The 72,089-nt window shown below is 33.0% G+C and overlaps 5 protein-coding genes across 5 annotated transcripts; 4 read left to right on the top strand and 1 right to left on the bottom strand.

The window, feature by feature from the left end:
• The first annotated feature begins 21,990 nt into the window (after positions 1 to 21,990).
• On the top strand, positions 21,991 to 23,051 carry LOC119678432. Its single transcript, XM_038090248.1, has 4 exons — positions 21,991 to 22,410; positions 22,474 to 22,628; positions 22,739 to 22,891; positions 22,958 to 23,051. Exons 1-3 carry the CDS (start codon positions 22,047 to 22,049, stop codon positions 22,874 to 22,876), a joined length of 657 nt encoding a protein of 218 aa, XP_037946176.1. The 5' UTR covers positions 21,991 to 22,046; the 3' UTR covers positions 22,877 to 22,891; positions 22,958 to 23,051.
• Positions 23,052 to 27,495: 4,444 nt separating this feature from the next.
• Positions 27,496 to 29,525, top strand: LOC119678431 (acyl-coenzyme A thioesterase 9, mitochondrial-like). Its single transcript, XM_038090247.1, has 4 exons — positions 27,496 to 27,848; positions 27,942 to 28,006; positions 28,066 to 28,308; positions 28,365 to 29,525. The coding sequence occupies exons 1-4, from the start codon at positions 27,778 to 27,780 to the stop codon at positions 29,303 to 29,305; spliced, it is 1,320 nt and encodes a 439-aa protein (XP_037946175.1). The 5' UTR covers positions 27,496 to 27,777; the 3' UTR covers positions 29,306 to 29,525.
• Positions 29,526 to 30,206: 681 nt separating this feature from the next.
• LOC119678430 (60S ribosomal protein L6) lies at positions 30,207 to 31,354 on the bottom strand. The gene is made up of 2 exons (XM_038090246.1): positions 31,188 to 31,354; positions 30,207 to 30,964 (listed from the first exon to the last, which is right to left on the bottom strand). Exons 1-2 carry the CDS (start codon positions 31,296 to 31,298, stop codon positions 30,287 to 30,289), a joined length of 789 nt encoding a protein of 262 aa, XP_037946174.1. The 5' UTR covers positions 31,299 to 31,354; the 3' UTR covers positions 30,207 to 30,286.
• A 24,226-nt stretch (positions 31,355 to 55,580) lies between these two features.
• Positions 55,581 to 57,299, top strand: LOC119675448. Its single transcript, XM_038086648.1, has one exon. The coding sequence runs from the start codon at positions 55,581 to 55,583 to the stop codon at positions 57,297 to 57,299; it is 1,719 nt and encodes a 572-aa protein (XP_037942576.1).
• Positions 57,300 to 57,605: 306 nt separating this feature from the next.
• LOC119675447 lies at positions 57,606 to 60,609 on the top strand. The gene is made up of 4 exons (XM_038086647.1): positions 57,606 to 57,749; positions 57,814 to 58,575; positions 58,662 to 60,051; positions 60,113 to 60,609. Exons 1-4 carry the CDS (start codon positions 57,606 to 57,608, stop codon positions 60,607 to 60,609), a joined length of 2,793 nt encoding a protein of 930 aa, XP_037942575.1.
• The last annotated feature ends 11,480 nt before the right edge of the window (positions 60,610 to 72,089 follow it).

Below are 72,089 nucleotides of genomic sequence, written 5' to 3'. Positions count from 1 at the left end.
TCTTGTCATGGGCGGAACAATATAATAAAATTCCTGAGTCGCAAATTGGGTTTAGAAAAAATAGATCATGTACTGATAATATTTTTACTCTTCAAACAGCAATTCAAATACATCTACGTCTAAAAAGCAACTCTGCTTACGGACTTTTTATTAATTTCAAAAGGGCATTTGATTCTATTGACCAGATGCTGCTCTGGCAAAAACTTCATTCGCAAGGTATAAGTTCGCGCTTAATTAAAATTCTCCAGTCTATTTACGACAAGGCTTTCTTCGTGATCAAACTTCAACAAAAAGACTCCGATCCTATCTCTGTTACTGAAGGCGTTCTCCAAGGGGAAATTCTCAGCCCTCTCCTTTTCATATTGTTTATTGCTGATCTTGAGAAAGAATTAAGGAATGCAAATATTGAAGGGATAAATATTAATGGTCTACATGATATTTTGATGCTGCTTTTTGCAGATGACGCCGTTGTTCTAGCCAGGTCCCCTATTATTTTACGAAAAAATCTATTAGCACTTGAAAGCTACTGCGAAAAAAACAAACTTGTTGTAAATACGGCAAAAACCCAAATTGTCCACTTTAGAAGAGAGGATAGGCCAATAGCAGAAAATTTCTTTTACAAATGTCAAAAAATTTCTGTCGTGAAGTCCTACACATACTTAGGAGTAAATTTCTCAAGCTCCACATTAGGCAAATGTGCAGCAGAAACTGCCATTAGAAAAGGGAAAATGGCGCTCGGTTCGGCAGTACAAACTATAAGTAAATTTAAATCAGATTCTTGGGAAGGTCGGGTTAAACTATTCGACTGCTCTGTATCTGTAACACTTTTATATGCATCAGAAGTGTGGGGTCTACGTTACTGTGATTCACTAGAAATTACAAGTTACAAACAATGCAGCTCTTAGACTTGAACTAGGCCTTGTAAAAATTTCATATAGAGTTTTCAAACGCGCAATCGATTTCATTATACGAATTCTTCAAATGGATCAACCAAGATACCCCAAACAATGTCTCCTTCGTCTCATTACCTATACGTAAATAATTCTTCTACAAGTGAATTACATTGGGTTACACAATTTAATGAGTTTCTTAAAGTTGTAAATATGACAAACTTGTGGGAAACACCGACTGCAGCAACTTGGATTGATAACCGAACTACGGCCCTTGAACGCTATCATAGATATCTAAAATACAAAGACATTCTAAAATCCACCAACTCACAATCCATGAATTGCAATATATCAAAAGCCCTGGATGGCAAACCTGCCTGTTACCTCTTTCGTAAGCAATTTTTTATGGCAAAGTTTATCGCCCAATTGCGGTTGTCATCAACTCAATGCACTCGTTTTTGTATTAACGGGCAAATTCACAGACTCGAAATCAACAACCTTTGTACACTTTGTAATTTACAAAATGAAGAAACGTTGAATCACTTTATGTTTGAGTGCCCTATTTACTCCTCAATACGAGATCACCGTGACATACCGTGAGATAGAGGCATCCTTGGGCATTTCTCCCACCAGTATACATTCGATATTGCATGAACACCTGGCCGTAAAAAAAGTTTGTTCTCTTCGGATCCCGCACAATTAGACAATCGCTCAAAAAAAAGGCTCGTGTCGATTGGTGCAAAGAAATGTTGAAAAAATACTTTCGCGGTGCTTCAAAAGACGTTCCTAAGATCGTCACAGGTGACGAATCATGGGTCTATGCGTATGAGCCCGAAACAAGACAACAATCGACCATGTGGGTTTTCGAAGATGAGCCAAATCCAACGAAAGTTGTTCGTAGAAGAAGCATTTCGAAGCAAATGGTTGCGAGCTCTCAAACATCGGCTCAAACCAGCACCTTTTTGACCGGCCAAAACGTCGAATACGTACAGCCCTGATTTGGCACCCAATGACTTGTTTTTATTCCCGCACATCAAGAAAAAAAGGCGTGGTCAACGATTTTCGTCGCCAGAAGATGCTGTTGAAGCGTTCAAAAACTATGTTTTGGAGGTGTCTCAATCGGAGTGGAAAAAGTGCTTCGACAATTGGTTTGAGTGCATGCAAAAGTGTATAAATCAGGCTGGAGAATACTTTGAAAAACAATAAAACAATTTTGATGATAAATATTCACATTTTCATTACTAGGCCAGAAATATATATAGCAGCTCTCGTATTTCAATGTGGGTTTCATCTTTAATGTTGTTTATAATTAATATGTTTCAGTAATAGTAAATTCAAAATATAGCCATTGTACCTAAAGCTTGAGGAAAACCAAGAACCTCAAATCCTCTGATGCACTCATTCAACTTGTCGCCTGTTAATGCGAATGCATCGTGTACAAGGATGAAAGAATTTTTCACACCCCCTGACAAAATAATTTCAGGCAAATACACACGGTTGACTTACCAACGCCAAACAGACTAACTACGCTTCTGTATTCATCTGACAACCCAAGGCAATACAGCCCAATGGCAATTCTCTTTTCTGAAGAAATGGAAATCCGAAAGGTTGTATCTTTCTGTAGTCCTTTCAACAATTCATATAGCTTCTGAAAACATTCCAAACTCATGCGAAAATTTTCTTTGAAAAAATGAGTACCATTTTTCTGGCAATTCACTTCCCAGAATTTCTTCGTTCTTTTCTGAAAAAAGAAATGTTAATTTTAAACTTTATTTAATAATCATTATTGGCAGTCCAGTCCAACACTTCCTCCGGTTTTTAGCAATTATTGTGGAAAGCATTGCTATTTGATTTTTTTTTAATTCAAGTATATTCTTTCGGTACATTGCATGACATATACGGTATTCAAATATTACTTTCTTTCTATTATTAATAATTTCACACACATTATATATAATATTTAATAAATTTTTGGCGTTTTCCATTTTAAAATATTTATTTTATACAATACTGAAATTTTTCTTTGTGGTTAATTTGTAAACAAAAGAGAGTTCTTACTGTTAATTTTTTCTTGCCGAGAGTGACGCGTCTTTGTGACAAAAAGAAACTATTTAAAAGTTAGACGGATTTAAATAACAAAGAAAAGACAAGGACAAAAATTAATTTAATTTATTGAAATTTGGCTAAGCATACAACGCTGTTTCGACTATTGCCACGTACTCATCATCAGTGGTGTTAGGAAATATTCGAATTTTTTATTTAGTTTATAGTTCGTATATAATTTGTTTGGATTGCAATTGCATAAACTGCGTAAACTTTCAATGCTCAAGTTCCAGGTTTTTTTGTCACTTTTTATTTCATTAGTGACACTAACCAAAGTACTTGCCGTGCTTTTTTTAAATTAGAACGAGCTTAGAAACTATAGCTTTTTTTTTTATTTAGCTTTATTTGGAAACACAAAGTTCTTTTATAGCTTTTTTTGACATTTAAAAGTTCTATCAGCTATATAAATGAGCTTATTATAATGTGAACACTTTGTAATGAAAGGATCGCCATGTTATGAAAGGATCGAGGTATACTTGAAAAGGATTTTGAGTATTGTCTTAGCTCTTCAGACGCTTATTCTATTCTGTCAGCAGTTATGCCGTCTAGAATAGTGTTCTCATTGGCTTGTATTACGTTTTCACTACATACTTAGTAAGCAGAGGCGAGGCGTCGAATGGTTCAGAGTGTTCACTGAACACCTTAACAAAGCTTCCTTTTTAGATTTTTTTTTTATTAGGTAAATAATCTCGCTATTTTGCTATTTAACATCTTTTATAATAGCCCAGTAGAAAACGGATCGATCCGTCATCGAAGACGTCTTCAAGACATGGATACATACATGAAGACCGATCGATCCAAATGTATGACGGTCTTCGAAGACACTTTCATACAAATTAGCCAAATGTCTTCAATGAATTTTTGCGTACATGTCTCGAAGACCGTCTCGAAGACCATGTCTTGCATAACGGACGCATTCGACAGAAAGTTGTGCGCTCTTAATGCAGTGCTCATATAATTTTTTCACCCTTTTTTTATTTCTACTCTTTTATTGCGCTCTTTAAATTTTAAATGAATTTCAATTTTCTCTTTAAATAAGTAGAAAGAAATTGTTGTATTTTGTACTTTTATTTATTTTATATAATAATTTCTTAAATTACATTCAAAATTAAAAGTTTTAAAAATAAATTATAAATTTTATTATAAATTTTATTAAGATATTAATAATAAACTAGTAAAAACTAGTAAACATAATTAAAATTAATTTAAATAATTAACTTAATATAACTTAGCATATCTAAAATTAACTAACACTAATATAAAATAATTTATAGCATTTCGCTATCATCAATTGTTGAAGTTTTATATGTTTTCAAAAGCGTTGAAAAGGATTTTGGTACAATTAAACATTCTGATCTTAAGAGTTCTAAAATATCATTACCACAACGCCTGTTAATCCTGTGTTTTTTTAATATGACAGCTAATTTTTCACAAGTGTTTTTAGTTTTTTTATTTTCGACATCCTTTGTTTTGTTTCTTAAACAACTTTCACTGGAATTATTGTCTTCAATATTAATATCAATATATTTTCCAGGAACTAAGTCAATATTTCATTTGTTTTGATTTAATTTCTTTTTTTTAATATTTCATAGTTTAATGATTTTGTTTCTTTATTCATTTTGATTTTTTTAATATTTATTTCACAAATGTTTATTTACTACACTTCAAAATTATTGCGTCACTTCATTTATAAAACAGCGTCATCTGAGGCAAATTTCAAATACGTTGCTATGAACACTAAAAATGAGAGAGAAAGCAAAGAAAGAGTATTTATATTCATGTTTTGAGCAATTGTTTTGCAAATTTGCTTGAACATGCGGACGCGGTATCAAAGACCGTCTTGAAGACAATGTCTTCGAAGACCACTTTTTCTACTGGGAGCTTTTCCAAACATATTAACATAAACACAAAACGTAGAATACAAACAAAATCACACATGTGTTAGTTACACCCAACATTACTTACAATTAATAAAAGAGAAAACACATTCCTCTTAAAATATACTAAGGTTCAAAATTAAAATAACATTCACATTGGGACTATGTTCAATATTGAATACACAACACAAAACATACAAACAAATATATGTACGTAAAATAATCTTAACTCTTAAATTAATGCGTGCAAGCAGTTCAATAAAAAAAGTGCACTCCCAATGTTATGCAAAGTAAATACAAAAGAGAAAAGAAATGACTGAGCGAAAATCGCTTTACATTTGACGAGAGGATCATTCCACTAAACTGAACCAAAAGTTTATACAAAGCGTGCAAATACAATCAAAGTCACGGTTGTTATTTTATATGGGGAAATGGTTCAGTATAAAAACTGAACCGGGCATTGTAAATACAAAGTAAAAGAGTAAATGAATGCATGAGAGTTTCTTACTCTTATATAGAGGTTGGAAATAAATCAAAACAAAGTCATTATTGCAATTTTATACTAGAAAATGGTAAAAGTAAAGAAAGAGATTAAAGAAATTTGAAGTGAAAAATAATATTTAGATAAATATGTGATTAAAGATTTGATTCAAATATCTTTTTTTAAACGATATTCTGAAAAAAAGATTTTAATTCATAAAATGAATAGACCAACTCCAAATATGAAGAATTTCATACCTGATGTAAAAATGTCGAAAACTGTGGTAAGTCGCTGTTTTTCTACAGCTACAGCTTTATGGTAAATAAAAACCAGTGGATCACAGGCTGCGAATATTTAAATAAATTGTTTTGTTAGTCTTGTAGGCTATTTGCTTGTGGAAAGACAAATTCAGGAGTAGGGGGAATTCTGTTTTGATTAAATTGTGAACACCTTGCCAAAAAACTGACGCCTCGCTACTGTTAGTAAGCCATATATTAACATTGAGCTTTTGGTCGTTTACATTATCACAAGTTACTTTAGGAATGGGAAAGAGCTTTTATGTGTCAAAAAGTTCTAGTTTTAGAGCTTTTGTTTGTTTACATTTTAATTGTAAACAGATGACATTAAATTTTGTATTGTTAGAAAAAAATAAGTCAGCATGCAAATCGCAGAAAATGTAAATAATTTATTATATAATGTATGACAGTTGGTGCATATACAAAAGCAAAGAAATTCAAATTATTCAAAATCAACAAATAAGAAAGCTTTCTTCAATGATTACTAGAAACTAAAGGAAGTGCTGGAATTTGGTAAGTATGGACAGTAAATATTATTAAAGACTAAAATTTAAATGAGTTGCTATTTTAGAAAAGAACGAAGAAGTTTTGGGAAGAAGATTGGCAAAAAAATGGTCTTGAGTTCTTTAAAGAAAATTTTCGCATGAGCATTGAATCTTTCAATGAGCTATGCCATCTTTTGAAAAATCTGCAAAAGCAAAACACCAGCTTTAGGTGTGGAATTTGTTTGAAAAAACGAATTGCAATTGTACTTTACTGCCTTGGCTCGTCAGCTAAATTCAGAAGCATTGCAAATATGTTTGGCGTTGGAAAGGCTACAGTTTGTAAGTGTCCAAAAATGCTATTGAGTACTACAACTACAAAGGGTGGTATTCGACCATTCTGTTTGCTCTGGTCGATTTTATATTAATTTTATGTATAAAATAAACAAAATTAAATAAACATGTAAACATGCATATGTTACATGGTTACAGACACCGTTTCCTTTACATCAGTTGCGATTATCCTGGACGAATTAATGACTCCTATATTTATGAAAACTCTTCACTGAAGCGTCAGTTGGATAATTGTAGTGCGCTAGAAGAGAACAGTGATCAGTGGTATGAAAGTACCAGTTCTAATGCTTGGAGATTCGGCGTTTAGGTTTTCTACAAAAGTAACGAAACCATACCCTTACAATGAAAATGCTAACATTGCTGAAAAAAGTTTCAACTACCAATTAGCTTAATGTCGAAGTGTGGTTGAAAATGCTTTTGGGCACCTTAAAACAAGGTTTCGCAGAGTAGGTAAGGGTATAGATAACAAGATAGAAAAATGATCTTTCTAAATGAATAAAATGATGCATTGGAAAAAGACTGGATGCACGCTCTAAGAAAACAACAGCAGATTTTTGAACGACAACAACCAGAAGAAGTCTGAACACTAAATAACCACGCCCCAAATGGCGAAGAAATAAGACGATGCTGGGTTCATATTTTTAGTAAGTTTTATTTGATCAATAGTAATATCAATAATAATATCAATAACTTATAAATAAAAAATAAAATACACTTTAAGTTCACTATAATTATATTAACAATAAAAAATATATAAAAAAATTAAAAATATATCTAAATATATATAAAACTAACAATAGGAATTAATGAATATATACAAAATTAACAATAGATATAAATATATATGAAACTAACAATAGGAATTAATGAATATATGGGTCATTCTTTTACAAACCATACGGATTTTGGCAAAAAATGACCTCATGATCTCCGATTTGGCTGACATTTTTTTATGAGCTCCTTTTATAAAATAAGAAGACTCGTATCTCAGAAAAAAATTTTGTGATTTTTTTCCTAGGAGATTGGACCCATGAGGTTTTGAGAATTGGCATTGTAGACACATTTTCAAATGGCTATATCTCAAGTTCTATAAAAGGTAGAAACTTGCAATTTACAGCGTTTCAAGGATATTTGATTGAACTTTTATGAAATTTTTTCTCAAAACCATAAATTTTCATTTTTTATATTTTATTTAGATTCACCTCTAAATTTTACTACCAAATAAAAATTTCTAGGAACCCGTTATTTTTTAAAATTTTTTAATATTTTTTTTCTCCCGCAAAACACATCAAGCATACATCATACTACAAATATTCTTATATAATATTTTTGATTTCGATTAGTAATAAAATTCTACATAAATCGCAAAAATTTCTGAACGATATTGTCATTAGAAGTACTTCTAAAAATTTATTTGCCTTCATATCCCACCAAACACATACACACAATTTTTCATTAAAAAAAGAAACATATCACAGAACTTTTTTTTTTCATTTGAATGGGCCTATTTACACTATCATGAACGTGAGATGAACTTGACGACACAATCATGAACTGTCATGAGCGTGAAATTTGTTTTGTTTTGTGTAAACGTATAAAATGCTTGTGTGTAGTAGTGCAGTGCACAGAAATTGAGAGTATTCACCCAGTAGCAGAAATAAGGAGTAAAAAGGCCTTTTTAAAGGCCTTTTTCTGCAGTAAGTAGTACTTACACTCTTGTATTTTTTACTATTTCTTTTTTGTTCTGGATGAGCCAATATCGGAGGCCTTACACACTCGCTGTGTAGAAAAGGCCTTTAAAAAGCACTGCAACACAAATTCTGAGGAAGGCCTTACACACTCGCTCTGTAGAAGAGGCCTTTATAAAGGACTTAAAAAATGCATATATTTGTAATTAATTATATTTATTAAAATTCCAATATCTTTTATATTATAATAAAATTTATTTAAATTAAAATTATTAACATGATTATAAATGAAATAATATTAACATTTTTTAAACTAATAATATTATGAAACTATCTATAACTATACCTAAAATTTATTTAAACTTAAATTAACATTATTATAAATTAAATAATATTTACATTTTTTAAACTAATAACACTATAAAACTATCTATAACTATATATATTTATTATATATAGATACTAGATAACCCGACAAACGTTGTTTTGCCTTATAAATTATTTCTAGTTTCTAGATAAATTCTAGTGTAGACAAAAAGTAACTTACTTATTATAAATGTGTAAGTATGTGGTATATGCATGAAATAGGCATGGAGCGCTATGAACGAAAAGGAAAATAAAAATAACAAACGCCAAACAATATTATTTTTAAGTTGTTATAGTTTATTTATTAAATTATTAATTTAAAATCAATAGATTTGTATGATACCAAGTTCCCTGGCAACAACTGTTGTATCTTTAAATTTAAATTGTCTTGGATTGACTGTAAATATTAATAATGATAATGGGCCAGTAACATTAACCAACAACAGTCGAAGATAAAAGCACTCAGTGTGTCTTGGATTAACTGTAAATAAGCGTTCGATTTAAATAAATTGAGACATGCATCAACTGGTGAAACTTGCTTGCGGGGCATCCATTTTTTTGTTTGAGCCCATGTGAAATAGCGTGGTACTTGTGAATAGAGTAATGTTCTTGCAAAGGCACCAAAATCATCCGTACTATTACACAATTAAAAAAATGCAGTGAGTGTAGATTTAGGTGGATTTGTACCACGATCAATCACTGTCTCGTTCGTGAAAAATACACGCTGACCGTTTTCAAGATGGACGGCTAACTGAACAGCTGCTGGATCCCATTCATGAATTAGAAAACCGAAGATACGCCAAGCAGCTTCATTGGAGCTGATGTACCGACCAATTTGGTAGAGCGTAATTTCACCGTTTTTGTTCATTGGAGTAGCTAATACTAATGTAAATTAGTATTTTCTACTCTAAACACAGCCATATCACTGCCTTTATGGACATACTTATATATTGCTCTTCACAGAACTGCAAAACTCAACATTTATATGAGCATTGTATGTCTTGCTTAGCAGAGGCGAATACGGCACCACCCGCCATTGTCCCCCATTATCGGAATTTCTTCGACGATATATTGGATATCCGTCGGTATTTGTTATAGTATCATTAGTGAAATTTTTATAAAAATTTTTAGTACATTTTCCATCTGCCATGCAAGGCGAAGACGAAGAAACGAAGTGGATGTAAATGCTCGATGTACTTGGCGTAGTTACATAAAATATTAAGAAAAAAATTTTTCTTTTTCAAAAATATAAACAAAATTTATGTCAAAAAAATAAAAAATTTTTTGTTAAAGCAATGAGGATATTTTTGCTGGGTAGGGACTCCCTAATCACTTTAGCGGTATGAAAAATAGATAGTAGCCGATTCTCAGACCTACTGAATACGCATATAAAATTTGGTAAAAATCGGTAAAGCCGTTTCGGAGGAGTACGCTAACTAACATTGTGACATGGAAATTTTATGTATAAGACCGCAAACAGACATCGTTTGGCCTTGTGACTTATTGATGGTCTTTGCAAATGCGAATCTAATAGGAAATTGAACGCGTTTGAATTAAATTGGCTTGTCTGTGAGAATCATTGGAATTCGTGGCAATAAAACTTTTTCGTTTCGGAACTTGCCATTCAAAATGGTGGCTTCGATAATGTTTTTTATCAATTTTTTAATTACCAATCGCGTACTATTGCATAGCCGTGGTGGGTTCAAATTCCGAAGTAAAATAATCGGTGATACAACTTTCAGTCGTAAAATGTGTGGTGGAATGCCTAGCAAATCCAGTGAGTTTAAAAACTCTGCTGGATAGTTTACAACTTCGTTGGTATCACAAACTGTATCGATCGATTTGTATGATATTAAGTCGCCTGGCAATGTCTGTTTTATCTTGAAGTTTAATTCATCAACGTCCACGTTTTTTTTGCTGCTAATGGCTCTTTCTGCCAGCCACCCATGATTTATATATTGTATGTGTACATCTGGAAATACGCGGTCAATGAGAGCATTTTAGGAATCAACGATAGTGCAGAAATTAGGGGGCAGTTTTATGAATTCAGTATTTTCATAGACAACAACTTTTCATATCATAGCAAGTTTTCATTTTCAAAAATATAAAAAAATTTATGTCAAAAAAATAAAAAAATTTTTGTTAAAGCAATAAATATATTTTTGCTGGATAGGGACTCCCTAATCACTTTAGCAGTATGAAAAATAGATAGTAGCCGATTCTCAGACCTACTAAATACGCATATAAAATTTGGTAAAAATCGGTAAAGCCGTTTCGGAGGAGTACGGTAACTAACATTTTGACAACGTTAATTTTATATATAAGATTTATTATATATATATATCTATATTTATTTAAACTTAAATTAACATTATTAAACTAAAAATATTGTAAAACTATTTATAACTATATCTAGTTAATGTCTTTTGTTGATTTTTTTTGATGCATGCCTCTCTATAATATCTGTTATATTTCATAACTTGCTGTTTTTTGTAACCTTGAAACCCTTTTTTATGTCATTCCTATAATTTTCTTCACTTAGGACTTCAGTATCTGCAACTTCTGTAATATAATGCAATATTAGACAATGTATATGTTAATTTTAAAATTAAACAAAAATACTAACTGAAAAAAATATGCACTAATGACAACTTTAAATATAATTCCATACAGGTATAAAAGTATACTTACAATTGTTTTGTTACAATTTTTACGTACAATTTTCCACGGTTTGGCACTATTATTTAATATTTATGGTTCAGTTGTCTTTTCATTTATTTTAATTAGTTTATTTAATAGTTTATATATTTTAATTACTTTTAATAAGCACTATTTATAAATTCCCAGTAGCAGAATACTCAAGGCCTTGTCAAAAAAAGGATTTTTAAAAGCACTCCATCAGAAGGTGTAATGAAATTCACATGCCTTTTGTTAAAGTACTTTAAAAAGGCCTTTACTAAGAAGGTGTCACTAAAAGAGTTGATGCGCATTGCGTACACGCAAGCGGTGTTCAAATCATATTTGTATGTTTTGTTTTTAAGTATATCTGTTTTTTTTTTCGTTTTAGCCTACCTTTGCTTTATTTCGTTGTAGTCTAGACTAATGTCTCTTCTTTGTTAAGTTAAATTATTGCAAGTTATGAAATTCTAACAACATTAGTCCATTCGTGAATTCGAAAGTAAGCTGATCGCGAGTGAAATAACCCAGTAGCAGAAATAAGGAGTAAAAAGGCCTTTTTAAAGGCCTTTTTCTGCAGTAAGTAGTACTTACACTCTTGTATTTTTTACTATTTCTTTTTTGTTCTGGATGAGCCAATATCGGAGGCCTTACACACTCGCTGTGTAGAAAAGGCCTTTAAAAAGCACTGCAACACAAATTCTGAGGAAGGCCTTACACACTCGCTCTGTAGAAGAGGCCTTTATAAAGGACTTAAAAAATGCATATATTTGTAATTAATTATATTTATTAAAATTCCAATATCTTTTATATTATAATAAAATTTATTTAAATTAAAATTATTAACATGATTATAAATGAAATAATATTAACATTTTTTAAACTAATAATATTATGAAACTATCTATAACTATACCTAAAATTTATTTAAACTTAAATTAACATTATTATAAATTAAATAATATTTACATTTTTTAAACTAATAACACTATAAAACTATCTATAACTATATATATTTATTATATATAGATACTAGATAACCCGACAAACATTGTTTTGCCTTATAAATTATTTCTAGTTTCTAGATAAATTCTAGTGTAGACAAAAAGTAACTTACTTATTATAAATGTGTAAGTATGTGGTATATGCATGAAATAGGCATGGAGCGCTATGAACGAAAAGGAAAATAAAAATAACAAACGCCAAACAATATTATTTTTAAGTTGTTATAGTTTATTTATTAAATTATTAATTTAAAATCAATAGATTTGTATGATACCAAGTTCCCTGGCAACAACTGTTGTATCTTTAAATTTAAATTGTCTTGGATTGACTGTAAATATTAATAATGATAATGGGCCAGTAACATTAACCAACAACAGTCGAAGATAAAAGCACTCAGTGTGTCTTGGATTAACTGTAAATAAGCGTTCGATTTAAATAAATTGAGACATGCATCAACTGGTGAAACTTGCTTGCGGGGCATCCATTTTTTTGTTTGAGGCCATGTGAAATAGCGTGGTACTTGTGAATAGAGTAATGTTCTTGCAAAGGCACCAAAATCATCCGTACTATTACACAATTCAAAAAATGCAGTGAGTGTAGATTTAGGTGGATTTGTACCACGATCAATCACTGTCTCGTTCGTGAAAAATACACGCTGACCGTTTTCAAGATGGACGGCTAACTGAACAGCTGCTGGATCCCGTTCATGAATTAGAAAACCGAAGATACGCCAAGCAGCTTCATTGGAGCTGATGTACCGACCAATTTGGTAGAGCGTAATTTCACCGTTTTTGTTCATTGGAGGAGCATTTACATTAGTATTTTCTACTCTAAACACAGCCATATCACTGCCTTTATGGACATACTTATATATTTGATGCTCTTCACAGAACTGCAAAACTCAACATTAATATGAGCATTGTATGTCTTGCTTAGCAGAGGCGAATACGTTACCACCCGCCATTGTCCCCCATTATCGGGATTTCTTCGACGATATATTGGATATCCGTCGGTATTTGTTATAGTATCATTAGTGAAATCTTTAGAAAAATTTTTAGTACATTTTCCATCTGCCATGCAAGGCGAAGACGAAGAAACGAAGTGGATGTAAATGCTCGATGTACTTGTTGGCGTAGTTACATAAAATATTAAGAAAAAATTTTTCATTTTCAAAAATATAAAAAAATTTATGTCAAAAAAATAAAAAAATTTTTGTTAAAGCAATAAATATATTTTTGCTGGATAGGGACTCCCTAATCACTTTAGCAGTATGAAAAATAGATAGTAGCCGATTCTCAGACCTACTAAATACGCATATAAAATTTGGTAAAAATCGGTAAAGCCGTTTCGGAGGAGTACGGTAACTAACATTTTGACAACGTTAATTTTATATATAAGATTTATTATATATATATATCTATATTTATTTAAACTTAAATTAACATTATTAAACTAAAAATATTGTAAAACTATTTATAACTATATCTAGTTAATGTCTTTTGTTGATTTTTTTTGATGCATGCCTCTCTATAATATCTGTTATATTTCATAACTTGCTGTTTTTTGTAACCTTGAAACCCTTTTTTATGTCATTCCTATAATTTTCTTCACTTAGGACTTCAGTATCTGCAACTTCTGTAATATAATGCAATATTAGACAATGTATATGTTAATTTTAAAATTAAACAAAAATACTAACTGAAAAAAATATGCACTAATGACAACTTTAAATATAATTCCATACAGGTATAAAAGTATACTTACAATTGTTTTGTTACAATTTTTACGTACAATTTTCCACGGTTTGGCACTATTATTTAATATTTATGGTTCAGTTGTCTTTTCATTTATTTTAATTAGTTTATTTAATAGTTTATATATTTTAATTACTTTTAATAAGCACTATTTATAAATTATTTCACTCGCGATCAGCTTACTTTCGAATTCACGAATGGACTAATGTTGTTAGAATTTCATAACTTGCAATAATTTAACTTAACAAAGAAGAGACATTAGTCTAGACTACAACGAAATAAAGCAAAGGTAGGCTAAAACGAAAAAAAAAACAGATATACTTAAAAACAAAACATACAAATATGATTTGAACACCGCTTGCGTGTACGCAATGCGCATCAACTCTTTTAGTGACACCTTCTTAGTAAAGGCCTTTTTAAAGTACTTTAACAAAAGGCATGTGAATTTCATTACACCTTCTGATGGAGTGCTTTTAAAAATCCTTTTTTTGACAAGGCCTTGAGTATTCTGCTACTGGGCAGTATTAAAAGGTAAACATAAACATAACATTGCATATGTATGCGTGTCAAGCTGAAGAAACTCAGCAAAGATTCGTTTCTATATTCTGCTATGTCTTTGAAAGTGTGACAGGCATAATAACAAAATATTTGGGCTTGAAGATTTTGGTGGTGAAGATCGTACTTGAAAAATTGCAAATACTGTCTTGACTTTCATGGTACAAAGAATCGCAGGAGTAAGATGGTCTCAGCCTCTTGCATACTTCCTTGTAAGTGGAAGTTGCAAGGGTGAAGTTCTAAAATCATATGTTATTGAAGTGATTCAACAACTTCAAGGTAGAAACAATATTTTTTTAAAGTCAATAAAAAAAAGATATTTTTTTTATGATGCACCCCATTTGATAAAAAGTACTAGGAATTGTTTAGAAAATAGCAATAATAATGTAATATTTAATAATTGTAAAGTAAGATGGAAAGATGTTGTTAATTTTTTTAATATTGATTCAAATCAACTATTCGATGTGCGCCTCACTTGACAAATGCACATATTAGGCCCAATTCTTTTAAAAAAATGCGTTTCAAATTTGCTTCTCAAATATTTAGCAACATAGTTGCATCAGGAATAAGAGTATTGTGTAAATCAGGTTAAATTGATTCAAGTAATAAGAGTACTGTCAACACTGCTGAATTTATTCTGTTTTTTAATAATCTCTTTGATGTATTCAATTCAGCAGCACCGGTAGCTTAGGACTTAAAAAAGACTTGTGCGGATCAATTGAACAATTGGTTCAATTCCTGCAAAAAGCCGAAATTCTTCTCAAATCCATAAGATTTGGAGACAACGAAGGCAACAATATTGTTAAGAACTTCTCTTTTAATAAAGGGTGGCTTTACAATATTAACAGCCTTCAGCATATATGGCAATATTCAGCCTCTAAGAATTTTCACGTTTTAATGACCAGAAAGCGTTGTCAAGATGTGATAGAACAAATACGACGTGGTGGAGGCAATTGTGCAGTCATCACTCCACATTTATTCACTTGCCTTTTTCAGAAGAGATGGGGATTAAGTTATTTGAATTGCATAGTAAATGGCAATACTGAGCAATTAATTGAATTTGAATGTCCTTCTACCGTAGGCCCTTCCATTAATTCACCTACTCCAATTTCCCCTGATCAGACTTTAGAAACTGTATGCAGTGATACACTAGTGATCGACACGTTCTTGCGGGAATCTCATATATTTAGTGAACCCATTAGTGAACCCACTAAATGTAGAAATGAGAAAATACAAGGGATGTAAAAAATTTATTATGGTTTTTTTTAATACTCCACGCAATAATGATGAAAGAAGATAAATTTTCATTTAAGTTCTATGCATATTTCTAATATAACAGTTTTGCGAAAGTATTTACTATTTATTTTAAAATATTAGTAAGTGTGCATTTTATGTTCACATTGAGATTAAAATATTTAAAACATAAACATAAGGCGCTACATGATCATGATCATATCATGAACCCTAATAAATTTATGTTTTTAAGGTCATTTAAAAATTCTGAAGAAAATATTCATATATTCTATATATAAATAACACAAAAAAAAAAAATATGTTTTTAATTTTTATATTATGTAAATATTTATAATATTCATCAAGCAGATGAACTAAAAATGTATAGCACATATCTCATATAAATTTTGTATTAATTCTGGTAAATAATCAAGTCTATTTCATTTCATAAGAATAATAAATTATGTGAACAACTTGTACTTCTTTTAATTGAACTTAGATAATATTTTTAAATACCTTAACATTTATTTATAAATATATTTTATAATCATAATGTAAAATTAAAATTTTTCAATAATTATTAATTATTTTTTTTATTAAATTTTATATACAAATGTTTCTACTTAAAAACCTTACATACATCTAATATCGAAAGTGCAAACACTCACCCACATCAATGGATTTTTTGCTACTGATCATACAGTAATATATGTTAATTAATAATACCCCAGTAGTCCGTTTGGTAAGCACATGAAAAAGGTATGCATGACATCATGTTTACAAAAGAATGTGAGAAGTCATCATACTAAAAGAATGTACTGGTAATGTATCATGTCATGCGGCTAGCGAAAAAAAAAACCCTTACTCTTCGTGAAATTAACCGAACGACAGATATTTTTTGTCATATTTGTTGTTGTTGTATTCCTTCCTGTACAATTATTCGAGCATGCTCAGTATTCGTGTGCATTTAAGTGCGGTGCGTTTAATTTTTCGGTGCGGATCGATTTTGTGAATTTTTGGTGTATTGCTAAATTTATTAAATTTAATAAATTAATAAACGAATATTATTTAACAAAAGAAATTTATAATATATTGTGAATTTGTGTTTAACAATATTAATTATTGTTTTTCCTTCGGAATTCCAGTGTAAGTTGAAATTTAAATTGAAAACATTTTTTTTGATTGCGCTTTATATACCTGGCGTGTTTTTTAAAAACTATATTTATTATTTCTGTTTCAGTCTACAGTTCTGTTGCTGTTTCCAGTTTATTTACTGGAATATTTATTTTAAATGCTTTAAGGGTCAAAAAACCCTTTCATTGCATCATCTTATAACTAACTTAAAAACTAACAAAAAAGAGATAAAAAAGAGATATTATTTACTTAATATATAACAATTTACAAATTATTAGATGATAAAGCAAAGGCAAGAGATTGAATTAAAAAAAAATATTAAATTAAAAATTAAATTATATTAAAGAATACAAAAAAAAAATTTTTTAAATTTAAGATTAAAAATTTAAAAATTTAGAATAGAAAAATAAACATTACAAGCAGAAAGTTAAAAAATGACAATTAAAGAAAATTATCAATTAAAAAATAGAAATAATTGACAGAACGGGTGGTGTCAATATAATTCATTAATTAGCAGTTTTTTAAAAGCTCCTACTCTTGTTGTGTTTCTGGTTTCACATGAGAGCGAATTCCATACTCTGACAGAGTGGATAAAGAAAAAACTTGTTGTGGAAATAAAGTTAAACCTTGGAATAATAAATAGAAGAGATCTATTAGATCGTGTTCGTTTCAGACAATTGAAAAGGTATTCAGGTGATTTAGCATTAACCAATTTAAACAAAAACAGACAGACACGAATCTTAATAAACTGTTCAATGTCACAACCTAAGATTGCATTCCTGTAATTACCCAGGTGATCAAATCTTCTGAGACCGTAAACATATCGTGTCATGGAATTGGTTAGACTTCTTAACTTAGTAAGAGACACCGCGTCTAATTTGGAATAAACTAACGAGGAAAACATAATAATAGGAATTATTAACTGTTTTACCAACAAGCAGCGAGTAGCAACAGGGGTAAATCTCGCTGATAGATTAAGACATCTGAGGCAAGTGTATACTTTCCTAACAACTTGATTGATGTGGTCACAAGCATGTAAGTTAGTATTTAGATGGAAACCTAAACACTTTACAGAAGTATTGTATTCAATAAAGGATTGCCCAATAGACGCTTGAGGCAAACTATTTACATCCAGTTTTAACCTACTTATTGGCAAAATAGTTGTTTTTTTGGCATTAAGTAGCATGTTATTTTCAACGGCCCAAGTGTTAATATTATTTAAATCAACATTTATCTTTTGAATTAGATTACCAATAGTGGTGAAATCACAAGAAATGTACATTTGGATGTCATCAGCATACCCATGCAATTTAGTATACTTACAAATTGAAAAGACATCATTTATATAAATTGAAAACAAAAGGGGACCCAGGATTGACCCTTGAGGAACTCCAGTGTGAAGATTTTTAAAAGTCGAGAACTCATTCGATACCACAACAGACTGCGACCTTCCACTTAAATAGCTAAAGATAAATTTTGCCGCCGACTTAGAAAATAAGAAGGAGTTGACAAGTTTCTTGCAAAGCAAAGAATGATCAACGCGGTCAAAAGCCTTGGAGAAATCAAGTAGACATAGATATGTAATCAAGTTTTGATCATAGCTGATTCGAACATCCTCAAGTACTTTCAACATAGCAGTCGTGCAGCTATGACCTTTTCTAAACCCAGATTGCAAAGGGGAAAGAAGCTGAAAACGATCTAGGTGACAACGAATAGCGTTAGCCATGATATTTTCACACACCTTCGAGAGCGAGGAAAGAATGCTAATTGGGCGAAAGTCAGAGCATAGGGATGCATTTGACTTTTTTTCAATTGGAATAATTTTTGCAAGCTTCCATGTATTAGGAAATGTTGAAGAAGCAAAATAGTGATTTATTATATGTGTCAGAGGAGAAATAATTGACTGAAGAGTGAGTTTTAAGAACTTCAAAGGAATTTTATCAATACCAATTGCATTTGATTTAATTTTCATTACACTATTGAAAAGTACTTCTTCACTAACACACTCGAAACTAAATATACTCTCAGAGCCGGCATGTTCAAGACAAGGGAAAGCAGGATTGACGCTCAATCTACTACCAACAGACGAAACAAAATAATCATTTAGGTTATTGGGATCTAAGGAGCACACAGCTGTGGAGTTTTTTATAATTCCTAAAGATTTAATATTATCCCAGAGAGATTTTGTTTGCTGACGACCTCCAAGTTTGGATTTAAAGAACATTAATTTGGCTTTATAAATAGCCGCAGAAGCTAAATTCCTAGCCACTTTAAATCGCATCCAATTGAGTGCCGTGGGATATTTCTTCCAAACAGCATATTTTTTATTTCTATAGTTAATTTTTCGTTTAATATAAGGCTTAAACCAAGGACAAGACGAATTTTTTGCACATACTGTACGATACGGCACAAAACGATGTAAAAAATCTGACAATATGTTATTAAAGACTCCCAATTTTTCATCTACTGATGCACTAAACCAACAACTACTCCAGTCAACAGAATTCAGTTCACTGAACAATCTCCGAGTATCAATAGACTTGAAGTCCCAAAAAGAGAATTGTGTAGGAGTAAATGTTTTAGTCGCATTATAATCAAAAGTCACAAATAATAAGTCATGGTCAGACACAAACGAAATCTGCTCGAAAAACAAAACTTTACTCAAGTCAGAGACAGCAACTAAATCAAGAAGACTAGGTCGTACATTGTTGCTAAACCTAGTAGGCATGGAGTTATTTACAACACTTAAACCCGTCATAGTCATAAGGTCATTTAATTTAGCTGCTTTAGCAGAATTTAATAGGAAATCAATATTGAAATCGCCGAATACTGCAAGAAAATCAAACTTAACGGCAATAGGTAGAAGAGAATCAAAGAGAGGATCGCAGAAAAATATTTTGTTAGGCACAAGTAACTAAAATTTTGTAGTTGCCAGCAAGTACACGCACGCTAATGTGTTCAATTTCAGTTTCCATTGAGACAGACACTAATTGACCTTTTAAATGTGACTTACAGAAAATAGCCACTCCGCCACCTAATCTATGTTTCCTGTCATGTCTAAATAAATCAAAACCGTTCAAGGAAAAAAAAACGCTGCTTATGTTATGATCAAACCAAGTCTCGGAAACACAAATGACATCAACTTTGGAGCCTTCAAAAACACTTCTAACATAATCTAATTTAAGGCCAGAGAGGCTTCTTGCATTAAAATGAACCATATTAACACCACACCGTTGACTCGAAAAAATATTGATAAGTGTTTTGTGATCCTGCATATTTAGTAGTTAATATTTTCAGCTTCCTGTCTAGTTCTGCGTTGTAAGATCTTACATATCACATTCCTAGAGTCGTGATCAGTGGAAAGATCATGGAGATTCAGCAACTTTTTAGCTTTAACACAATTAATGCATTTGACAATATCGCTTTTGCACTCCTTATGTGAATGCCCCACTTCACTGCATTTAGCACAAACATGGTCATTTTCTTTGCATACACTCGCCTTATGGTTAAAGCCCCAGCACTTATAGCACCTCATTACGTTTAAACTTTCATATATTATGTATCTATCCCATTTGATGTTGATTCGACGTTCTTTCATAAATTGCTTAAAAGCTTTGCCATCTATTTCAACAATCGCATTAAATGTTTTTTTATTTTTATAAGACTCATAAACTTTTAACACTTTAATATGTTGAACTATAATATTATTCTGATTTTTTATGGCAAGTACTAGGTCCTCATTTTCTAGCTTTTCACTAATACCCGAGATGAATAATTTGGGGTATCGAAGCGCAGGTGTTTCGATTATATATTGGTCACTTAATTTTTTTTAATGTCATTTGCAAGAATTTCACGTTCCTTTGAAGTAACACATTTAATAGTAACCCTGCCATCATTTTTAGCTCGAAAACCATTAACCTTCATGTTAAGTTCAGACGGATTAATTTTCATTTTTAAGTCTTTTTTAGTGTCATCACCTAACTGTTTCCTTATAGGTTTCACTGTAATAGGTACAGTAGATGTATTACTCGATTTAAGTTTTTCTGCATAAGATTCTTTCTTATCTTCACTTTTATTAAATTTTTTTAATAATTCAGAACACAATAATTTATTATCTTTTTTTAAATTATTCGACAAATTTAACATTTTTTCTTCAAGTGCCGTAAATTTATTTACGTATGCTTCTTGAACTTTCTTCAGAGCATTGATTCTATCAGAGTATTTAGCCTCGATAGATTTTAATAAACACTTAAGTTCATTTTCATTAACTTTCAATGCGTCTTTAAATTCATTTTTATATTCTTTAAGATAATTATTATTTTTTCCCACATTTTCATTTATTTCCCTAAGTGCAAAATCAACATTGTGAACATATTGCACACAGTCTTCGCACTTGAAATGAATCATAGGATTATTTAAGCAATTAATATTAAATTGCTCTACACCAGAACATTTGGTAGCTGTGTGATATGCCTTGCCGCACACACCTGAACATATTAACCCAGTTTCACCGCGGATACCTCCACGACACTTGTGACACTCTTTCATATTAACAGTATTAGACTATTACACAATTAACAGTATTACACAATTACACAATATGAAATTTTTAAAAAAATGTGTGACAGATTAATTGTTTTACAACACTATACGCACTTAAGAATTTAATGCTGTCTCTATCAGCTGTTTACATGTGTGAAAAAAACAACACACAGAATTAACCGCGTTTTTATATTGAACTTTAGAAATTAATCTGTTGTCCCTGTCAGCTGTTTGAGTATTTTTATAAAGTTTTGCAAAGAGAAAATCAACGAAAATTGAAATAACGCGCACTATTTTCAATTTAATGTTTTATGTAGTTACTTTTTAGTTTGTTTTATTATTAAATAATAATTGTGTTTTTGTGTCAATAGCAAAACAATTCCCAAAAAAATACGTGTTATCTACTTGTTTTAAACTGCAATTTAAAATTCACCAAGACCGGCTTAAAAATACGTCCGTTCACTAGGACTAATAGTTGTTGTATAATAATTGTTATTATTTAATTATTTGTTTATATTTTAATTTAAGTTGTTAGTTATTATTTTTCATTCCGTTTTCGTGTTTTTTTTCAACAGTAGTTTATATATTTGGTGGTTTCCTAATTATTTAAATGGAAGGTTTTTCAAAAAGAAATGTTAGACGGTTATGTGCAAAAAAGAAAAGAGAACTGTTAGCATTACGCAATGTATCAGAAAACATTGATCCCAGTGTTAGTAATAGTAGTAGCTTAACGCAAGATGCAATTCAGGAGAATTTAGAATATTGCGATGATACAGGGAATACTAATAATACAATATCTGACATCAATGTAGGATTTGAACCCAAACATACAAAAATGGCTGAATATAATATTGAAAGTGAATTTAATATAAATAAATTAACATTGGAAGAACGATTAACCAGAATTAAAGAATCTGTGGGAAAAATTTCTCAAAATCAGGACGCGATACTCAAGGAGTTGAAATTAGTAAAAGGTAACATTACTAACATTACTAAATAAAATAAAATTATTTATGAGAATCCCTTTTTTTTTACAGAAAGTAACATTGACGTTATAGTAAAATTCCACACACTCATGAACATGATGGAAAAGAGAAGCGATACAGCAGTTTCTGATAACTGCTTTCCCATCAAGACGTTTGAAGAATTGGGGAATATGGACGCACTTTGTGCAACTAAAAGTGCTCAATATGTAAGTTTAATTTCATACAATCAAAAACTAAATATACAAAATTTTTGATTAAATTTTAATTGAATTACTTCGTTCGATTTATAAATTTTTTTCTTTTTGAAACCATTTAGGCTAAATTAATAAAATCCATTATTCAACCGGAGGGAATAAAAAAAAACTTACATCGAATCATCGATCGAACGTTAGTTCTGGAGTTAAATTATGATGGAATGGCACCAAAAAAGCATTTAAGGAATTTAAATTCTTAAATGCTTCAATATTCGGTATAAAAAAATTGATGTATATATATAAATAAATAAATAAAACTAAAAACTTATTTTTCTTTACAGAAGCCTTGCAAAAAGATGGCTATACAGAAAAGGAGTATATTTCGGATATACGAATAGCCATAAAGAATGTTAAAGGAAAGCACAGAATGGAAGAAAGCAGCAAATAATTTTTATTTATTTATATAATATTTATAATAATAAAAAAACAAATAAAAAAAACAAAAAAAAAATTAAAATCTATAATTATAATATCAATAAATATTGCTTTTGTAATTTTTATTTATTTATATTAAAAAAAAATTTATATTTATATAAAAAAAAAATTAAAACAAAAAAAATTATAATTTATAATATTGTAATTTTTATTTATTTATATTAAAGAAAAAATTAAAACAAAAAAAATTAATAATACTTATATTTAAAAAAAAATTTAAACCAAAAAAATTTATAATCTATTGTTTTTGTAATGTTTATTTATTTTTCTAATAAATTAAAACAAAAAAATATATTGTTTTTTAATTTTTTTTTATAAAAATTTATTTTAGAATAAATATATATAAAATGCAAGAGCATGCATTTAACATCCTTACAACCTACTGACTTCGTAAGCTACAAAAGAAGGTGACCACCTTCTTTGGAAGCAGGTCGTAAGGCTGAAAATGATCACCTCATATTTTGCGTGCACAAGCATCGCCCATGACGATTTAGTTTACTTTGTCATGCTTACAACATGCTTCCATCGTAAAGTGCATTTGGATTCGTAAACGAAGTTTTACGAATGTCAATTCCGTATTTCGTGCCGCATACCTTTTGCACTTTACCAAGTCATGCATGATTTCGGCGGCCAACTACTAATTAAAGTCATGGGAATTCGGAAAGGAACTCGTCATGATGACCGGCGAAAAGTAAGCATGATGTAAGGGAAGATAGCAGCATGACGGTCCCTACTGGGACGTATTATTCACCACATACATTTAGAGCGAATGCGCGTACACCCTCGCTTATGAACAGATTTATTGCTACTGATCAATTAGAAATGCATGTGAGGCAATAATGCGTTCTTTCCCTCATCCCTCATCAACAGATTTTTCAGCACTGAATTTAAAAATTAAAGGTTCAGTTAGATGGTGGGTAACGTAAGAAATTAATTCGAAGCGAAATGCGCAACCAACTAAATCTGCGTATTTGATAAGAACGAAACAAACAAAAACGGTGTACTTTGTTAATTTCGTTTCGATCAAACACAAAAGTTTGGTTGGTTGTGCATTTCGCTTTGAATTAATTTCTTACGTTACTTACCGTATAACTGAGCCTTAAGCTTTCGTAGAGAAACACAATTTATTATGCATCACTTAAGTGCTGCCGTATAAAAAAGTGAATTGGTAGTATTTTCAGTTTTTGTTATTAATTTCACATCAAAACGGTATTTAATGCTATTATATCAAAATTGTTTTTGACATAATGTTTTACACGCTCAAAAAATATTTAAGAAAATATAACTCATTAAATAAGAAATATTCAAAACTGTTTTTTTTATTTATTTAAAAAATTTGCTTCTACAAAGGTTTGTTGCCGAACATAATAAATTAAAATACTGTAAAACTTATATGAAAAAAACGACAAAAATTAATTTACTGAATATATATTACATGATTAAGCAAACTAAACTGATTTAAATTGATTGATTTCAATTATTATATATTAATTTATATATTTATTTATCATATATTATTTGTTACAATATATATTTTATTTACGTAATGTTGAATTATTAACCAAATATTAATTATTAATGTTGAATTATTGTAGGCACAAGTTTTTTATATTACTAAAATATAAACATATGATTAGCAAGCTCCAAAAAATTATTATACTGCAACCCCAAAAGAGAGCAATTTGATGTTATCGTGGTAAGATCACATGTATTCAATACGTGTGCCAAAATGTTATAAAAAATAAGTTTTCAAAAGCAATTTCTTTACGTTACTCTCAAAGTGGGAGGAGTTTCCATTCTTGTAAAGGTATCAAAGAAGATTATATTCTGAAAAAAGATATTCTCTGAAAAGATATTCTCTAAAAGGTATTCTTTGCTATTGGCCTTTATATTAATTTCTAATAGCCATTTTCGCCGTTACTGCCAGCGTCGTCAACATCTTTGAAGTCTAAAAAAAACACAGTAAGAAAAGTAAAATCGATTATAACTGACTATATTTTTTTATTATTATTTTTATATTTAGTAAATTATTAATTATTATAATTTATATAAATAATTTAATATAATATAATTCATATAAATTTTATAATTATTTATATTATTTAATTTAATATAATTTATATAAATTTTGTAATTATTATATATGTCGTTACAATAGACAATTTATTTTTACTTTTTTATTTATAATATAAAGTTACAATTTGCTTAATTTTTTAAATCTTCACTTATCTATACTTTGACAACAACCTTTTTAAAATCTTTTTACTTTTTCTGCTCAATCAAAATTTTTCCGTCTCCGCTTGCATTTTCATACTTGTCAACTCAATGTGGAACATAGGTTGACATTGGATTACAATTACAGAGTTGTATTTCTCAACTCCTTGTTAAAATTTAATTACGATCCAAATTTCCTTCATTCAGAATATAAATTCTGGTATATTATGTTTATTATACCAAGACAAAAACACTTCTTTGGTTTCACCTTCGTATCATAAATATGTTTGGGTGGACACCACATATATTTATTATATTATATATTATTTATTTTATATATTATTTTATTATATAAAAATATATATGTATAATTATATATTATTTGTTGTTTTTATTTTTAATTTATAAGTTATTACTGTTATTATTAGCTATTAGTTAAAATAAAACTTACGGAAAACTTGCTCTGAAGCCTCCTATTGTTTTCTCAGAACCGACATAAGGGCTATTTTTTTTTAATCCTCTTTCCAAATTTTTTTCATTCTATTTTAAAATAGCAACTCAGTTGTATTTTACTCTCTATCGAATAATATTTACTGCCCGTATTTATCAAAGTTCAGCACTACATTTGGTTTATAGTAATCATTGCAAATTTGTTGTTTTTGAATAATGTGTAATTTTTTATAATTGCATGTTCTTTTGTATATGCAACAACTGCTGCATTCATATTGTGAACAATATCACAAATATTATATATTAAATTATTTTTTTTTCTCCTTTTCTATGCTGAATTACTTTCTTTTAACAATACAAAATATATGTCAGCTATTTACAATTAAAATGTAAACAAAGAAAAGCTCTACAACTAGAAATTTTTGACACATAAAATTTCTTTCCGATACCTTAAGTAATTTGTGCTATTGCAAACGACTAATGCAAAACTCTATGTTGTTAAGTAACTTACTAAGAAAGCAGTGGGAACGTAGTATTATTACTTTGGAGATTAATTTTGACGTCTCTCTTGTTATTTTTTGTTTTATGTGTTTGATGAATTTGTGTAAAGAATGGATTTAATTAAAACTGTGTACAAAAAAATTTAATAAATAGTTTCATAACAATAATTTAATAAATTTTAGTTATAATTATGTGCAAAACTATTATTAAACAAATTTAATAATAATTTCACTCATTTCGGCATTTTCAAATTTGTAAAGTTTCTTTTGAATAGATTTAGATTTATTTTACAATTCTTCTAATTAAATTAATCTGCATTTTTAATCTCCACCGTTTATATTATATATTGGAGTTGTGTTTTGTTTTGTGTGTTTGATAAATTTCTGTAAATGAAGCACTTAATTACAATTTTGTACAATAAAATTGTAATATAAATTTAATAAATAGTTTTATAACAATAATTTAACTAATTTCAGATATAATTATGTACATTTACGTGTAATCACACTATGTAAACGCCGTATATGACTGCAAAAAAATCTATGAAATTAAGACATTTGCAAAGTTGTACAGAAAAATAATCATCATTTCTAAGGAGATTAAAAATTAATCTCTACCAAAAGAGATTAACTTTTGTATTGGAAATCTGAGATTAAACGACAAGATTAGTACTTTAATCTCGATTACTGCTTTAATCTACTTTTAATCTCACAATGAAAACGCAGCAAAAATTAAACATTTGGTTTGGAAAAAGAGACTTCCCTTAACAGCAAAATGCGATAACAAGAAGAAAAAAAATTAAACATTTGATATGAAGAAAGGGACTTCCTTTGACAGCAAAATATGTTTATACTTAAAACAAAAATTAGACATATCGAATGCACCTTCCCATATTCCTATTGGAAAGTGACAATATTTTTATTCGAGTTATAGAAATTTGACTGTAATTAATTTTTTTGCCACTGCTGTGTTAATGCCGATATTACTGCTTCGCTTTTTTTGCTTAGAAGAGTTAAATTCAGTAAACAATTATTTATGTCTAAATACTTATCATAATGGAACATACGTCTTGTGGCTTTTCATGACATTTGTATTAAAATGAAACTGTTAACTTGCATTTGGTAGCGATTAACAGCTGTTTTTGATTTCAACATGAAAGCATTAGAACAAAAAAGCTTTCCACCACGAAATACAAATCATAAAACTTTTCTGAAAGACTTTTGGACCATGTAGCTAAAATCTTACAAACAGATTTCCGGTTGATCTTACGTAAGACTTTTGACGATCTTTGCCAAAATTGCTGTAATAAGAGTTGCAAAGCGCACACATTGGGAACCTCTGTCAAATATATATGAAGTGATTTACGCATTAGAAGTTCGTCATACAGTGTCATTGGTACAGCTGCTTTTAGATTATGGCTACATAAGCAAAGAATTTATGTTAAAGAGTATTGAAAACAAAGTTTATTTCTAGAGAAATTGGTTTAAATTCCGTTGAAAATATGATGCGAAATTTTTCCAGATCGTATTTTGCTATTTCAAATTCATTGGTCTTTCAAAGGCCTTTAGCATCGTAAGTTCTGATTAACCAATATCGCTAGCTTTTGAATTTGTTTGCGTAAATGCTGACTAGAGTTCGTTTTTTATTTTTTTTTTTAAATCCAAGGGTATTGTTTCGAAGCGTTGGTCTACAGAAAAATGACGCCTCATTTGGTGGTACTATGGCGGAAGGTAATGTATGAAATACAGCAGATTTGTTAAAAATTAATTTAAATTTTTAATATAAAAAGTAAAAGAAAAAATTATGACCAGTCTTGGTTTGGAGGAAGGTTATGAACCCATTCCTAAAACTAGAGAACATTTAATGAAATATCTTCCAAAAGCAGAGAATTTGCCTCCTCGTTCTATGCAGGACTCTTTCACATCTGCAATAATTCCTTTAAGTACAGATAAACAGCTACAGGATAAATATGTTGCTTTTCTTGGCCATGTTAGGCTAGGAAGGTTAATGGAGGATATGGATCTATTTGCAGGTAGAGTCTATATTAAACTTAGATTTCTGTTTCTATAAAGTAAACCTTGGTTTTAGTATGGGTATGTCATCAGCACTTAAAAATTCCTGATTTACCAAAAAGCGTACATTTGCCCTATACATTTGTCACGGTTTTAGCTGACAAAATAACTTTTTCTGATATACGAACTAACATAACGGAAGATATTCGTCTCTCTGGGCATATATCTTGGGTTGGACGTAGTTCAATGGAAGTTGTTGTGTGGTTAGAGCAAAAGGATCATGGCATCTATAAGAAAATCACACGCGCGTTATTTCTCTTCGCTGCTCGAAACGCAACAAACACTAGTTCGGCACCCGTTAACGCTATCTCACCTGCTTCTGATGAAGAGCGAAACATTCTTCTAGGGGGTGAGAAACGTAAACAAAATCGTCAAAAGATACAGGCAGAATCGATTTTCAAGGTTGAACCAAACGATTTTGAACAAACTATTATGTACGATTTATATAAACGTACCACCCCACTGAATACAATGGAACTTAATGTGCGAGTGCTGCCGGGGAATTGTCGTTGGATGTCAAAATCATTCATCGTAAGCACTATTCCATGTTTTCCTGAAAATCGGAATGCTCACTATAAAGTATTTGGTGGATTTATTATGCGGAATGCGCTGGAAATAAGTTGGGCTGCTGCAAGGCTTTATAACAAAAGTCCAGCTAAACTTAAACATATATGTGACATCAGTTTTGAAAAGCCTGTGAGTGTTTCATCATTTATAAAAATGTCTGCTTACGTAGTTTACACCCAAGCCAATTACATACAAGTAATGACTGTTGCAGATGTTTTGGATGCTGCGTCTGGTGAACAAGTGACTTCAAATGTATTTTATTACACTTTTACAACACCTTCTACAGTTCCTGAGGTATTACCGCAATCATATCAAGAAACGATGTGGTACATACAAGGACGTAGAAAATTTAGATACTCATTGGGATTGGACGCTCAAAATAACTTATAATAATGACTCGAAAATCGAAGTACTTGAAAGTAATTCATTAAGCGAACGATATTATTTGAATCTGCAACTTAAAAAATATTTAATGTATCTTAATGTTTTTTTATTTATCAGTGTATTTTTATTTAAGGTGTTTAAATTGTATCATTTTGTTTAATAATGCTTCTTATATATACAAGTTATTAGGTAAAATGTATGTTAATAAAACTAATAAAAATGTAAATTATCCAAAAAATATTTTTCCTATCAATATATATTTGATAGTAGGCAAAAGAATTATAAATTTTCGAATGAGAAGGGGATCATATTGAACACATTTTTTACTTATTACAAATTATTTTAAATTAACGAAAATTTAAAAAAAAATCCATTTACACTATTTAAGTACATTTATATAGCTATGCATTTGTTGTTCGTGAATAAATAAGAAAGGGTGTAATTCAAAACAAATAACACAAATTAAATGTACGTTGGCTTTGTGTGTTAACATACGAGTATAGGTTTGATAGCGATGCTAATAATCTAACAATTACATATGCTAATTAAACTAATAAATATTTTTAAAGGCTATGGATGATGAATATTCGAACAGTGTGCAGCTAGATCAAAACTTAACTTTATTAAAATTAATTTTTAAAGATACGGAATTAATTGGTCTTCAATTACATTTACTTTGAGCATATTTTTAATTCTATACATAAATATTTTAACTTTTAATTAGTTTAATTTTTTAAAATAATATTTATTCGAATGCATCAATTAAATCTGGTGAAAAACACTAAACTCAAAACCGAAAAACTTAATATGAATTTCAACATATACCAGGCGACAATATGTTAAGAGACGCAACCATAAAATCAACTTACACAACAACACCCCTATCTTGACAATTTCAAAGAATATGTTACTTTTCTTGTAAGTTTATTTTCGATATGAAATATTTATTTCATGTATTAAAAAATATTTTTCAATGCACACAAAGGCTTAAAACTTCATACGATGTGGATATTGTGATGAATGCAGAGCAAACATATTTTGTAAATATTTTTTGAAGTATTTGCCTTCTGGATGAGTTTTTAGTGCTTTTAATACAACATTATCTACATCTTTTTGATCCTTTTTCCGCTGTTCATTAGGTTGAAATCGTTCTTTTGTGGTAGCAAATATGTCAGCTTCTCCTGTCTTCTTCTCTTTCTTAATTTTTAAACGACGGAAGTAACTGTCGTTTATATGTTCTGGCAGTTTGTAGTCGCCTAAGTTTACACGGGCTTTGCATCCAATTACATACCGTTGAGAAACACGTCGCAGTGGACATGAGTTCAATGAAAATGGTCCCGTTACAAGTAAAAGTCCGGAGCTTAATACTTTTAACAAAACAACTCGTTTACCTTGATGACGACCAGCCAACATGATAAGTACTCGACCAGGTACTAAATTAGACCGAGTGTTTCGCTTGTGATTAGCGAATACCCTTTTAGCTGAACGCTTGCCAACGAATTTTTTGGTTGGGTAGTTACTTTTAGGTTTTTTCAAGTAAACAGTACGTTCGCCTCCGTTTTTAGGACCACCAACCGTTTTCACTTTCTTAATTGGCTGCTTTTCTCTCTTGACAACTGGGCTCTTCTTATCTTTAAGGCGATATAGAGTTTGGCGTTTGTACATCTGAAACACAATAATATTAGTAACATTATTAGTTTTCGTAATTTTATGTTTTGCTCGAATTATAAATAAAACGAATAAATATATTATATAAAAATATATTTTATTTGGCATTCGATATATGTTAAAATTTCAGTATATAATTCCACAATATTAACGCATATACAGCACCATTCGAATTAAATAAGCAGATTAAATTTTTTTTTCAATTTTCTTTAGCATGTACCTGGCTTTTTGAATAACGCAGAATTCCGCCTTTCAAATACGAATTTAATGGATGCTTTGCTTTTTTTTTGTCGTTTTTAGCCAACTTTTTAACTTTTTCGACGGGTGCCATTTTAGAAACACGTGTATACTACACAAAAACTATTGTAAAAAGGAAGGTTACTGACGAAAGTGCTGCCAAATTTGCAAAAATAATACTCAAATGTCACATTGACAAAGCGCCATTTTGAAATAGACGTGTTCCATTAAACAATTCCAATGTATCAAAAGGGCACAGTTCCTTAAAAAAACAGGGTTGTTCCTAAATATATTTTCAAAGTGTAAGTACATCTAGATAATTCTTTTAAAAAATTAATATAATTATATATTTCATTATATAATCAATGTGCATTTTAAAACAATATAAGTGTTTGGTACATGGCACAACTTCGAACACAATTTTTCAACATCTATAAATTATTAAATATTTATATCACATATATCAGTTAGTATTACTTGATTTCTATTAATACTTAAACAAATTAGGTTAGATATGGTTTACAAATGACTATTATACTATGTTTACATTTCGAACTTTAGTGAACGAACTTTGCAAAAGTTGATCCAGCGTTTACATTATCGTTTCGGGTTTTTATTTTGACAGTTGCTGTTGTTGTTATCTTTTGTTTACATTTGGTTTGTTTACATTTTGATACTTGTGAATATTGTGCTTGTTTACTATATATATTTATGAAAATTATGGATCAAAATATAATTACATTGCTCTGCAGTGAATCTGCACAACAAAATAAAATTCTCAATAATGATTATATTAAATTTGAATAAGGCGCCGTAAAATAATTGGCAAAATATTGCAATTAATAGCGGCAAATAAATATAGAACATTTTACAATTTCTTAGTCTAAGAAAAATTGCATATAATGAACAAAATGAAACAAACCCAGCAAATAACAATTAACAATTTTGTTAAAAACTTGTATAAAAGTTTAAAATATTAAAAATAAAATGACTTTCATTAAAAATCAATTTCATTCACATTTTTTTTATTTTGGTAATCCGAACTCGAGATTAAACACTGTAGTAATAAAAGAAAATTATTTTAATAACAAAAGTTTCTATAAATATAATTGTTGTTATATTTCCTTTTTTATATGCAACTTTCTTTATATAGGTATAGAAAGTTTCTTTCTAATGAACACCGCTTGCATTCAACTTATTGTTGTCAATACAAATGTAAACAAACAAAAGTATAAACAAAACGAAATGTCATTTCACCATTTTCATACTAAAAACTTATCGATAACGCATTAAATTCAGCACTGTATTCAAACTTTGAGTTTTGTTGTGCCTATTTTTATGTGGCAAAATCGACTTTGGTTGCGGGTTTGCGCTCAAAGTCGATTTCAGCCAGCAAAGTTCGTATTGTAAACATAGTATTATATTAAGCTTATGAATATTTATTCTGTACACAAGAATTTCACTACTTTTTAATATTTATTCGTTGATTAATTTTTTAAATTTGGTTTAGGAGTATGTTATGTTTGCAATCGCAGCTTTTAATTATTCAGCTTTTTTTGTGGCTCGCAGGTGTGGAAAAAGACGCTAGCTGGCCTATTTTCACTAAGCGAGATGTTGGCATTACTTTTCTGTCTTTGTCAAATATTAGGGGTACTCAGGCAACTGATTAGTTGCTTAGTTGATTCAAAAACTTCATATGAAAAAAAATTAGCATTTTGATGTTAATCAGTTGCTTAAACGACCCATAATGCGTAATCTGATTAGTTTGTTGTGTGCAAATACCTTGGCGGCACTCATATCAACAGCAAAAGCGAAACGTATGTTAACAGTGAAATACTCAAATATTCGTAAATTTTAATATCATTTAAATTTATCATATAATTCATCATATACCTATAATTGCAAACGCATCACATATCAAGAAGTAGAATATTCAATTTTATACTTTTTAATTATATTTTATCCCTTTAAAAATTATAGTTTTACTGAATTTTATTTATTAATTATGTTATTAATTTTGAATTTTTTTTTTTAGACGCCCTATGCTCATAGCGCCGGCATTTGGTACTGGCAGCACTATTAATCAAATTTTCACTTATCTAAGAATCTCCGAAATAGTAGATTCTCTGCTTACTTTCATTTTTGTATGCAAAGTTTTGTTGTAATCATTTACTAAGCAGTTAATCAATTGCCTGAATACCCCTATTATGTTTTAGTAAACAGCAAATCTTGCATAATTGCATATAATGAAAGCAAATTGTATTTTGTAATGTTTATTTTTTAGCTGGCTATAGGTCACTTTTTTCCATTAAAAATTAAAAAATTATAATTTTGACAACATTAATTTTGTTTACTTAACATACAATATATACACAATAAACATACATTGTAAATATATTTATATATACATATATATACATATATATATACAAATAAATATATAAATAAAATTTAAGAAATTTTTTAATACATGTATGTATATTCTAGAATTATATAGTTAAGTCAGATACAAATCAAACGCACTCCGCTGCAGTACATTTATATCTATCTCTTCATTTCTTTCTCAAAAATCTTAAAGTCTAAAATTATAGTAATTGTCTTAAAATCTGAGAAGAGGATCTTACAGTATAATTAAAATCAGGTGTGGTTCACACGCATATTATGATATAATTATGTATAATTATGATTATGATATATTTTGTATAATTATGATTATGATATATTAAGTATATTATAATATATGACACACTCACCCCTATATTCAACAGTCCCTGTTGAACGTTTATTTCAATTAATTTAATTAAGATACAAAATCATATTTATATTTTAATGTTGTTAATTATTATTATTGTTTTGAAATTTAAACTTTCGTTTTACTAGTGTTTTATATATTTTTTTAAATTTGTTGTTATTTGACAATATGTAATATGTGAGTCAAAATGTTCTTCTACGCTTGAAGAGAAAATGATTATATCGTCTAAATAAACAAGACAATTTTTTCCAATAAATTCTTTTAAAACACAATTCATTAATCTTTGAAATGTGGAAGGAGCGTTTCGCAGGCCAAATGGCATACGCAAGAACTCTTAGTGCCCATTCGCAGTTGAGAATGCAGTTTTTGATATATCATCTGGATGCATTTCAATCTGGTGAAATCCTTTTACCAGATCCAATGTTGAGAAGAACTTACAATCTTCTAATTTGTCAAATATGTCGTCCATATTTGGAATTGGAAATCTGTCTTCAATTGTTTTATCATTACGTTTGTGATAGTCAATTACTATACGCCATTTTTTCTAATTGCACTGATCTTTTTAGGCACTATCCAAATAGGACTATTATATGGACTATGCGATTTTTGGATTATTTTCTAATCCAACATTTCTTTTATTTGCTTATCAATTTCATTTTTATATATTTGGGTATCTGTATGCTTTTGGGTAAATTGGTACATAATTTTTTGTTATTATTTATAATTTTTAACAATAATTGACTTAAGTATTATGAGTATTATAAGTATTTTGAATTTTTCCTATTTAAATGATCAGTTTTAATTTTGTCAAATATGTATTCTTATGTATTAGTAAATAATTTTATACTGTTAATCTCGTTTGTTTCATCTTCTTCATTTAAATATATCTTTATTGCTGAATTTTTCGTTATTAAACTTTTTTTGAATAATTAATAGTACAATTTAGTTCTACCAAACTTGTTCTTTATGTCGCATTCAAGGAATGAGCAACAATAGTTTTTTGCATTAAATTCGTCAAAATTGGGAAATCTACATAACTTATGAGTAACAAGTTCTTTCCTTAAAGCTTTAATATTCGCTTGGATATTCTCCTTATTTTCCTTGGGCTAGAAATGTTTTCTTTAATTAAGCTAAACTCTGCACCTATATCGATTAAAAAATAAAGGTTTCTAACTCTTGTTCTGATCTTTATGTAGGGTAGGTTCTGGACCTGTCGCTGGGAAAATTTATATTAGAATTGCCAATTTCCATTGGGATTGGGTCGAAGTTGCGCGACTAATTTGATCTTCTAGTTTGTCTTTTATCATTTGTATTTTGCCTAGTTTCTTCATTATTATTACTACTATAATTAGTATTATTATAATTTTTAGGAGGGTTATATAATGTCTTACTATTGTTATTGTTATTGGATCTATATGTGTAGTTTCTATTAAAATAATTTGGATTTTAACCTCTGTTTTAATTAAAATTATCGCTGAAATTTGCGTTGCTAGAATTAGGTAAACTTCCTTTGGGGTAATTTGAAAACAGTGGCCCATGATATGTATAAGATTGATAAAAATATTTAAGCATGTTCTATTTATCTCTCCGTTTGTATACACAAGCTCGTCATGCGTTAATTTTCTGTTACAAATTTTGTTTCTGACTTCATTTAATTTAAAATAGTAATTTTCAATGGTCGATTCTAGCTTGATCGTTTTTAGTTCGCCCATTAGTTCCGTAATCGACTGCGTTTCACCAAAATTTGTTTTTAATATTTGTTTAAGTTCGTGCCAATTTTATGGCGTGTCGAATCTATGAATTATATTTCACGCGTCCCCCACACATTTATTTTTTATAAAATCAAATAAAATTTTTTTACTGTTTTCGCTAAAGATCTCTATGGCTGGCAAAATATTCTCAACTTGAGTAAAAAAATCGGGCAGCTGATTTCTATCACTCTCATCGAATCTTTCAATATATTTTATACATTTAAGCACGAGGTTAAACATGTTGATATTACTTTCATCCATATTGCTGCCAATGTTGCTGTTGTTATTATTATACGGGTAAATTGTTTTTTCTTTTCCAGGCTATTACAATAAGAAGAAGCGTAGAGTCGTGATATTTTATTAAATACTTTATTTACTCCAAGAAAACAATATGTATTAAACAAAATACATTTATAATTCAAATAAATAATAATTATAATAATTATAATTGCAATTAAAAAAAAAAATATTTTTATAATTTGAAGAAAATATCGAAGAATTTATTATTTCCGCGCGTGATTATTTCATAGAGGTGAACTTAAATCTCCTGAATACACGAATTGTACACGAGTTGTACACACAGTTGTAAAAGATAACGAAGTTTCTGGGGTTGGCTTTGGTTTATGTGTTGACAAGACTCCTGGCAGAACCGCGTAGCGATCTCGGTTTCTCTTCTCCTTTCGTAAACGACGGATGCCCTGTGCTAAGAATTATAATAATTTGTCTGAATGAGCCTGGTTAGAAAAATATATGATAATAATTTAATAATTTGACCGAATGGGCCAGGCTATACTACTTTCGCTGAATGAGCCAGATTTTTGGTTTGATGAAGCAGTAGCCCGAGTAAGCCTACTGTACTTGTCACTTTCAAAGTGAAAATCCAAGTCGTCGATCATATCAAATGCGCGTTCTTTTATACTGATTATACCGGAGCTTTTTTGTGTAGCGCACCAATATATTTGCCGTTGATATGTCTGCCGTATATTTTGTACTATTTGTGTTAATTTTTGTGCTTTTTGTTTACTTTTGTGTTATTCGCATTCTTTTGTTTTCGCCGCGTTTTACGTTTTCTTTACTTCGGGTTCAAATTTTTTTTTTTTTAAAAAATATGTTTTCAAAAGAAAATATATTTATAAATTAAATAAATAATAAAACAAAATGTGCCAAACGCTGTTGCATAAAATCAGTGCCGGTGTGTTTGTAATTGTAGTTTGTTTCCTCCGTCGGTGGATTGTTTATGTTTGGTTATAGAAAATATGATTTAGTAACGCAGTGATCTTTGTTTTTGTGTAAAATAAAATAAAATAAATTAAAAAAAATCAAAAGAAGTATTACTTTTGATATGTTTTTGTTTATTGTAAATAAAACGTAACCGGTGAGTGCTATAGTTGTTGGTTGATTCTATATATTTGTTTTTTTATTATTATCCGTGTTTATTAAATAATTGTGTAAAAGATCTATGTTTATTAAATAAATTTGTTAATTATTGTTTAGTAAATGATAAATGTATGTTTCAAACTATAATATGTAAATAAAATTCATTTTATTCAAAAAAAAAACGTTTTCAAGTTTTGTTTAAGTTTTTTTTCTCTTCATTTTTTTTTTCTAGTTTAGGTATCAATGTCCACGGCTCGTTGGACCACGACTCGTTGTAGTGTCCGTACAATTTGTGGCCAAATATATATTAATTAATTTCATATTTACATAAATTTATATATAAATTTAAATTTCATTATATAATATATCCAAATTACAAATATTTTTACTCCAATAAGCTATTTAAATGGAAAACATTATCAACATGTTATTATACTGAATTTCATTTCAAAACATATATTTTCAATTTCAAGCTAAAATAGATTTTATTTGCTTATAACATATTATATGACACCCTTCGGAACTATTTTCCGCACATGAAAAATATATAAGTAGCTAAGAAAAGTATTTTAATAATTACTCAATTACAATCAAAAAAACTTTTTGCATAGTTATACGTTAATGTAAATAAATCCATTTAATTTAATAATATTTATGTAAATAAATTCATTTAATTTAATAATATTTAAATTATATGTAATGTATTCTTATATTCATTTATGAGTATTTATATATGCAGATATATAAATATTAAATAAAAATTTGTACAGTGAGAAGTTGAAGAAAAGTTATGCAGCAGCCCTGAAAGAGCATGAAAGAGCGTAAAAGTGGCATAAGTGTTGTGTAATCACACTTATTTAATACGTGTGACAAAAATGTTATAAAAAATAAATTTTCTTAAGCCATTTCTCTTAGTTTTGGTCGAGGTGGGCGGAGTTTTCATTCTATAAAAGATATCCTCTGCTACATATCGTACAAAACCGCAAAATAAGAGAATGAATTACAAGACGGACACAGCGAATGTAGTCCACCTCTATAGAAAGGTGATCAGCAAAAGTTAGAGCAATATAATAAATAACATGACAAATTAATGAAATGTGATATTATTAGTTTTTATTTTTATTAGGTAAAAAGTATATTAAATTCTTGGTTAATATTTAAGTAATATTTAGTTAATACTTTAATATATGTATATTGTCATATATTATAATATACTTAATATATTATAATCATAATCATACATAATATATTATACTGTCGCGGTTTTTTGTGATAAATTTGAATTATTTTATAGAGAGAACCTAAAGACTTGCGTGAAGCATTCCATCTCTGTCTGAAATTGGAGAACCTAATTTTAGACCACACCATGCTTTTAACAAGAACGGTTATATACGAAATTACTCGCAGCCACAAATACAACAAAGAAATATCTAATATATTCACCCATTCTATCCACAATTGGCGCATATGCCACAATATCAACAACCATTTACATTTCAAGTACATCACGCACAATATTATTTTAACCAGGGTATAAGACCATAGCGAATGGCATCAGGAAAATTCATACAGTAATCACCTACCAAGACCCATAGTACCAAAACCGATTTCAAAATCAGAACCTATGGATATAGACCTTAGTTTGAGAACACATATGGTAATCTACCACAATAGACCAAATTTCAGATATGCACAAAAATGTCAAGAAAGTACAAACCTTACTAAGCCTCCAATAAAAATACAGAAAAATTTTCACATAAACACAAATCGACAGGACATAGAATATTTTCTCTCGAATTATCATGAACTTGTTCAGTCCGACTATAATGAAAATAACACATTCGATAATGAACAACAGGATTGCATGATTAATTATAAAACAATGAAAGAGAGGAGAAATTCTAAAAATATTAGAAGATACCGGTTCTAACAAAAATTATAGTCAGGCAAACTGGGCTAAGAGGATAATACGAAATGACAAAAATTTTTTTGCGAATTCGGTAGGAGCAAAATAGAAATCACGCACCACACATATGTAAATCTTTTCAATTTTACAGATATTAAATTAAAATTTTATATTCTCCCATCTTTAATTTCATTTAATGCCATCCTGGGTAACGACAGTCTTAAAGAACTGTCTGTGGTTATTCATACTAAACACAACTTTATGATTATTAGAAATTTCATTAAAATTCAGTTAAAGCAATTAACATCACAGGACGTTAATTTTGTAAATTTACGAGATACCCATATGAATTTATCACAAAAAAAAAACTAATGAAAACATTAATACATCAACATTTAGAACTGTTTTCCAAACCAAACGAAGTATTAGCTTTCACCACACAAGTTGTAGACACGATTAGAAAAAATTTAGATACTCCCGTTTACACTAAATATTATCCATACCCTGCATCTTTGAGAAATGAAGTTGAAGTTGAAAGCTGCTGTTAGAAAATTAAATGCGGTTACAATAGCTGATAGATATCCCCTTCCTGATATTAATGAGGTATTGGCGAAATTAGGACAAAACAATTTTTTTTCTGTGATCGATTTGAAAAGTGGTTTCCACCAGATTCTTTTAAGAGAATCTAATATTGAGAAAACAGCTTTTTTATTAAACAATGCAAAATATGAATATACGCGACTACCATTTGGACTAAAAAACACTTCAGCGATTTTTCAAAGAGCTTTAGACGACATATTAAGGAAACACATAGGAAGAATCTGTTATGTCTACATAGACGACATCATCAGATTTAGTAAACATGAAAAATCCCATGCAGACCACATACGCGAAAATTTTAATATTTTACGTGAATCTAACATGAAAGTCCAATTAGAAAAATGTGAATTCTTCAAGAAACAAATCAAGAACTCGATTTTCAAGAGAAAATCGGTTTCCTCATTTCTCCCGACGGAATCTCTACTAACCTTGCTAAAGTAAAATCAATAGTCGAGAATCCTTATCCAAGAACATTAAAAGATTTAAGAGCATTCCTTGGTCTATCAGGTTACTATAGGCGATTTGTTAGAGACTACGCCAAAATAGTGAAGTCTCTTACCAATCAATTGAGGGGACAAAATAGGAGAGTTTCAAAAAATCAACCGAAAACTTAGACTGAGTGATCTTGGTATTGTCATAAAGAGTGGAGATAGAGAAGTGCTTGCCATTAGGCTTGCGCTTATAGTTGGTGCAAGCACGGACAAGTTTCCGCTCAAACAGGTGGATTCTTTCCATCTGAGCAAAAGTGTTGGCAGACCAAATAGGGAAGCATAGGTGAGCAGAGCAGCTTAACTTTGCAGTTAAGCTGGTTGTGTCTTCGAAATGCAGTTTTGAGTTGAGTGTGCCTGAACCGGGCGTTACGTATGGCATAGTCAACATATGATATAAAGTTGTGTTGAGATGAGAGGACAATACTAAGATTATTTCAGCTTGGGGACATGCTGAATTGGAGAGTTGTTAAGCCTGAGCTTAATATTAGAGGTGCTAAAACCTCTGGGGCGATCACACTGCTGGACAAAAAAGACAATGGTAGGGATCTTGGAGGGGTTGAGTTTAATCTTTCACTTGGTGTAGTAGTCGAAAAGACATCCAAGGTGGGCATTGAGCTCATTGGAAAGGCGGTAAGGATTAGATGACCCCATGAAGACAAGACTGTCATCGGCGAAGCAGATTTGCGTAACAGGGGGCCGCGGGAGACGGAAGTCTACTATAAACAGGTATAAAGGAGGGGTCCAAGAACCGAACTCTGAGGAACGCCGGCGTCGATGGGGAAATCACGGGACAGAGAGAAACCGACTCGAACCTGAAAGGTTCTGCTGGAACCAGACTGCAGAGCGTAGGGGAGAAGCCGAACTGGTGAAGCTTTAAAATTAAGCCTTAAAACCAGACAGTATCAAAGGTTTTTTCAATGTCAAGACTTATTGCCACAGTGGGTTGCTTATTGAAAGATCCTGTGCATATCTTATTTTGGAAATGATGCAGGGCATGGATAGTGGAGGTTTGGCTCCCAAAGCCAAACTGATAAGAAGGAATAATATTATTCCCTGAGGAGAAGGACTTCGGCTTGCTTGCTATGAAAGTCTCATAGAGCGTACTGACAGAGTTGAGCAGGGAGATTGGACGATAACTGAAGGGGTCAGCTTTAAGTAAGAGGTAGACCTATTTGATCCACAGATTTGGTACTAAGGGAATTGAACCTGGCTTGGTTGACCCTCTGGGCAATTATGGTGTCCATGTTCTTAAGGATGGCTTGGAACGCATGAGCTTGCGTGGAAGCAACCTGTCTAAGGCGATAAGATCTGCGGCGAAGCGCTTTCCTCAGGTTAAGAAGGAAATCCACAGATTGATCCGTCAAGTGGAACTTGATAAAATTTGCGAACATGCACCTTCGGAACATGCTCCTCAATTGTGGAGGCGAAAATGCTCTTAAGAATAAGGGCAGCAAAATCGATATCCACAGGAGTCATGTTCCTGAGTTCGGAGATGCTCAAATTAAGAAGGAGCTGGTCGAGAGTGAGGTTGAACTCCGACCAGTTGGTGCTAGGAAAGTTAAAAAATGTGAGTGGACAAGCACGGGTAGCTCTGCAGTCGTGAAGCGCAAGCCTTACCGCTTGGTGGTACTATTTAGGTTTTACGTGACAAATATTTTTTCAGTAGAGTTTGTAGCACATTCACTTGAAAGTCTTGTTTGAAAAATCAACATTAGCATGCGTACCAAGACACAAGCAGTGCAGTTCAGTTTGAATTTTTAAGGAGGTAATGTCTCTACAATACGGTTAAGACATTGTGGTTTCATCTAATATTGTAATTTCATCTATATTATACTGGTTATTATAATTTTTATCTAGATACTAAGCTAAAAATTGTAATCGTTAATAAAAACAATAGTCGGTAACACAAGTTCTTATGAAATTTTGTTTTTCGAATAATTAAAAATTTACTGAACCAACGAAATTATTATAGTATTGCACCAAAATATATTAAAATTATCTCATTTCTTAAAAACCACTAGGTATATATATTATTTAAAAATTCTTCTTCTTCTTAGACTGTCTACTCACTTTGAGTGTCAGCGGTCGCATTTATTGACAATAAGCTTATTTCCACTTAATTAATTAACTTAATTTTCAATATTACAATTTTTCTTTAATAATAATTATAGCTTAACATAAAAGGTAACATTTAAATTTTAATATTCAACCACATCATTTTACATTAAACTACAATTTATATAGCATTCAAAAACGTTCCACGATATGTTGTTTACTATCGCTGTGTAAAGCTCTCCCGATCGCGCAGAATGTATCAGTTCGCCAATAGTTCGAAGTCCTGTCCAGGTGTTTATATTCCTTAACCATGAGAGTTGTTTCCACCCAACGTCTCTGCGATCTTCTATACGGCCTTGAAGTATAAGTTGCAATACTTCGTATTTACCGTAGGTGCACGTATTATGTGTCCCAAGTATGCTGCTTTCTTTTTTTCATGGCTTTTAGCAGTTCTTTTTCTTGCTGTATTCTTCTAAGCACTTCTTCATTTGTAACTCTATCAGTCCAAGGTATTTTCAATAGACGGCGATAACACCACATTTCGAAAGCCTCTAATTTATTCATTGCGGTTGTTTTAAGAGTAAACGCTTCTACTCCATAAAGTAAGACTGTCCATACGTAACATTTCATATATCTCATTCAAAGCAGTAGACTAAATTCTGGATTGTTTAATATATTTTTGTACCGCATGAAACTACTTCTAGCCATTTCAATTCCACATTTAATTTCTTGATTTGGGCTCCAAAGCTCATTCAAGGAAATCCCAGATACTTAAATTTTGAAACACGCTCAATATTATGATTATCAAATACAATTCTTGCAGTGGGGTCATAGCTTTGCTTCCTACTGACTACCATAAACTTTGTCTTTTTTATGTTTATATTTAAGCCATATATTTTGCTTGTATCACTTAAAGCTGTTATGATCTCCTTTAAGTCAGGAATATTGTCCGCTATTATCGTGGTATCGTCAGCGTATTTTATATTGCTAATATACTGGCCGTTTATTATGATACATTTATCATTATAGTTTTGAAAAGCATCGTCAAATATTCTTTTTACATATATATTGAACGGAAGTGGTGATAGAATACACCCCTGTCTCCCATCTCTTTTTATTGGTATTTGGTCTGTTATTACGTCATCAAAACGGATGCTTGCCGTCTGATTCCGACACAGATTTGAAAGACACTGAATATGATTCGCTTCAATGTCAATACTTCTGAGTATTTCAATTAGTTTTTGATGTGTTACTTTATCAAATGCTTTCTCGTAGGCAGAACAGAACTTGTAGGCAGAATATAGCTTCTTGAGTTCCCAGAGCATCTCTAAATTATGTGCGACCCATTAAGTGAAAGTTCAGGCGCTGTTTTGGTTGTCTATCATGTATAAAGCATGATTTTTGCTGTATATGCCACTTGCTTCTTTGAGTTTTTTATGAACATTAAAATCGTCATGAGCTCCTTGGAGTCTCTCTATCTCACAACATTCGCTATTCAACCATGATATTTTAACCTGCCGCATTTTAGTTTTTATAATACAATGTACATCCGCTCCTGGATATGTACTAATCTTTGTAATGGACGTATTAAAACGTTAATTGACTAATACGTAGTCTATCTGATATCAAATTGTTAAAAGTCTACAGAATGAAAAACACGTCTTCTTTTCAATATGGTTTTATTAACAATAGATAGAAAAGAAATATAAGAGAAAAGAAAAAAGGAAAAAGTTAATGTAACGACATTTTCTTGGGGTCGTTTCGTTTTGCTGGGGTATCCTCAGCCTCTCCAGGTTCGTTACAGTAAAATTTATATGTAACCAAAATATTCAAACACACGTTTAAGTTTTCTGTATTTTATTAGTTAGTATTATTAAATAAATTGAAAGTGAATAAATATTGTTTAGCTTAATTTTATAAATAACTGCTTAAATCACGGTGTAGATTGAAGAACGCTGGTTGTCTCTTCCAAATGATCTGTAGCTGCGAACTGATACGAATTCAGCAGGATGTTTGTAGTATTTGTACTCGATGTTCAACGGTTATTCGGATGTGTAGATTACTCGATTCACTTTGGTTGACTTATGTGTTTTCTAAGGGAAAAAATGATTAGTATCGATATTTCTTAATGTAGAAATAACCTTATATATAAATTCTGCGAACTTATATTATTTACGATGGACGTCAATAAGGGTTTTTGGTTTGCAGTGTTGCATTTTCTAGTTTTCTTCAACACCTCTTTTCAAACCTAACATCCTTTTACAATAATATATTATTATATTTTCAATCCAAAACGTGCATGTTGTTCTTTAGTTAAATTTAGGGTAAATATATCTGCAATCATATCGTTTGTTGGGATATATTCCAATTTTATAATATCGCTTATAACGATTTCCCTTAAATAATGGAATTTTATGTCCATATGTTTTGTTCGTTCATGGTGTACTGGATTTTTGGCTAAATTTTGCGCGTTGATATTATCGCCTCTAATAACTATTGGTTTATCTTCATTTGCACAGCCAAGTTCCAGTAGCAGTCTCCTTATATGCACCGCTTCCTTTGCACCTGAACACAAAGCAACATACTCCGCTTCAGTTGTACTAAGAGCTGTTACACCTTGCTTCTTCGATTCCAATGAAATTGAGCCACTCCTTAACTTAAAGATATATCCCGAGTACGATTTTCTGTCAATTGGATTTAAACCCCAATCAGCATCAACATAACCATGTGTATCTCCGCTATCGGATTTGTAATGTAGCTTTAAGTCGATTTGACAAGTAACGGAGAAAATGTTTTGCTGCTTTTTCGTGCTCTACTTCTGGTTCTGTATTGACTTGCGATAGCTTACTTACTGAGTGTGTGATGCCTGATGAGATAGCTAAATACATTAATTCTCCAATGAAAGTTTGGTAACGACATTTGTCAGCTTTTTTTTCTGCACCATGTATAACTTTGAAACCATTATGGAGTTGAGACCGGTTTACATGTTTCTGGCACACAGATATGTTGCCTATATCACTTTGCCTCTCAATCTCCCACCACAAAAAGCAGCTGGGGGGTCCTTTATCTACTATCTGAAACTCTTTAGACAGCAATTTCTTGAATTCTTTTAAGTCACTCATAGATAAGGAACCTAAAAGTAAATTGCCAACATAAACAGCTATAAATAATAATTTACCATTTTTCTTCATAATATATAAGCATTTTTCATTATTGTACGGTGTAATACCATTTTTCTTTAATACATCTTCTAGTTTGTTATTCCATTCACGACCCGACTATTTAAAGCCATAAATTGATTTTTTTAATTTCAACACTTGATCGGGAAGCGCTTCAATAACAAAACCTGTTGGTTGTTCCATAATACAGTCCTCATTTAGTGGGCTATTTAATATGCAGTTGTCACGTCTAATTGTTGCAAATACATTTTGTACTCCGCAGCTAACGCAAGTAACATTCGTATAGTTGCGTATCTAATGACTGGTGAAAACGTTTCCGAGTAAGTAATACCATATTTTTGACTGCATCCTTTGACTATCAGTCTAGCTTTAAACCTTTCAATTACGCCATTATGATCTGGTTTTAAATTATAGACCATTTACTTCCAATGACTTTTTGGTGTCTCGGCAAGCCAACCAATTCAAACGTATTGTTTTTAACTAAAACACTATATTCGTCTTTCATAGCTTCTAACCAATATTTATCATTTTCTCCATTAAACGCTTCATTTATATTTTGAGGAATTGTAAATAGTTCATCTTTACTTATCATATTTACAGCATTATATGTTCTTCGCAATATCAATGTTTTTAAAGTTGGTTCAATGTTTTCATTACAAACTTCCATTTCTAAAATTTCTTCACAAGGTATATCATTGGGATTAGTTTCATATATATTTTTACTTTCAGTACTTTTAATTTGTGACACATTTTCTAGTTCCAATTGAATATTCTCGTTTTGATTTTTATGAAATTCTACAAAATACACACCACAAATGATTGTTATTTTGCGAGTTAATTTATCAAATAGACGACATGCTTTTGGTACATCTGAATATCGGACCATCAAGTATTCTTTTCCTTTTGGTCTAAGTTTGTTAATCTGTTTTTTATCTAATGTAACTGCCACACATCCAAAAATTTTTAGGTGTTTAACAATAGGTTTACTATTAAACCATGCCTCATACGGTGTCATTCCATCTAAAGCCTTTGTAGGAGCTCGGTTATGTAAATATGCTGCATTATTTACAGTTTCTCCCCAAAGTGATTCATCAACACTAGATCCATTAATCCATTTCTAATAAAGTTCTATTAGGTCTTTCGGCCACACCATTTTGTTGTGGTGTATGTGGAGTACTTAATTGTCTTATTATCCCATTAATTTTTAGGTAATTATTAAATTCTTTATTCATAAATTCGGTCCCGTTATCACTTCGAAGTATTTTAATTCTCTTGCTCGTCTGACGTTTGATCATTGTTTGAAATTCTTTAAAAACGCTAAAAACTTCAGCTTTACTTTTTATGAAATATACAAAAATATATCTTGATTTGTCGTCAATAAATGTAAATATGTATCGCGATCCACCATTTGAAGGTTTGCTCATTTGGGTTTGGAAACGGCTTTACGCAGCATTTGTTTTTTAAACATATCATGGTTGGTTGGTTGGTTGGTTGGTTGGTTGCAGTAGCAGGCCATTAGATAACTACCATGTACTTCAATTAGCGATTATTCGCCGTTTTGCTACCACATTCCTCGCAAGAACCCTAATGTATAAGAGTAGAGACTAAATCCATCTGTTATTGGCAAGTTGCAGAAAGTAAAGGAAGGTACTTCTTTTAATGGTCTCCAGGGTAATATAAACTGGTACCGCCAGTGACGCATCTAGGGAGGCACCAAAGCGGGCTAGACTGTCAGCTTTGTCGTTCCCTACGATATTCCTATATCCAGGAATTCAGATGAGGGTGATATCAGCCAACTGATTTAGCTCGTCGATTGCTTCTCTACTTTCCTTTACTATTTTTGATTTTGTTATGAAAAATTCAAGGGCTTTAATTGCTGCGTGGTTGACAATAAAAATAACAACATTACATCTGTCCTCGATGTGACTTGCAATTTGCCGACAGGCTTTTCTAATTGCTAGAATTTCAGCCTGAAAAAGCGTAGCCTCATTAGGTAGCCGAAGTGAATTATTTATGTTTTCAGATGGTATGAAGATTCCTGCTCCTGCCCCACAGTTCATTTTCGAGCAATCTGTATATATTGAGATATCGTATTTTGCTCCGAAATTTTTCCTTTTTCCATTCATTTCTTGATGGGAATATTGTCTGAAAATTCCTTTCGAAGTCTATGCACGGGTTCAGATAATTTGATGTCATCTTATAGTTTGGAACTGTACCTAAAAGCCGACTATGTCCATATATTCGTTCCGACCAGACGCCTGTTCCTTTTAGTCTTACAGCGCTGTTGCAAACCATGTTTTTTTATGTGGATATCGATAGGTAGCAGGTGTTTTTTGTTTTTGCTTCCCTTTATTATACAACTGCCAAGATTTAGCATTTAGTGTACATTTTTACATAATGGAACTTCAAGTAATAATTCAAAAACAAGATTAAGAATTACATGAGTGAACTATTAATAGTGGATAAAAAGAAAACTTTTCTTTAAATTATATAAACTAAATATTATAAAATAATTAAAATTAATGGATAGATGATATAATAAATGAGTCAATTAAATAGACTGCTATGAATTTACTATGAATATATTAGTTAGTTTGCTAGTTCTGATGGAAATAAGCGTTTCAATCTTCTGTTATGTGTGGCTTCGTCATTAGGTAGCTGCCTCATTGTTGGGTTAGGATGGAAAAGTAATCTGTCTGTGTGCTTTTTACTATTTTTTCTTTAAATCGCGATGAACGTCATAGTTTGAGATGTACCATTCAGCGTTGATGATAGTCCTAAGTATTTTTGATTGTAGTCTTTGCAGTATTTGAATGTTGGATTTACATGCTGTGCCTCATATTTCGGCTCCATATTTCCATATTGGAGCGATTATTGTTTTATATACTAGAAGTTTATTTTCCACTGTTAGTTTTGATTTCGAGCAGAGTAGCCAGTACAATTGTCCAAAGCGGCGTTTAATTTCATTGCTTTTAGCTTTAATATGGTCTTTCCAAGTTAATCTGCTATCTAAAGTAATGCCAAGGTAATTTGCCTTTGTGTGTGTGAAGACTTCGGCATTGTTAATTTTTATACGTTTTAGGTCATATTTTTTATTCGTGTAGATAACATGAACTGTTTTGCTTGTATTTATTTGAACTCCCCATTTGTCGAACCATTCGAGCGTTGAGTGTAGGTAATTCTGCAAGTTGTCTGTGGATATGTTAAAATTTTTATTAGTTGCAATTAGGGCTGTATCGTCTGCAAAAGTTGCTATCAAATTTTGAGGATCAGAAGGTATCGGGACAGGTGTAACATCACGTTTAAGGCGTCCGAGGGAGTCGTCCTAAAAGCTCCTGTAATACCTACACATGCCGTGCTCTGAATTCTGTTAAGTTTAACGATATTATATCTCTTATTCAGAGCCGACCACCAAACGACAGCACCATTCGTGAGGATTGGACGTACAATTGCCGTGTACATCCAGTGGGTAATATTGGGACGAATCCCACATTTTTTTTAAACATCGTTTTACAAGAATAGAAAGCTACACATGCCTTCTTGATACGAAGACCAACATTGTGTTTCCAGTTTAGCTTACTATCTAGCAGAATTTCTAGATATTTGGCTTATTCCAATAGTTGTAATTGTTGCCTTTTCAGTAAAGGCAACCTGAAAGCTGGTATTATGGGTTTAGTGGTAAACAGCATCATTTCAGTTTTTCCTGGGTTAATACCTAGAACACAACCTGTGGCCCAGGTACTTATCTTAACCAAAGCCCTTTCCATAATATCGCTTATTATGTTAGGGATCATACCTGACACTAGAATAACCACGTCATCCGCATACGCTACTGCCTTCACCCCTATCTTATCTAGAATATTAAGAATATTGTCCACGACCAGCAGCCACAGTAATGGTGAAATAACCCCTCCTTGTGACGTATTTCTTCTGACGTACTTAGTTTGGATTATGCTGCCTAACTTTGACTGAATTTTTTTTTTTTTTTTTTTTTTTTTTTTATTCCATTAATATTACAACTATCTTAGATATCTAGTAATACTTTTAACAAATGAAAATTTGGAAGTTTCAGTTATCTTAAATCATCATTTAAGATAACATGTTAATGATAATGATATATTTCATAAAATTTTAAAATATTTCATAAATAATTAGATAAATAAATACATAAATCAATAAATAAGTAAATAAAATAAATAAGTAAATAAAATAAATAAATAAATAGACAAATAATTACATAAGCAAATAAATAAGTAAATAAATTAAATAAATAAATAAATAAATAAATAATAAAAGTAAAAAGAAAATAAATAATAAATAAGTAAATAAAATAAATAAATAAATAATAAATAAGTAAATAAAAAGTTAAATAATAAATAATAATAATAAATAATAATAATAAATTAATAAACATAAATTAGAGTAAGCTTAATTTAATACTTTATACTTAAGTATGTTGGGAGTGTACGTTTAAGACGTTTTTTGTATCCTAGTTCCAGGGCAGGGAGTCTTCTCATTTCTAGGTTTGAATGCTGAAGCAATTTAGATAAGTGGTTAGCACTGCTTTTTTGAATTGTTTCGTGTACTGTAGGGATATTCAGGTCTTTGTGAATATCGTCGTTTCTGATGTACCATCTAGCATCTACTATCGTACGCAGGATTTTTGATTGGAGCCTTTGAATAGTATTTATATAAGTCTTGCAGGTGGTTCCCCATATTTCAATTCCATATTTCCAAATCGGAACAATAATACTTTTGTAAATTAGTAGTTTGTTGTCTATTGACAGACTGGAAGTTTTACCAAGAAGCCAATATAGATCTGCAAATCTTCGATGAGCTTCCTTTTTCTTCTGAATTATGTGCTCCTTCCAAGTCAGCTTTTGGTCTAATAGCATACCCAAGTAATTGGCTTTCTTGCAGATTGGTATATCAATGTTAACAATTTTTAGTTTCTGTTCTTCAAATTTTCTGTTAGTGAAAATGACTTGGACAGTTTTTTCGGCGTTTATCTTTATCCCCCAGGTGTCAGACCAATGCATCACTTCGTTTAGATGATTTTGAAGATTTACAGTTGCTTTAGTGATATCATGGTTCGTTGATAAAAGTCCAGTATCGTCAGCAAACGTTACAGTTAGTATTTCTCCAGTTTTAGGCTTAGGAATGTCTGCAGTGAATAATAGATATAGGATCGGACCTAATACACTCCCTTGAGGGACACCGGCTTCTATTTTTATCATGTGGGATGTGTCGTTTTGGTATTGTACAAAGAAGTATCTATCTTTAAGGTAGCTCTTCAGTAGTAAATAAAAATCGGCCGGCAATATTCTTGATAGTTTGTAAAGCAATCCTTCGTGCCAGACGCTGTCGAATGCTTTAGCTACGTCTAAAAACACACCCACAGTGAACTTCTTAGAGTCTATATTCATTGCAATTTTACTAGCCACCCTATGAATTTGCTGAATAGTAGAATGCTTTTTACGAAATCCAAATTGGTGATTTGGCAATAGGTTGTTTTCTTGTATTATTGGTTCAAGTCGGGAGAAAAGAAGATTTTCAAATAGTTTGGATAAGATAGGTAATAAGCTGATCGGTCTGTAAGAGTTGACAATTGAAGCATTTTTGTTTGGTTTAGGTATTGCTACAACCTTCGCTACTTTCCAAACAGAAGGGAAAATCTTATTGCTGATCATGCAGTTAAATATGTTTCTAATGTAAATTATGGCTATTACAGGTAATTCTAGAAGAAATTTACCAGATATCTCATCGTAGCCTGGTGATTTTTTTGGGTTGATGTTAACGGCAATGATGTTTTTTATTTCAGCAATTGTTGTCTTCTTAATTTTAAAATTCATCTGGGTCAAGTTCTTGGGTAATGCATGGTTTGTATCATTTTTAGGATTTGTAAATGTGCTCTTAAAATACTCAGCGAGAACAGTTGCTTTTTCTTGGTTTGTGCGCGCCCAAGTGTTATCTTCTTTTTTAATCGGTGCGCAATGAAGTATGGCGCCATTACTACCCTTTGTAGCTTTCCATAAGGAGTAATTTGTAACCTTTGTAGCACTCAATCTTGAGATAAAATTTGATACATTTTTTTGTCTTTCAGCCTCTAATAAAACTTTCAGCTCTTTTGTTAATTTATTCAACTTTGTCTTTATTTGTGGAGCTCTAGATACTTGCCAGATTTTTCTCAACTTTCTTTTTTGTTCTATTTTATGTTTGATATGATTCGGGACAGGTATTACATTTTTGGTTTTTATTATTGGTGTAGATGTAGATGCTGCAGATAATAGTAGAGAATTGAAATTGATTATTGCATTATTTATTTCCTCTTCTGTTCTTAGAGCTACATTTATAACTAATTGTTCTTCTATTATCTCGCGATATGTATCCCAACATGTTTTATAATTGTAAGTATTAATGTTCGTATTGTTCATAGTAAGAGTTGCGCTGTAAACTAGTACTATCGGTGAGTGGTCAGAGGACAACTCAAGGCTGGAATGAATGGAAAGGTTACTTACATTTATGTTTTTTGTTATAAAGAAGTCAATCAAATCAGGTTGCTTTCTTGGGTCACTAGGCCAGTATGTTGGTTCACCAGTACTTATAAATTTTGCTTTGTATTCATTCAGTGCGGTGTAGAGATTTTTGCCCTTTGCGTTTGTTAAACGTGAACCCCATAGCATATTTTTTGCGTTGAAGTCCCCTCCGACTATAAATCTTTGACCAAGAGATTTGAGGAAATTTAAGTACGTGTCTTTGGTATTTGAGAACTTAGGAGGACAATAAACAGCAGCCAATTTTAATAGACCATGGGAATCTTCAATCATTACTGAGGTCGCTTGTATTTGTTCTGTACTATGATGTTCTGATTCAGAGCTAACTATACAGTTTTTTATGAAGATGGCAGTTCCACCGTGTCCTTTTCCGTCGGGATGATTGGTTTGAAATATTGTGTAATTTTTTATTTTAACATAGCTTTTTTCAGTGAGATGCGTTTCTGAGGTTAATAGTATGTCGATCGAATTTGAGTATAGAAAAGTTTTCAATTCGTTGATATGTCTACTTATACCGTTTGCATTCCATGCTACTATTTTTAATTCATTGAACTTACCCATTGATTTTTGTGACCAACGCCGTTAAAATGTTCATCATTCCTGACATTTGTGTTATCAATGTTTTCATCATTTCTTTTAACTCTGCGAGTTCTGGGTTGTAAGAGTTAGATTCAACAGGTGTTTGACGCGTAACTTGGGCATATGATAATGTTTGTGGGATGTTGGCATTTGTGTTTTGAGCAGTTGCATTGTCTGTTGTGTTCAAAGATTGTTGCTGACTTGTTTGGACGGGTGTTACTTTTTCTCTCATGATAGGATATCGTTTAATTTTAAGTGATTTGTACACCTCACATCCCTTGTAGTTGGCTGTGTGCTTTTCTCCGCATAAGGCACAGCTAATGTTTTCAGAATTTCCTTTTGTTGGACAATTGGCGGTTTTATGATTTCCTGCACATTTAACACAAACCGGTGACTTGGTGCAGAAATTTTTTGTATGTCCATATTTTTGACAGTTAGAACATTGAGGTATGACTTTTTGAGGGCGAGGTGGCTCAAATTGGATTTTGCAGTGAAGTAAATATTTAATTGAGTAAATTTCTTTATTATTCACATTTTGTTTTAATTCTAAAGAGAATAAATTCAATGGCTTCTTAGTTCGTAGTTGTAATATGTTTTGGATATTTATGATTTCATGACCGTTTTCATGAAGGCTTTTTTTAATTTCATTTGTATCCACTGAGTAGTGCATGCCACGGAGAAAGACTTTAAAACCTCGTTCTTCCTTCGGTTTATATGTATAGTATTCGGTATTTTTTTCTTTAAGCAGCTTTATTATGCTGGTGTAATGAGTTGAGTCAAATGGTTGCAGTTTGACTTCATTATTTGGTAATACTTTTATTTCATATTTGCAATTCGGTATTGAGTCAATTGCCTTTATTAAAATGTCTAGTCTTTCTACTTTTTGAATAAAGAGCGGTGGTGGTTTGGTTTTTTTAATTTGTTTTGTTGCATCGTTTTCGTTGCTGTCGCTCTTTTCACTATTCACTTCGCCGTTATCATTTTCGTCCGATAAGCATGCGAACCTGTTTGCTGGTTTGGCAAGCCAATAGTTCGTCAGCGTTTGCTGATTAGACGATTGCTCTTTTTGCTTTTGTTTCTTGATCCTCTGCTTTTCTTTTTGATTATTAGGAGATGATCTATTTCTTTTTGTTGAAAGTGGAGTATTTAGAGTGGTACTCTGCAATTTTTGCAAAGGCGGTGAAATTGTTGACATTATTGGTTCATGCATTGATGATGTTGTTGTTATTATGCTAGTTGATAAAGAGGTGGCAATTGAGTTTGTTGTATTACTTGTAGGTAGAGTGTATACAATGTTTTCTACAAATGTTTTTACGGGAATTTGGTTCGAACTTACAGGAACATTTACCGAAGTTGTAAAGGAATTACGTCTTACAGGTAGTGGTCTTTCATCCAAGACTTTTTGTGGCGACATATCTTTATATGTTTTTGTGTTTTTTAATAAAGAATTTGTTAAGTTGTTGGTTAACTTAATTTTATTAGCTGTGGCAATTTCACTAGCTATTTTTGCTATATTAGTTTCGTGTACAGAATTTGTTTTAAGTTTCTTATTTGTTTTAACGTCTTCTGTGCTAAGCATAATATAGCCATTCAAGCCATTTTCACTTATATGAGAGTGCCGACGTACAACTCTTTCATATTCGCTCATATATGGTATTAGGTTTACAATTTATTTACACTTTGTTTATTTAATTATTTTTAATTATTTAAAATCGAAAATTTCCAAATAAAATGTTATTTAAATTTATTTGTTTATTAAATTTATTTATTTATTTTATCTATTTAAGTTTTTTTAAGAATACTTAAAAACACTGTGGCAACACCACATTTATAATTTATAACTTTCGTTAAAAAGATCATATGCTGTCTCTATCAGCTGTTTTGAGCAAGAACTCAATTTTTTGTGTTTTGGTTGTTTTTGCAAACATAAAAAAGTTTTTAATTTGTTTAGCAAAAATTTTTATTTTACTAAATCTTAATATCACCGTTTACTGGCACTAATTATTAGTAGAATTTTTATATTTACGGTCTATCGCTCAAAATGATCATAACTTTGAGATTTGTAATTTAATTATTTCCAATCAAAAACAATAAAAGTTACGGAGTGTTCACTTTTCGCGCGCGCAAACTTCACTAGGTAATCCTAGAACTGCTTTTAGCATAGTAACTATCCAATTTTTTAACTCTTAAAAGTCCCCTCAATATCTAGACTAAGACTGAGCCTAGCAGAAAATGAGGTTGATTCAATTGACTTACAAAATTTCTTCCAGCCATTACTTCTGGGCTCCCTGATAGCTTTGTCATAAGTTTTGAGACAATCCTTATATTCATGCCAACCATTGTTCTTGGCACCTTGAAGTGGTGTAGGGGCTTAGCTACAACTCGGACTATAAATATAAATATTCGCAATCACCTGGCATTTGTCAGATGACTGTGAATTTTTATCGTTTCCAGAATGAGGTGTACAACCAAGATCTACCATTAGGTAGTTTTGTGTTGTCATCTATGTTTTCACGTAGTTGTGTTTGTGTTATTTTATGTAGTAGTAATAGTAGTAGTAGTAATTTCATGTGTAATAGTAGTAGTAACTGTTAAACCGAAAAGCACAACTGGTCACCTTTAAATTATAAATCCATCTGGTCACCCAAAAACTCAAGTGACAGCTAATGTCAAACGTTCGTGTTGGCTTAGTTGTTGGCGGAATTTTGGCTTGGTTTCTAGTTTTGCGTAGTGTGCTTAAAAAAGTTTACGTGCTTTTTAAATGGTTTAATTCAATTATATATTAAACAAAAGTATATTTAATAAAGTCAAGTTCAATAATTATTTCAATTAGTTTTTTACTTAAACTAAAGTGTACAAGCCTTGGCAAACCGCAAGGCAAAATACAAAAATTATCTTTTTTGTAACATTTTGGCGACCGTGACAGGACACTTTCATCCAATTCGCATAATTGGAGTCCGTATCAGCAGGTGCTGATCAGTGTACAAATAGTTTGTTGTTCAATTCGCATAATTGGACGCATACAAGTCATAAAAGTGGTGCGCTACACATTAGCAACAGACTTTCGAATTTTAATAACATTCAATACAATCGTTTGCATCATCTGAAGGTTAAAATTGTAGCAGCTTCATTATGTCAGACGGAGAGAACGCAGCAACTACACCAAAACCATTATCAATAACGTCTCTAAAGCAACAAAGAGCATCGTGCAAGGGAAGCTTAACACGAATCAATAATCAAATTGATTCAACAAAACAATTCTCTTACATTGAACTGGAGTGTAGATTGGGATTGGTAGAGTCGTACTATAAGCAATCTACTTACTATCAATCTCAAATTGAGAATTTAGATCCCGCTGATGGTGGACGCAATGATTTAGATGAGTTGTATATCACGGTTAAAACTAAAATAAAGTCTCTTATGGAAGAACGTCGACCAAGAGATGTTGTTAATAACGAACACAGCTTCGTAATGTCACCAACAATTAATAACAGTCGTTTACCAGCTTTGAAATTGCCACATTTTGATGGAAATTATATGGATTATAAAAACTTCATACACTCATTTAATAACTTAGTTAATAATGATGCTACTATATCCAAGATCGAAAAATTCAACCATTTGTTGACATGTTTAAGTGGAGAGGCGCTATCAACCGTAAAGGCCTTTCAAGTGTCGGAAGAAAACTACGAGCTAGTTATTGCACGTTTAAATGATCGCTATGATAATGACACGCTCATATTTTTAGAAAATATATCTGCACTCTTTAAGGTTCCTGTGGCTTGTAAATCGGATTCCAAACAGCTCAGAAATATTGTAGATACAATGTCAGCGCTCTATAGTTCACTCAAAACATTGAGTTCTACGACACAAATCATGGACGCAATCATGATCCATCTGTTAATGAACAAAGTGGATCCCGGTACGAAGCAACGTTGGGAGGATCAGCTGTCTTACGAAACGTTGCCTACATGGGAGGGCTGTTGTAAAATGTTAGAAAGAAGATGTCAACAATTGGAAGCACAAGGCAAAAACAATAACCTTCAAGTATCAAACCAATTAGCAAATAAACCAGTCATTAAGGGATCAAAACAATATACAATGCTAACAAGTATAAATAAATTTCAGAAATCCGAATTGGTATGCGTATTTTGTTTGAAGAAAAATCACTCAATTACTACGTGTCAGCGTTTTATTATTTTATCCACTAAATATAAGAAAGAAAAGGTACGTCAATTGCAATTATGTTATAACTGTCTTAATAAGGGACATAGTGTAGCGGAATGCCCATCAAGATACTCGTGTCGGTTTTGTAAGCAGCGACATCATTCCTTGATTCACCAAACTGTTGAGTCACCAGTACAAGTTCCTTTTCTACATTCAGCGGATAATAGTGAAAATCAAATTAGTACATTCTCAGCCACATCACATGCCACTTCAGTAAGAAGCGACTCAATTCAAAAGAAAAGTACAGTCATTTTAGCCACAGCTATTATTCTTGTGCAAGATGCTGGTGGTTGCTACCATATGTGTAGAGCACTACTGGATTCCTGTTCTCAGGTGAATCTACTCACACATTCATTTGCACAGATATTAAATTTAAGAAAATCAAAATCCTCAATTGATTTATCTGGTGTTGATGACGCTTGCATAAAATTAAACTTCCAAACTCAAACTACTATACGATCCAGAGTAAGCAATTTTGAAAAATCGGTTGAATTCCTGTTAGCAAACAACATCACTGGCTATCAACCTGACGAATCTATCTCCTTAAAGAATATGCCGATGCCGAAAGCCATCGAATGTCATCTTCAGATTACCGAAGATTTTGCACAACATTCCAAACACTAAACTCTAATGTTGAACGTCTGTGGAAATTGGAGGATGTTACTACCCAACCTTCGAAATTCACCATTGAGCAACAACAATGTGAAAAGCATTTTGTAGAGAATGTACAGGTAAATGCCGAAAATCGAATAATAGTACGTTTTCCATTTAAAACCAATCCCGATGCTCTCGGTAACTCTAGTGACATAGCGTTGCAGAGATTTTATTGGATGGAACGAAAATTGAATAAAAATTGAAAAAGGATCATTGAAAAAGGATTACGCATTGTTTTTAAAGGAATATGAAAATCTAGGTCACATGTCCCGAATTATGTCTCCTGATCTGAGTCGTGCTCATTATTTCATTCCACATCATTACGTGTTGAAACCAACTAGTGAGACCACGAAATTGAGAGTAGTATTTGACGCGTCATGTCGCTCAGCATCACAAGTATTACTAAATGACTTACTGATGGTCGGACCAACAATACAAAATGATTTATTTGTTACACTAATTCGTTTTGTTACTAATACATCAGTATGGGTTAATGGCAGACATAAATAAAATATACCGTCAAGTGGTGCTTCATCCAGATGATAGGCGGTTCCAACTAATACTATGGCGAGAAAATGAACACAAACCAATCTCAACGTATATGCTTAACACCGTCACATACGGTACATCAGCGGCTCCACACCTTGCAATACGAAGTCTCCAGTATGCTGCTGAAAATTATCATCAGGCGCATGAACTAGGAAAGGCCGTTATTCTAAACGACTTTTACGTCGACGATATGGTCACCGGAAAGGACGATTTGGCAACATTGGTGCAAATAAAAAAAGAAGTTTCTGAAATATTAAGTCACTTTGGGATGGAATTGTGTAAGTGGCATTGTAGTCATTGTAACTTAAATGCAACTTTGGAACGCGACCTTCAGCTGAATGAAGACACAACCAGTGCTCTCGGAGTAAAATGGAGACCAGATACAGATGTATTTATGTTCTCGTTTAAACCTAAAAAATTGGTAAGCGTTACTACTAAAAGATCGATTCTATCATTTACAGCGTCATTTTTCGATCCGTTGGGCCTAATCAATCCAATCATTGTAGTACCAAGAATCATATTACAACAGCTGTGGGTACAAAATATTTCTTGGGATGAAGGCATTCCAGAGATTTTAGCAAGTAAATTTAAGGATTTCATTGATGATTTGCAACATTTACCACTGCTACATATTCCTCGTTTTGTACGAATGTCTAACACAATTGAAGTACAAGTTCACGGCTTCTGTGATGCATCTGTAAAGGCGTACGGTTGCTGCCTATACTTGAGATGTAAGGATTCATTGGGAACCATATGCGTAAACTTACTTACTTCAAAATCAAGATTGGCTCCTACGAAAACATGTTCGTTGCCACGACAGAACTCTGTTCAGCTCAATTATTAACGAAATTATGGGCAAAGGTACAACCGCATTTATCGTTTGAAATATCAGAAGTCTATTTCTGGTCCGATTCACAAATCACACTTCATTGGATTCGCTCTGAATCATCAACACTATCCGTTTTTGTTGGCAATCGAGTTGCCGACATTCAAAATTTGTCAACAAATACTACATGGCATCATGTTGATTCAGCAAATAATCCGGCAGATGTCATTTCGCGTGGGTGTTCGGTGCACACATTGCAGTCATCCATATGGTTTCACGGGCCAACATTTCTCCAAAACGACATTAAGGAATGGCCTCTGCACTCATCAGTGGAATTACAGACCACACATCTTAATCTGGAACGCAAGAAAACGTGTCTGATTATTAAACAAAGGAAACCATCATATATTATCGAACAAATTTATTATTATGGTAATTATCTTAAATGTGTGCGTACATTTGCCTACGTGTTACGTGTCATTCAACCACGATCAAGAAATACTGATGTACTCAAGGCTAGCGAATTAAAAAATGCTCTATATCATATTGTTTGGGCTATTCAACAGCACCATTTTGCTAGAGAAATTACATTGCTGAAAACAAAAAGGCCAATTAAGGGTCAACTAGCAAACTTATGTCCGTTTCTCGAACAGTTTGGGAACTTGTTGTTATTGCGCGTTGGCGGCCGTCTGATGAATGCAGATGTATCTTTTGAAGTGAAGCATCCTCTATTATTGCCAAAGGCGGACACAGTCGTAGTCTCATTAGCGACACACATACATCGCTCGAATTTTCATGCCGGACCGCGAGCCTTAACAACACTCATTCAACAAGAATTTTGGATCATAAATTGCAAGTCTTTAGCAACTCAGGTAGTTCGTAACTGTATTCACTGCATCAAATATAAACTGAAATTGTTAGAGCAAGTAATGGGTAATCTTCCTAAAGAACGAGTCACAGAATGCTTGCCGTTTCATGTTACTGGAGTCGATTTTGCCGGACCAATACCCACATATTTAAAGATAAGAGGCAAGCGACCATATAAATCTTATATTGCTGTGTTTGTATGCTTTGCAAGTAAAGCGGTGCATTTGGAGGCTGTAACAGAATTATCTGCAGACGCATTCATATCAGCGTTAAAACGATTCGTTGGTCGTCGAGGTGTGCCTATGAAGATATTTTGCGACAACGCAACAAATTTCGTTGGTGCAGACAACAAGCTCAGAGAGTTCCGCAATTTCTTTAATAAACAATGTACAATTAATACCATCACGTCACATTGCGCAAATTTACGTATTGACTTTTCCTTTATACCGCCAAGGGCACCTCACTTCGGAGGACTCTGCGGTAAAAATTGCAAAATCACACTTGTACAAAACCCTATCAAATGCTCGACTTACATTCGAAGAACTGACTACGGCTCTCGTCGAGATCGAAGCTGTGATGAATTCCCGTCCACTTACAAGTATATCCACAGATCCTAATGACTTGTCAGTATTAACACCAGGCGAATTGCTAATCGGCAAAAAACTAAAGCACATACCGGAACCAGTGATTACGTCACAGGAAATTTCGTTGCCTGCTCGATGGAAACGAATTACTGCAGTAAAATCTCAATTTTGGCGTCGCTGGCAACATGAATATTTATGCACGTTACAATCACGAAATCGTTGGCAACATTCAACTCGCAATTTAAGGGTCGGTGACTTAGTAATTATTCATGACGATAACCTGCCACCTATGAAATGGCTTCTTGCTCGCATCATTCGCACGGTAACAGGAGCAGATGGCAAGGTCAGAGTAGCAGAAGTTAAGACGCCTGAAACCACACTCACTCGACCCATTGCGAAGCTGGCGTTATTACCAATATTGAATTCAGATGATTCAATGGGGCCGGGATGTTAAACCGAAAAGCACAACTGGTCACCTTTAAATTATAAATCCATCTGGTCACCCAAAAACTCAAGTGACAGCTAATGTCAAACGTTCGTGTTGGCTTAGTTGTTGGCGGAATTTTGGCTTGGTTTCTAGTTTTGCGTAGTGTGCTTAAAAAAGTTTACGTGCTTTTTAAATGGTTTAATTCAATTATATATTAAACAAAAGTATATTTAATAAAGTCAAGTTCAATAATTATTTCAATTAGTTTTTTACTTAAACTAAAGTGTACAAGCCTTGGCGAACCGCAAGGCAAAATACAAAAATTATCTTTTTTGTAACAGTAACTTTATGTAGGCTGACTGACGTGGTCCAAATGGCTACTATAACATCTTAGCTTCTCGAGGAGCAGATGAGTCTTTGCATTTTGGTGCTACTCATTAAGTTCGTCAGTCAATCGATCGGCCTTTAATGGAAGTTTAGTCGTTTGTAGGATCGATGACCCCAAAGCAGTTAGGTCATGTCTCTGCTGGTTTTGTGGTCGCCAGCAACTAGGCTGGGTGAAGGAAAATACCCTGGGTTTGATTGAAGTTATGAAACAATCTATAGTTTTTGTCCCTAGTTTAAATTTTTTTTATATAAAGATGTATGGTGTAGTATGTGTGAATGTATGAATGAGACCCGAACAACCCCCCAATCTACGGTGGAACAGCTATGCCTGTATTAACTTGGTCACGGGGCTAGTGATGACCTTAATAGCGAACTGCGGATACCAGGCGACCTCAGCTTTCAATTTGCCTTCTGTCGGTAAATGGGCTCTGCCGACGGCGACTTTATACTTCCCTAACACTCGAGGGATATCATATGGATATATCTAATAAACAAACTAAAGGGGATGATGCTACCCTTATCGCATCAAACACTACTGCTGTCGGGCAGGGAATTAACAACAACCAGTCGACTGTTGTGTCACAGGTCAGTGAACCTTTTGTAGATGGTGCTGTTGGGCACATCTGCAATCAGTATACTGTGGAAAAACAACATTTTCCACAGTATACTGATGCTAGCAGCACAGAAACTGAAGCGTCTGATGCTGTCTCTTTAGTCTCTGTTCTGAACAGTCAGGTGCTACTATTGTCAATGTTTGTATGAAAGGGATCAGTTTACATGACCAGAAGGGTTTTGTAAAACTGAACTCAATGCAGAAGAGGAGGTTAAAGGCTTACATGAGCCAGGGATACTCTAGGGATGTGGCCCTAGACATGGTGTCTAAACTTCCAACTCGTGCGCCAGCTAAAAGGGCTTTATCTGACGACATGGTCATGCCAGCTGGTAAGAAACCAAAGCAGAACACCTCGATACAGGGATCGAGTAAAACCTCTTTCAGCCAAGTAGCCAGTCAGGCCAAGGGGATCAAATTAGGATTTGTTCCTTTTGATTTGGCTAAGTGCCCCCTAAACAGGGAACAGATTGCATAGCTACAGGAGCCCATAATTGAGACTGCCATTGAGTTGGCGTCAGACGAGGTTAAACCAGAATTTGAAGGTTGTTTCCCTCGCACAGGATGGCTCATGGTGGTGTGCACACATAACCAAATGGCTGAATGGGTACTTAAAAATGCGACAGCTATTGCAACAAAGGCTAAACTGGGCGCCAAAGTGGTTGAAGAGTCGGAGTTCCCAAAAACACACCTGGTGCGAGGATACTTTCCACACAGTTGCGATTTTGAAAACACCAAGGTTCTTGCCACAATTAAGGCCCAGACGATGCGTCATGGAACTCACTGGTCCAGAGTGGAGATAGAATTGCATATCGCTTCAGCCATATCAAGCTACTGCTTAAAGCTAACAGTATGACAAAGGAGGGGCAGCCAGAACAACGGCCTGTGGAACAAAAGGTTCCAAACAAACTCCATCACAAGGACGGAGAGACAGAAAGTGGAGCACGTGGTCCCACAATCAATACTTACGTCTACTGTGACTCCCAATGAGGCCCCAACTACTAGTAGAGCCGCCATTCAAAAAAGGCTTTCGATGCGGTCACCTGTGGGTGGAGCATCAACAACTCCAAAGGAGCGCCAGAGGGAAAGTGGGCTATGAAGAGCACGACTTCAGAAGGAAGTCGAACGCTCTCTTAATAAAACTCAACCAACACGCGAAAGGAGCATCGGCTACCTTGTGCAGGACCTTCGCCACAAAAGGACTGGCCATAGCGCTTATCCAGGAGCCGTAAACAGTCGGTGGGCGTATAAAAGGCCTTCAACATCAATCAAGTAAGTTGATATATAAACGTGACATAGAGTCGCCTAGAACTGCTATACTAGTAAACAAAAATGTTAACTGTATTCCAATTCCAGATTTCACCCAGAGGGACTTGGTGTCGGTCATTTTTGAGATCCTGACGGAGTGCAGCCTACTTCCCAGGCGATGCAGATGAAGCACCACCTGAAGCAGTCACAAACTTGGTAAGTTATTGCAAATCTAACAATTTACAATTTATAATTGGTTGCGACGCTAATGCGCACCATACCTTATTGGATAGTACTAACATAAATAGAAGAGGGCAAATGCTTTTAGAATACTTTAGTAGTAATAACATCAGCATATTGAACAATGGTTCTGAACCTACTTTTATTAATGCCATTAGAAGAGAGGTTCTTGACCTTACTCTTTCTAGTCAATTTATCTCCAATTATGTTGATAATTGGAGGGTCTCAAAGGAGGTTTCTTTAGCTGACCACCAACATATTCTTTTTGATCTGCCGGGCCAGATTTTACATAAAATTTCGACAGCTGCATGTAAGTGTATCAACTGGGAAATCTTTAGACTATCCTTAGCTAGTAGGGAGATTCAATTACTGAATTCAATCAGTCATATTGATGAATTTGAATTAGCAGCAGATCAAATAAACTCTGTTAACTCTCAGGCGCATGAAGATGCATGTAAGGTTGAACCACGTACATCCAGACGGGATGTGCCATGGTGGAACAACAGGCTCGAAGAAATGCGCAGGGAGGTTAGGAAGCTTTTTAATTTAGCGAAGCGATTAGGGGTGTGGGTAGACTATAAAACATCCTTGACTGCCTACAACAATGAGATTAGAAAATCTAAACGGAAATCATGGAAAACTTTCTGTGCCAGTGTTGACAACTCTCCGCAAATGGCTCGCCTTCATAAAGTGTTGAGAAAGTCTCTTTCAAATGACATTGGTCTATTGAAAAAGAGTGATGTGCACTTTCCAGGATCGATCTTATGTGATGCATCCATAGATAGGCGCACGTTAAGTTATGAACAACCAGACAATCGATTAAGGTCGCTATCTGTTATCATTTTTGACATTGATAAAATCAGATGGGCAGTTAATTTTTTCAGTCCCTTTAAGTCACCAGGAAGTGATGGTATCTTCCCGTCACTTATACAAAATGGCATAGACGTTCTTATCAATCCTTTAAAGGTGCTTTTTAGTGCAAGCCTATGCTGGAAGCATATACCTGAAGCTTGGAGAGAAGTGAAAGTGGTATTTATACCAAAAAATGGTAATAGACCAAATGATGACGCTAAATCGTGTAGACCGATTAGTCTCTCATCCTTCCTCCTGAAAACTATGGAAAGACTCATAGATATCTATATTCGTACTGAATTGTTTAAAAGTCAACCTCTTCACAAAACTCACTTCGCTTATTCCAAAGGGAACTTGGTCAGGAAAATTGAAAAGGCCCACAAAAATAAAGAAATTGCGCTTTGTGCATTTCTGGATATTGAAGGAGCGTTCGACAATACGAGTTATGGCTCGATCTCGAATGCCTTAACTAACAGAAATGTTGATTTTAATGTTATTTCATGGATTGAGGCGATGCTTCAAAACAGAAAAATTATATCAACCTTAGGTAGAACGTCTGTAGCTGTTGAGGCCGCAAAAGGTTGCCCACAGGGTGGAGTACTGTCTCCTTTGCTCTGGTCAGTGGTTGTTGATGAACTTTTAATCTTATTGGAGAATATTGGTTGTGACCCCATTGGGTATGCAGACGATCTAGTTATAATAGTATCTGGAAAGCAGAGATCTTGGTAGGACACCTTCGACGCATTTTAGCGTGGTGCGAAGGTGAGGGTCTCTCCATAAATCCGGAGAAAACTGTTGTTGTGCCTTTTACACTCAAACGTAAACTAGACATAGGTCCCGTACGTTTAGGAAACACTAATATTTCTCTCTCCAGTGAAACAAAGTACCTAGGTGTTGTCCTAGATGGCAAACTCACTTGGAATTCACACTTAAATAAAGTATATAACAAAGCATTAAGGGCTTTATGGACAACACGGTCCTGTATAGGTAAAACTTAGGGCCTCAACCCAAAGATTATATTTTGGATATATCAGGCAGTAGTATGTCCTATCATGACATATGGTTGCCTGGTTTGGTGGCAAAAGGTCGTACAGGCTGGATCTATTGCTGTTTGCATGAAGCTCCAGAGATTAGCGTGTCTCTTAATGACTGGTGCTATGAGGACAAGTCCAACTGCAGCACTTGAGGCTATACTTGGATTAACATCTCTGCACATACACATTCAATCTACGGCTGCGCTTAGTGCGCTTCGATTAAAACTCCACATGAACAAGGGTTGTCTTGATTATGGTCATACAACAATATTAAAAACATTTGGAGCACGTAAAATTCCTCAATGCGATGGAGACTATACAACAGAACTCCATCGTTTTGGCAAAAAATTTGAGGTACACCTACCATCACGTTCAACGTGGGAGAATGGAGGCCCACAGGTTGACCGAAAAAGTTTGGTTTGGTGCACAGATGGATCAAAGATAGATGAAGGCACTGGCGCTGGTGTATATGAAGGCACTGGCGCCAACACCAGCATTTCGGAGGCAATGGGCACATGGCCGAGTCTTCCAAGCTGAAATCCACGCAATCAACTTATGCGTAAGATCCAATTTAATCAAAAAATCTTCTGGCTCGAAAAATGTTATTTACTCTGGCAGCCAGGCTGCTCTTAAAGCTCGTTTTTCTTGGACTTTCAAATCAAAACAGGTCCTTGAGTGTTACGAGCTTCTGCAATCACTTGCAGCTCGGAATAAGGTAAGCCTTTGCTGGGTTCCGGGCAACAGAGGAGTTTTGGGAAATGAAAAAGCTGATGAGCTAGCCAAAACCGCATCAAAACTGCTTCTATAGGCCCTTAACCCTTTTGTGGAATAAACTAAGCCAGTACAAACAGATTATCAAGGAAATGGAAAATCATATGCGGCTGGAGTACTGGGTAAACTTTCCAGGACTCAGACAAAGCAAAGCACTGATAACACCGTACTCCTACAAAGTAATTCTTAAATTCTCAAAATGTAATTTAAGGTTGATAACGGGTTTCGTTACAGGTCATTATGGTCTGAAATATCACCTTCATAAACTATAATTATCTGCTAACTCGGAATGTAGATTATGCCTCGAAGATGAGGAAACGACCATGCACATTCTTTGTGACTGTCCAGCTTTAATAACGCACAGAAGAAACCTGTTTCATAAAGTATTTCTGTCACCAGAACAGATTAAGAACTCTTCTCTAGATTTAGTTGTAGACTTTATTCACAAAGCTTTAAGGGGCTTTGTTTAATCAATAGTGAAACTGGTACAATAGGTCTCTTCTGGTCGCAGTACCGGCTGTTGGGCAATTTTCACGTCTACTCTTTTAATAAATAATAAATAAATTGTTCTTGTAGCTTGCATTGAACTGTTTTCGTGTTTTCTGCCTGAGATCACTTAATTCTGAGTTCCACTAAGGCGGAAAAGATTTTTTGCTTCTACTTAATCGACAAGATTTCTTGTAAACTATATAATAAGCTGCCTCAGTATTATATATCTTCTTGTCTAGCTCGCTAGTAGAATCAATCTTGGTTTGTTTTACTTTATTAAGTTCCATCTTAGCTACCCTTGTAAAAATGTCCTATTTTATCTTCTTCGGTTTCTAAAGGGGATTGTATGATTTGGTTTAATGTTTAAGTTGAAGAGAATCCAACTATGATCCGAAAAGGATTCCTTGTCAGATATCTTCCAATTACTAACTACAATATCTGGATAGAAGTGTTATATCTAGCACTTCTTCCCATCCATCAAACCCCTGTTAACTGGGGAAAGTAAAAGTAGGAGTTTTACATCTATAACAAATTAAAAGATTGGAGTTGTTAATAAAATCAAAAAGGTACTCACCCCTGTCATTGGTTTCCGAACTGCTCCAAAGCGTATGCCTCGCATTGGCGTCGCATCCAATTAGCGTGGGAATATCTTTTGATGAACTTCTGAGTACTAGTGCGTCTATCTCTTCCGGAGGAGCATCCCTATCATGCGCCATTTAGGCAGAAGCAACAAGAAAATTTTGTCCACCTAGCATTTCGATCCTTACAGCTATCAAATCGTTATCACTATACTGTGGACATAGAAAGGCATTAATACATTTTTTAACTAGGATACATGATCTTGACTTACCATTGTTCCTAATATATAGATTGTTATAGTTCTCAATGAACACAATCTCCCATAAGGAATTGTGTAAACCCTCGCATGGCCTCCCTGCTTTGCACAGATAACCATGGGGATCGATACAAGCGACTGTACAATCGAACATCGATAGCGGCAAGGAGTTGGGACCCAAATAAAAATGAATGAACAACACAAAATTAAAAAACAAACAGAGAACACGCCAACACATATTGACAAAGGGATGTCCGCAGTTAACATGGACACACCTGAAGTGCCAGAAAACATAAATGATGTACCACCCTCGCATAGGAGCGAATACATAATACAAAGGAAGAAGGAAAAGGCGGAAGCATTGGAGCAATGCAAAGCCGTTCTTAATAAAATGAAAAACACTGTATTTAGACAGAGGAATGTTGCCAATGACGTAAAAGAATCAGTTGCTGCATTAGATGAGCTTTTCGACATAAGTTATTACCGGCTATGTTGGGTAAAAGCTGAAGCATAGAAAATTTGTAGTGCACACCAATCAAGACTACCAAAAAATAGCAGTATAGTAGACACTCCGACTGCACAACGGCAAAAGCGAGCCGCGACTAGCCCAGTGGTGCAAACTAATGGGAAGAAACACTGCGAAAAGCCAACATATAAGTGACAAATCGCTACTAGAAGGAGGGCAATAAACGCCCAAGAAAACAATAAAGAATTGGGACAATGTAGAAATTCCGCCAAATAAAGGAGCAGAAGGAAAAAATTCAAGGATTAAGCGCAGAGCGCCTAAAGATAAACCTGAAGCGGTACTCATAAAGCCAGTAGAAGGCAGAAGTTACGCAGATATTCTTAAGTCGTTAAAGAACAACGTAAAATTAGAGAAAACTGAAATTGCGATCCACTCCATTCGCAAGACTACTGCTGGGACAGTGTTGCTTAAAGTCGCAAAAGGCGGAAAGAAAGCGGAGTTTTGCGAATCCATAAAAGTAACACTGAAAGAAATAGCGACGGTAAAAGATCTAAGACCGCAAACTACGATTGAGATCCGCGACTTGGATTGTCTAACCGATGAAGAAGAGGTCATCACCGCTATCCGTTCAGCAACCCAAAATCCAACAGCTGAGATGAAGGTACAAGTCGCTAAAGCGAATAGTAGAGAACAATGCTGCGCTTTCGTGAAAATGGCAATTACTGACGTAAAGAGCATATTGGAAAAATCCCGCATAAAAGTAGGGTGGACAATTTGCCGCGTAAAGTTACGAGCCGACGTGAAACGATGTTTCAAATGTTTTGGGTTTGGCCACGTACAAGCAAATTGCACTGGTCCAGACAGAAAAGGACAAGGATTGTGCATACGTTGCGGGGAGAAAGGGCATAAGTTCAAAGAATGCACAAAACCACCAAAATGCTGTCTATGCCTAAATGAAGGGCTCACAGCAATAAATCACATTCCTGGATCTACTAGATGCTCGGCACACAAGAATATAGGATATTAAAGAAAGTACTTCAAGCAAATATACACAGAAGTAAAGTAGCTGACGCTCTCCTAGCGCAAATAGTTATAGAACGGAGAATCGATCTAGTGCTTATAAGCGAGCAGTACAGAAAAAAGGAAAGCGGAACCTGGATAGAAGACAACACAACAACTGCTGCAATCTGGGTACCAACAAACACCATTCACTAATAGCGGTAAAGGAAACGGATATGTTTACGCAAAATGTAACGGAGTGACGGTAATGAGCTGCTATTTAACACCCAGCGATGATATGCAAACATTTATAAATAAGTTAGAAGCAATTGAGGATAAAATTCTACAGCTCGACGGTTCTTTCATCGTAGGTGGCGAATTTAATTCCAGGGCAATAGAATGGGGAATAGGAACTACAAACTCAAGGGAAAGACGAGTTTTAGAAATGGCTGCCAGGCTAGATCTTATAGTCGCAAATACGGGTACGACCCCAACTTTCAGAAGAGAAGGATGTCAAGGCACTATACTAGATATCACACTTACATCGGAAAGAATAGCTAGTAAGCTTAACCAATGGAGAGTCTTAGAAGACTACACTGGAAGTGACCACCAATATCTGTCGTATTGTATACAGACCGAAACAATTTCGGGTAATGATCGAAGCACAAGAGGAACCCACAAATGGAAGGTGGCGAAACTAAAAACAAGAAGCCTATTAGAAGCAATTGATGCCGCACTCCCTACGCATATAGCAAATGCCGCAGAAGTGGTGAGACACACAATGACAAGAATTACACAGGCATGTGCGATATCAATGCCAAAAACTACTCAAAAGAAAGGTAAAAAGGGCGCTTACTGGTGGACAGAAGAAATAAGTAAACTGCGAAAAGCATGTCTACTCACACGAAGACGCTACACGAGAGCTAGACGAAATGGAACCAGTGAGGGAGAAGGTCGAGAATATACCCAAGCCAAAAAAAACCTAAAAAAAGCGATTAACACAAGTAAACGAAGAAAATGGGAGGAATTTCGAAATGACATAAATCATGATCCATGGGGCCTTGGATACAAAATAGTCATGAAGAAATCAGCAGTAAGTGATATAGAAGAAAAGAAAATGAACGAAATTGTTAATACCCTGTTCCCAAACCACGATATAAGGAGTGACGAAAATGTTGCACAAGTCCAACCGGAAAATATTGAAAACTTCACGGAGAGAGAACTAACGATCACCGCTAAAGAGCTACAAAATAATAAATCACCTGGACCGGATGGGGTGCCAAACGAAGTTTTAAAAATAATTGCGGAAAACAAACCTCAATTATTACTGACAATGTACAATGCATGTCTTACAGGAGGAATTTTCCCAGATATATGGAAAAGGCAGCGATTAGTGCTTATCGACAAAAGCAAGGGAAACAGAGATACTCCAGCAGCATTTAGACCACTGTGTTTGCTAGATACCTCAGGAAAACTCTATGAAAAGCTGATAAAGCCTAGACTAAAAGTCGCAGTAGAAGAATCTGGTGGACTCAGCTCTAGACAATATGGTTTCAGAGCTAAATGATCCACAATAGGAGCCATCACTGAGGTTATTTCAGTCGCAAAAGTAACCCAACGTGGTAACTACCTTAGACATTAAAATAGCCTTTAATAGTCTCAGATGGAAAGACGTCATACAGGCGGTAGAAAGTCGCTTCCAAGTACCCGTTTATATAAGCAGAGTAATTAGAAGCTATTTAACAAACCGACAATTAATCTACTCAACAAAAAATGGTTTAAAAACGGTACAAACAACGGCTGGAGCAGCGCAAGGATCAAACTTGGGACCTGAATTATGGAATATCACTTATGATGATATTTTGCAAATAGAAATGCCTCAAGATACCTTTCTAGTAGCTTATGCAGATGATGTGGCAGCAGTTATTACCGGCCGCGATACCCCATCAGTTCAAAGAAAACTCACACAAGTGATGCTGAGAGTGCAGGACTGGTTAAGCTCTCATGGCTTACAGCTGGCTACTCATAAAACGGAGATATTACTATTTACTCGAAAGCATATAAGTACAGAAATAGAAATGCGAGTAAATAATGATGTGCTGAGGACCCAAAAAACGATTAATTACCTTGGAATAAGAACAGATGGTAAACTTACGTTTTAGGCGCAAATAAAGTATGCAGTAGAGAAAGCAGCGAAGGCCACTGCTGCCTTAAGCAAACTGATGGCTAATACAGGAGGACCCGTCGCGGAAAAACGGAAATTGTTAATGACAACAGTAAACGCAATTCTTCTATACGGTAGCGAAGTGTGGGCAGATGCACTAGACATAGAAACACGCAGAAAAGAAATAATAGTCGTGCATAGAAGGGCGGCTCTACGTATCACATCAGCGTACCGCACTGTCTCGGCGGAAGCGGTTTTTGTAATAGCAGGTGTAACTCCAATAGATCTTCAAGCAAAGGAGCGCCAAAGAGTATACAACAGGAAAACAAACGGCGATTATACTCAACAAATGGCAAGAGAAGATCAGGACCAAACCATCGAAATGTGGCAACAAAGATGGAACAATAGCACGAAAGGAACATGGACAGCTGGATTGATACCAAATATAACCACTTGGCTCAAATGGAAATCGGGAGACACAAATTACTATCTCACTCAGATGCTGACCGGACATGGATACTTTTGTAAGTACCTGTACCGTATGGGAAAAATGGATTTGCCCGACTGCATTTATGGTGATGGGGACTGTGACGACGCAGAGCACATCTTTTTTTACTGTAACAGATGGCTCAAAAATAGAGAAGAAATAATAGCGCAGATTGGACATATAAGTCCCGAAAACATAGTGGAAAAGATGAAAGCGAACTCAGGGAGTTGGCGAACGATAGAGTCATATGTGATTCAAGTTCTCAAAACGAAGAAATTAGATTTAGAAAGGAGAACTAGAAACTAGAATAAGGAATATAATAAGTAGAGTGGACACCAAGAAAATACTGTGAAAAGTGGTGGTCTGGACGCAGATCGAAAATTAAGAGAGCATGGCTTGAAATGCCAGCATAAAAGAGACCCTCCTCGAAGTAATGCGAAAGGGGTTCTGAGGGGGAATAAGCCACGCTGAAGAGGGGGTATTTTAGTCCGTATACTACATATTAATGTTAGGGAGTCGGGCACACCATTCCGACGACGGTCGGTTTGACGGTGCATAAAGCATTCCACCTCCTCACCACAAAAAAAAAAAAAATGACGTCCTTACCTCTGACCCATGGCTCTTGCACGATGCTGACGTCGACATCTTTCTCGACTAGAAAGATGGCGAGATTATCCGAGGCGATTTTCGAATGCTGAAGGTTGATTTGTGCTACTTTCAGCATTCGAGCAGGCTTACGAAGTATCTGAAGCTTCTTCCTGAAGCTTCATGTCGTCAAGCAATTTGTTAAAGGATGCTAACAACTCCTTACCTTCATCATCTTTGCCTGTTGGGCAAAAGATCTTGATTTTTGTGCACTGTACGCCAAACCTTAGCTTACTGTCGATATCTTCTAGTGGCTTCACGGATTTCTCTTTTATCACCA

Source organism: Teleopsis dalmanni, chromosome 2, assembly GCF_002237135.1.
Source record: "Teleopsis dalmanni isolate 2A chromosome 2, ASM223713v2, whole genome shotgun sequence".
In the NCBI taxonomy this organism is placed as follows: domain Eukaryota; kingdom Metazoa; phylum Arthropoda; class Insecta; order Diptera; family Diopsidae; genus Teleopsis; species Teleopsis dalmanni.
The sequence above is the reverse complement of the archived record's forward strand: the minus strand, read 5'-3'. Positions and strand labels throughout refer to the sequence as shown.

Coding starts and splice junctions, on each gene's coding strand:
- LOC119678432 (XM_038090248.1), top strand. CDS start 22,047: ATGGAAGGTTTTTCAAAAAGAAATGTTAGACGGTTATGTGCAAAAAAG. Junction 22,411..22,473: donor GGAGTTGAAATTAGTAAAAG/GTAACATTACTA, acceptor TTTTTTTTACAG/AAAGTAACATTGACGTTATA. Junction 22,629..22,738: donor CAACTAAAAGTGCTCAATAT/GTAAGTTTAATT, acceptor GAAACCATTTAG/GCTAAATTAATAAAATCCAT.
- LOC119678431 (XM_038090247.1), top strand. CDS start 27,778: ATGATGCGAAATTTTTCCAGATCGTATTTTGCTATTTCAAATTCATTG. Junction 28,007..28,065: donor TGGTGGTACTATGGCGGAAG/GTAATGTATGAA, acceptor TAATATAAAAAG/TAAAAGAAAAAATTATGACC. Junction 28,309..28,364: donor GGATATGGATCTATTTGCAG/GTAGAGTCTATA, acceptor CCTTGGTTTTAG/TATGGGTATGTCATCAGCAC.
- LOC119675448 (XM_038086648.1), top strand. CDS start 55,581: ATGTCAGACGGAGAGAACGCAGCAACTACACCAAAACCATTATCAATA.
- LOC119675447 (XM_038086647.1), top strand. CDS start 57,606: ATGTCTCCTGATCTGAGTCGTGCTCATTATTTCATTCCACATCATTAC. Junction 58,576..58,661: donor ACGGCTTCTGTGATGCATCT/GTAAAGGCGTAC, acceptor TTCAAAATCAAG/ATTGGCTCCTACGAAAACAT. Junction 60,052..60,112: donor TCACTTCGGAGGACTCTGCG/GTAAAAATTGCA, acceptor TTACATTCGAAG/AACTGACTACGGCTCTCGTC.
- LOC119678430 (XM_038090246.1), bottom strand. CDS start 31,298: ATGGCACCCGTCGAAAAAGTTAAAAAGTTGGCTAAAAACGACAAAAAA. Junction 30,965..31,187: donor TGCGTTATTCAAAAAGCCAG/GTACATGCTAAA, acceptor ATTGTGTTTCAG/ATGTACAAACGCCAAACTCT.